This window comes from Leuciscus leuciscus, assembly GCF_965113295.1.
Source record: "Leuciscus leuciscus genome assembly, chromosome: 5".
Lineage (NCBI taxonomy): Eukaryota > Metazoa > Chordata > Actinopteri > Cypriniformes > Leuciscidae > Leuciscus > Leuciscus leuciscus.
The window spans coordinates 48,703,014-48,775,102 of record NC_138729.1 but is presented as its reverse complement, the minus strand read 5'-3'; the positions used below and the strand labels follow the sequence as shown (position 1 = coordinate 48,775,102).

The following is a 72,089-nucleotide window of genomic DNA, read 5'->3' as shown; positions in this document are numbered from 1 at the left end:
TTTTTTTTTTAATCTTCACATCATGACCTTTGAAATGAATCAAAGGTGACTAAATATTGTGAAAAAAATTACTAAAATGTTGACCACATGAAATAGGCAAATTATACAACTCCCCTTTGATTAGAAGCAAGTCCATGTACATATTAGAGTTATGCACATATTAGAGTTATTCATTTACCATTACATTTACATTGTATTCCAATAGAGTACAAGCTCAATAAAACAAGGTACTTTTCTATAATTTTAAAAGGTGAAAGCCTCAAATCTATTTTGAAGTAAAATACCATACCAAGGAGAAGGTGGTAAGAGTGACATTTATTGAGGTTGAGTCGTTACAAATGAGATTATTCTGACCACAAAACCGAATGAGCTCCAGTTGCCTTCACTTTTCAACACGAAACGGGTCTATATCGCAAACACAATAGTGCAACACAAGATTTATCATATTATTCTGGTCTGGAATTCGATGTAAAATAACTGTTGGTTTTCTCTTCATTCGCACTGTTTCAGCTAAATGTCTTTATCTGTATTACACCTGACACACACTTATGAACAATAACAGAGAAACAACTAAATAAAGATTTAGAGGGACAGTTTAGCACAGGGAGTCATATCATACATAATTTATGATAATATCATATCATACAAATAATTTTTCACTTAGGTCCACATATATAATGCTAAAGTTTATTGGTTTCATTGTTTTGCAACAAAAACAAAGTTCTTTGCCTGAAAATTGTCAACCTGTTCTGAGCAAACACAAAATTAATATCTAAATTTGGTTAGTCATGTGATAACGTATTAATCAGTTTGACATCAGAAATATTTAGGCACAAATTTAAAACATATTTGAATTGCATATAAAATGTTCATCCATTTGGAGTTTTAACAGATTGTTATCTAAATCTCTTTTTTAGCGAGTAGTTCAGAACAAGTTGTTTTTGTAGCTTTGTTTCAATAAATGCTCTTCTCGGGAAGAAAACTTTGAGTTGTGAAATGTATATCATTCTGAAACAGTATATTATCATAATACAACAGGCTCTTTAATCTGAAAATGGATTCGTCACGATATGACCCCTTTGGAGACAGACAGACAGACTCGTTTTGTGGTGGGACAGAGAGACAGAAGAGGCAGTTGCCCATCACAAGAGGAGAAGAGAGGCGTGATTGGGCTACAGTGCTAGCGGCAGCAGTCTAAGCCAATCGGTGAGCTGCCAAATGTCACATGTCACAGCGTGCTGGTGGAGGAGGATGCCAGCCGTTTCCCTATGTATATTCTGAGAAAGATAGAAAACAGAAAGAAAGACAGAAAGAGATAATCTGTCATCGTTTCTCATCTCTCAGATGGTCATCTGAGTTCTTATTTGAGTTCTTTCTTATGCAACATCAATGCCTGTAATGAAAATGGAAGTCAGAAATTCAATTTGTTCAGCTCAATACATTTTAGAGAGTCTGAGCACAATTTTTTTTTTTTGGCTTCTGATTTATTGCAAACACAGACATATGGGACTCGGGGGCTTATGCAGGGAAACACTCACACTCACAGCGTCATGAGCCAAAGATAACATTTGATCTACAGTCATTTTTACAAAGCCAAGATTGGCAGAGAAGCCTCATATAAGCACTAATGGTCAAAAGTTTGGGATCAGTATGATAAAAGTAATCCAGACTTTTATTCAGCGAGGACACATTAAAATCATCAAAAGTGAAGAGGAAAGAAGAGAAAAAAAGAGGAACAAAAAGAGAGAAGTGTCTCCATTAGCAATACTATTTAAGATACGATAATTTTGCGGATTCACTCATGCATTTATATGCATAAACACTCCTAATCAGAAACAAATAAAAACAGATTGCCAGCACTAATGGATGGCAAAATGCACACTCTGACATTTGAGCACTATGTGTACAATGGTGTATTTAAATTCCAAGTGCTGACTCGTGACTTTCAATGCAAATAAGGCTTATGATGGGATCAAAAATGGCATGTTTAAAGGCTCTTTCACAATCAACATCAATCATCTTTTGCATTAAAATCAGCCACAGACTCGCAAGAAAACAATGAGCTCAATGGGGTTATATGGGGATGGGATGAACGTCTACAGAATCCTACACTTTTTTTAACGCAGATAAACAGTGCTTTAGTTCTGTAAAATATGAAAATGCACAAAGGGAAATATATATGGACTGTTTGAACATAGATGAATCTCAGTTTTTATGAAAAAACTGTTGCTGATTTGCACTGATATTTAAATGAAAATATTTGAAGTTAGGATATGATATTATATAGAAACTGCCTCACCCCAGACCCAGCGTCAGAGCGTGTGAGGCGAGCAGAGAGGGCAGGAGGATGAGGAGCACGTCTGAGGAAAACAAACCCCTCTTCATCACCTCAGTCTTCCTCACGCTCAGAGAGCCGGACTGCTTTGGGTGATGAAACACAAACTCCCTAAAGAGAGAGAGAGAGAGAGAGATCAGGGTCATTCAGCAATATAATCTAGATATGTATACATGGATCTAGGACACTGAAGATGTGAGAATATAAATATATTCAATAAGGGGCCCTATTAGCGCATGGTCTAAAGTACACTCAGGGTGTGTCCGAAAACACTTTTGCTAGTTTAACGACGGGAAAAATGGTCGGCGCTCCCGGTGCATGGTCTAAAAGGGTTGTCTCTATTCTCATAATGAGTAATGGGTGTGTTTCCTCTAGAGAGGAAACGGATCTCCTTGTGCGCTTATGTTTTATTCTCATTATAAATGACAGTTTTATCAGCATAATTTCAGTGAGAAGCTGTTTTGAAAAATGCACATGAATCTGCGAATGTCTCATGTTGGTGCATCTCTCTTTTGCTTTAATGACAGCAGCACTGGAGCAACACGAACAGAACCTTGATTGAATGGCCGAGAAAAACATCAACTGGAGTGACAAGACTAGATCGTTTCTTACCTTTATATTCCAAAAAGTGCATTCAGGAAAAACTTGGCAGTAAAGTCGGCAATATATAATATGAGTAGACGCAATGCTAGAGCTTTAGTATAAACAGGTCGCGCGCTGCGCTCGTCCAATTAATGACACTGACTGACACCGCAAAATATGCAAATATGAACGATAACCCAGGGTTTAGGGATGTACAAAGTGAAACGTTAGTTTATTAATACCCAGGATTAAGGTGTGAAAAACCATTATATGTATTAGATCAGGGGTGTCCAATCCTGCTCCTGGAGGACACTGTCCTGCAAAGTTTAGCGCCAACCCCAATTAAACACGCCTGAACCAGCTAATCAAAGTCTTACCAGGCCAAAGCTGCTTGAATGTCAATGGAGGAGAAGCCGACTGGACCAAAAGCAGTTTTACAAGAGAAGTCACGGACAATTTCGCCACAGGTATGATTCAGTTTAAGGCACTTTTCATTCATTTCTATGGTATCCGCAAACAGTGATTGACTGTCAAAATTCAATGATGTCAAGGCTGTAATGTGATTGGTTATCAAGGCACACGTGATTCGTCTCCAATGGTAGAGCCACAGGCCCTCATTTCTCCCAATAATAAGACCATCTCTGACTAGGCATACTAGAAACTTGAGGCAAGTTGGAGCTAAACCCTGCAGGACTCTCCTGGACCGAGTTTGGACACCCCTGTATTAGATGCTTTTGACACAAATGTCACGTCAGGCTGGAGAATTTAACAAGCGTGCACCATGTGACCCTGAAGGTGTTTTAAGCTTAATTTCTCTGAAACAGATTAAGCCAAATTCAGCATTGTAATCCCAGTTTAAATCTTGTCTATCCTATCATATAAAGCTTGTTGCTATAATGAAGTCAGACTGGACCTGATACACATGCAGATGTTGGGAGAGCAGGAATATGCAAAGAAGTTTCGTCTTTTAATGAAAAGACATTTGACATTTAAACATCACAGCTCAATGCAACCAAGATAAAACTCAAAGCCGCATTGGTTGCAGGAAAATGGAGTAGATAGTGTATGTTAACATTTTTGCATTTTTTTTTAGAAGGGCTGCAATGACTAATCGATAAAACGATCAAATTTAATGTGAGCGTTTTAATTAAATGACTCTACATCAGCTCTATTTCTAAAGAGTGATTTCAAATAACCTTTGAAACATTTGTGCAGCAAGATTTATTTTTGCACAGTGCGTATACGCACCGCCATGAAAATTGACAATGACAAAGTAAAGCTTTTTGTGCTTTCTCAAAGGTTTTTGCTTTTAATAGCATCATGATATCGGAGCAGTCTCTTGCTCAAATCTGCAATCCTAACATCATTAAACGTTGCAATCCCAAAAGTTTTTGTTGCAAAGTTTTTTTATCTGTATAATGATATGTGCATTACAAACTTTCTCCTCTAGAGAGCCAACTCAGATTCGCTGACTCATGGTGTGGCGCACAAGCTATTTTTGTGTGGCGACTAAATGATCCTCTCTGAGATTTAAGCAGAGGTATGCAGGGCTAACGGAGGTCAAACGCTCCACTGCAAGAACTGGCAATCTGTGAAGCGCTCCGTTAATCTGAAAGGACACATCAGCACACAAGAACACCTCATTTATTTTCTTACAAAATGACGTTTTTATGTCCTTAATAAGCATCATTTTATCTAGGACTGTAAACTGGCATCATGTGCAAAAAAAAAAAAAATGTTTAACTTTATTATTCTATCTATTCCAAGGCTTTCTGGCAGTTTTTTGGTCAGATGAACTTGTAGAACTCAAATTAATTACATGAACTATCCTGTGAAATAGCCTATTGTTCTTATCTTTCTACCATTCAAAAATTTGGGGTCGGCAAAGATTTTTACAAATGTTTTTGAAAGAAGTCTCTTACAAGGCTGCAATTATTTGATCAAAAATACAGTAAAACCAGTAATATTGTGAAATATTTATTCCTGTGATCAAAGCTGAATTTCCAGCATCATTACTCCAGTCTTCAGTGTCACATGATCCTTCAGAAATCATTCTAATATGATGATTTGCCGCTCAAGAATAATTTCTGATTATCATCAATGTTGAAAACGGTTGTGCTGCTTCATATTTTGGTGGAAACTGTGATACGTTTCTGAGGATTCCTTGACTGATTGATATAGATTTCAAAAGAACAACATAGTAATATTTTGTAAGATTATAAATGTCTTAACTGGCACTTTTGATCAATTTAATGAATCCTTAGTGAATAAATTATTCTTGGTAAATTCTTGTTTTGTTTTTTACATAATATTATAATAGTAATGTGATTTTTTTTTAATGCAGATTTTAATTAATGGAAAGTAATGCAAACAACTCATAAATGCAACAAAAAAAATAATTAATGGTCTCAGAAATAGTTTTTTTATGCAAAAATATTTTTGGGGTAAAGTATGAATTTCAATACATATTTGTATTTACAGTAATACTCACTTGTGTATATAAGACCAGAGTAAAGGGTTTGGATTAAAAAACAATTTCCAACAGTCTAACAAACAAACCCCCTGCAGTTCCATCATATACCACAAACTGCTTACAAAACTCAGGAATACATTTATTAATTACTAACCATCAACCGCCTATATGACTTTAGAAGATGAACTGAAGAGACGGACATGATTTAAGAACGTAGGCTACAACTGAATCAAAGTATGAATTAAAGGTAAATCTTACTTGGGCGGGAGGTTTTCTGGCCGACTGGACCAATCCCACACCCATTCAGCACTCACTCGCCTGTCATTCTCATCCGACTGAAAGAGAGCAGACAGAGACAGTGTGAGCATATCAAACACATGCATTAAATCAGAGCTTCTCAACCGGCTTTGCTTCAGGAACCAGTCCATGGTACAGTGGACATCAAGTGGTGACCTGATACAACCATGTTTGTCCTTATTGCAAGTGAACCTGTATTTAATGTGGGTCGTATTTCTTTTTATTAGGAACTCATTCAAGTTCATTAGCCTATTTGTTTTTCTGCCCTATCATGCATGATTATACAGTTGCGTTTGCATTCATCAGCATTACCGCAAAAAAAAATGAAATGCAACACATTTGTGGGTCACCAGCAGTCTCTGCCTTTGCTATGTTTCACTTGAAATGGACCTCACAACAGAAGAAGCCTCCGCTTGCACTCGAAAAAGAGGGCCGGCCCGCCATCAAGCAGCGCACAAACACCAGTGTTAGGAATTAACGAGGGCTCGGGGCAAAAATGCCATCAAAATTAATAAAAATGCTTCCAAAAACCAAGATATGGTGCAAAAAAAGTCCCCGTATAAGTTCTTGTTTTTAATATTTATAAGCAATTTCACATGAGCAAAAGTGCTGTTTTCCTGAATATCAGCACATTTGCAAATGTGATATTGATTTTATACAATAATTCTCCGGGGGGATCCGGGGGGAGGGGGGTCTCCGACTATATAAAAGCCATATAAATGAGACACATAAAGGGAGGGTTTTTTCAGCTTGATGATTGAGTGACTAATCAAAAACTTATGAGCATACATAAAAACCATGAAACCAATTACCATTGCAAAGTCTGTCTCAATCAGTCATTATAAAAGTACTGATATGATTGTAACCCGCATAACTATTCAGGTTGTGATTGGATCGGGTAACTGGTTGTAACTATAAAAAAAACGAAATTTTCTGCTGATGTTGTTGGAGCAAACATGCTGTAGACTGAACGGTGCTGTTACCTGTATAGTGACACAGTCTGTGCTGCTGCTGCTGCCCTCACTGGCTGGTTTAGGAGATCCAGATGTTCTCGGGGTCACGACCTGCGGAGGACTGAAATCAGAGACGAAACCTGTGTTATAAAAACAGCACGTTTTGTCCACTTCTGTCCTGATTTCTTCGAGGGGAGGGTCTATTGGTGGGTAAATGTATGGGTTTTTTTTCCAGATCTTTCAATCTAATGGAGAAAATAAGCTCATGCAATTTACATATGAACGCGGAAAAACACACAGAGAACATCAGCTTTAGTTTCTGCTCTGACAGACACAAGACCAGCCGAACACTGTGTGTTAGACATCAGGAATGGTGAGAGAACATTGAGCTTGGTATGTTTTTCCTCTTCAAACCAAACTTGGGTCTTCAGCCGACAAAGTTTAAATCCCGTCCGGCTAGCGCTCTTCCCATAATGTTACTCATTAGGCCAGTAGGTGGTACCTCTGCGAGTGGTCGAAAGTGGACAAGCTCAACACGTCATAGACCCCGTTTACACCTGTGTTTAACGTCGTCCACTTGTGATCCGATCGACCAAAACGCATCTTAATACCAGATGTAAACAGGGTCTTGGATCAGGTTTGGAGCTGAACTTTGCAGGAAAGTAGATCTCCAGGAACCGGACTGGGCACCACTGGTGTAAATAATACTGAAAAAAGTCAACCACTAAAGCCCAATGTTCCATGCATACAACACAGAAACTTACTTTTTCAGTATTTAATCACTCATCAATCACTAAACATGTTGGAAACTGATTGAAATTAGTGATGAGTCGTTCATTGCGTCTGTCACGTGACAAATGAACGAAAGACTCGGAAGGTAAAGTAATTATTTATGTTCCCTGTAAATTATTTTTGACTGCATTATAATGATTTCTTAATTCAGAATATGATCAAGATTGCATAGGTGGATGTGTTCGGGGAATCTGCCTGTTAAAAGTATAACATTTAAAGCCCCTTAAATGAACGAAATGACTCGAAAAAAGATTTGTTCATTTTGATGAACGAGATCGAACAAGAGAGTCAGTAAAATGATCCGAACTTCCCATCACTAATTGGAATAAAACACTGCAAGTCCAAACATGTTTGCAATAATGTCTTTAGCAAGCTGTGATATTCAATATGTGCATGTACAAGACAGGTATGATTTGAGTGCCCTGTATATAAAAAACACATTGCTTGATGTCTTGGAGAAACAAAGAAAATAAAGAGATCTAAAGGCAATCTAATGATCTAATGGCTCAATATTCATAATTCATAAGCTTAAATAGGCCTTCAGACACACACCTCTCTGTTTGACTGCTCCTCTCACACTCCAGCTGAGCTTCCAGCAGAATCCTCTCCAGCTCCCCCTGCAGGAAGGAGGCTGTGGTGTCCTGTGCTCCTAATTCTCCTTCTGTTTGACCTGCAGATCCCACCAGACCCTCCAGCTCCACCCAAGAACCTGACGGACATATGAACCGCGTGGACTTCTGGTTACTTTTGGATTCATAAAATGGATTCAGTTTATTGCTGTGCTGTAAGACAGTGGAATCTGTTTGCAACGTCAACATGAATAAATCATGAATACATCCGTATTGTGACATATTTCCAGGCATGGACGTACACAGGGGGGTCTGTCTGTCTGTCTGTCTGTCTGTCTGTCTGTCTGTCTATCTGTCTATATGTCTAGATATCCATCGTTCTATGTGTCTGTCTGTCTGTGCATGGCCCTGTTTCCAAGTAAAACTGGATTTTGTCTATCTATCTATCTATCTATCTATCTATCTATCTATCTATCTATCTATCTATCTATCTATCTATCTATCTATCTTTCTTTCTATCTGTCTATCATTCTATTGATGTATCTCTCTGATTGTTGACATGAACACAAAAGCTTGCTTACATAAGCATTTTATTTCTGTCAGAGATTAGCCAGTCACCTCTCTCTCTCTCTCTATCTCTCTCTCTCTCTTCTAATCCTGACCTTCATCATCTTTCCTCATGTGTCAAGCATCTTCTCTTTCCGCCTTCCTGGTCATTTTGTGGTTATATTTCAGAGACAGGGGTTTTGCAGTGGAGAGAGGAGGGATTGTGCCATTGCTCCAGATTCTCCAGCATGTGGGATTGTGACATAACCAGGGACGAGGGCCGTGTGTATAACAAGCATAATATCAAGCTGTGAGTGTGTGCATGTCTATATTTGTGCATGAATGAGAGAATGTATTTGTGTGTTTTATGAATGATAACGTATTCCCTGAGAGGGATTCGGTTTTATGAAGAACTTGTGTTCTGCAAACACTATTGTTCTCACGTTTCCCCCTGCGGACAGTTTAAGCCACTGATCAAATTATGAGTTGTTAACCCTCTTCACAGTAATTGGCTTAGAACAGGCGAGTCATGGAATCTATTTACATAACAATACAGACAAAACAATGGCACTGCAAAATAAAAACACACAGATATTAGGCTACAAGGTTATATATGTGCACTGTAACACACTTTGAACAAAAGTGATTGTGTTATTTTAAAATAGAATTCATAAGAAGTTAAATATATTTTAAATTAATTGTAATTATATTTTTATAGAACTGAGTCTAAAATGTCTTTTAAATCGTATTTATATGCATTCATGTTATTTTTTTTCTATTAAAATTATAATAATTGTATAACTTATTTGAAAATAATTTATGTACAACATACTATTGGTATTAAAATAAAATTATAACTTTGCAATTTAAATAATAATAATAATATACATAAATATCAATATCACATATAGCCTATGTCACAGGTTATAAATAGGCCTTTGTATATAGGCTGCACATCACAGGTTATAACAATGAAGCAGTGTTATGTAAACATGCAGTCTTACCGTGCAGAGCATCGTCCGGTGTTTGAGATCCTGACAGAGACATGATGGGACAGAAGAGTTCAGGAGATGATGCACTGACTTCAGCTCCTATCGGCTTTCTTTGCCCGTGTTTAACCGTCCTCTGCGTTTGTTGACAACACTTTTGTGGGTGTGTTTGAGTGGCTAATGCTCGCTGATCGCCGTTTCTTAGAGGACGTTTACTCTCTTTCCTCCAGGGGGCGCTCGATGGCTCATAGAACCGAAACCTCCATTGAATCACATTCAAAACACACGTTTTTAATTTATTTATTAATTAATTTCTTTATTTTTATTTAAAAGTATTAGTTTTACATAAAATTGGGATAATGCTAAATAATGGAGAAACAAATCAGATAGTAAATTAGATAACAAATGACCATGGCACCTGAATAGTGACACTAAAAATAATAAATAGACATTGTATTTAAAATAACTGGTCGATATATAAAATAGCATAATAATTGTTTACAACTTGTCGTTTCTGACCAATCAGAGACAACTTGCGGGACTCCACGCCCCGCCCTCTGTTTCAGTGTTTTGCCATTCTCTGCACTTGTTCTATTTTTATGACGTAAATGCGGTAATCTCTATTTCTCCCCACGTGTTTCAGCAGGAGGTAAATATTGGCATCTTTCCCTTCTTTTCCATAAATAGACCTAAACAGGTGCCTATCTTTGGTATAAACTGGAAAACAACAAAAACTCAGCAAATTAAAGATTTGTTTATTTTATATTTCAAATCACCCAAGTCCAGATATGACACGTAGGCTAAATGATGTATACAATTATTTTAAAGGGTCAGTGTTAGATGGGTTGTCTTTGATAACGACAAGTGAGAACAACACTGAGTGTCTCAAAATAACTTACATGACCAAACAAAACATCCAGCATGTGTTGTTACCATTTAGAATCACATGACCTCAAATAAACTTTTAATAACATGATAATCTCTTCTGATCACCACACACACACCATCTAATCCGTCTTTCACTGACAAAAAAGTACCATGGTACTACTGTATTTTCGCAGTTTTAAGTGTTGCATTTCAACTGTGATCATTTAAATGCAGTCACAATACTGTTATGAACACTGATAAACAACATCTTCACACCCGACTGCTACTTTCTGCCCTGACAAGAAGACATTCCACCTCAAAAATGTTGTAGTGAATAGTGTTTATGTTAGTTCCCCTGATTCCTCATTATCGCTCTGGTTTGTGGTCATAATCACGGATAATTAGATTCTGTTCACGTGTTCATCTGGTTCCCTTTGTTTGTTTGTTCCTTGTATTTAAGCCCTGAGTTTCTTTCTGTTCCTTTGTCCAATAACGTCAATGTTTATCGATCTCCTGAGTTTAGTTTTGTGAGAATAAAGATTATTCTGTATTCGTCGTGCGTGTCTCTACAGCACCCACACGTGACAGGAATACAGTAAGGAAATACACAATTAGGCTACTGATCATCTTTCTATGTTAGTATAGTAGATGCTACCATAATAATTGTACTTTTTAAAACTGAATATTAGCATTTTAGAACACATCTGTACAGAGATCAAACTTAAAAATAATTGACTAATTAATAATTTCCTGCTCATTGTCATTATTAACTATAAAGCCTACTGTATCATATTTTGGTAACTCTTTACAATAAGGTTTATTAGTTAACATTAGTATTAATTAACATTAACCATGAGCAATACATTTGTTACTTTATTTATTCATCTTTGGTAATGATAGTTAATAAAAATACAGCTGTTCATTGTTTGTTCATGTGCATTAACTAATGTTAACTAATACAACTTTTGATTTTAATAATGTATTAGTAAATTATGAAATTAACATTAACGAGTGTTAAAAAATGCTGTAGAAGTGCAGGTGAACCTTATTGTAAAGTGTTACCCATATTTTATATGCAGATTTCTAAGGATTCTAAATGATCAACTTGATCAACCTGTTGCAGACAATCTACTTCATGCCTTCTGTGGTCTGATTGATAGTTTATACTTTTTTAGCAAGTAAAAGGACTTTTAGGTTAATCATCGTAGTTAGTGTTAAAGGGTTAGTTCACCCAAAGATCGTTTTGATGAAATCTGAGAGATTTCTGACCCTCCATTGACAGCTACACGACTACCCACTTTGACGCTTCAAAAAGTTCATAAAGAGATCGTAAAACTAATCCATATGAATCTGTTTGAGCTTCAGAAACAACCAATGAGGTTCATTCTCGTGTTGCGCAGCACATTTGAGCTTCAGAACCAATGAGGTTCATTCTCGTGTTACGCAGCACGTTTGAGCTTCAGAACCAATGAGGTTCATTCTCGTGTTACGCAGCACGTTTGAGCTTCAGCAAGAACCAATGAGGTTCATTCTCGTGTTACGCAGCACGTTTGAGCTTCAGCAAGAACCAATGAGGTTCATTCTCGTGTTACGCAGCACGTTTGAGCTTCAGCAAGAACCAATGAGGTTCATTCTCGTGTTACGCTGCACGTTTGAGCTTCAGCAAGAACCAATGAGGTTCATTCTCGCACGTTTGAGCTTCAGCAAGAACCAATGAGGTTCATTCTCGTGTTACGCAGCACATTTGAGCTTCAGAACCAATGAGGTTCATTCTCGTGTTACGCAGCACGTTTGAGCTTCTGTAAGAACCAATGAGGTTCATTCTCGTGTTACGCAGCACGTTTGAGCTTCTGCAAGAACCAATGAGGTTCATTCTCGTGTTACGCAGCACGTTTGAGCTTCTGCAAGAACCAATGAGGTTTATTCTCGTGTTACGCTGCACGTTTGAGCTTCAGCAAGAACCAATGAGGTTCATTCTCGCACGTTTGAGCTTCAGCAAGAACCAATGAGGTTCATTCTCGTGTTGCGCAGCACATTTGAGCTTCAGAACCAATGAGGTTCATTCTCGTGTTACGCAGCACGTTTGAGCTTCAGCAAGAACCAATGAGGTTCATTCTCTTGTTACGCAGCACGTTTGAGCTTCAGCAAGAACCAATGAGGTTCATTCTCGTGTTACGCAGCACGTTTGAGCTTCAGCAAGAACCAATGAGGTTCATTCTCGTGTTACGCTGCACGTTTGAGCTTCAGCAAGAACCAATGAGGTTCATTCTCGCACGTTTGAGCTTCAGCAAGAACCAATGAGGTTCATTCTCGTGTTGCACGGCACATTTGAGCTTCAGAACCAATGAGGTTCATTCTCGTGTTACGCAGCACGTTTGAGCTTCTGTAAGAACCAATGAGGTTCATTCTCGTGTTACGCAGCACGTTTGAGCTTCTGCAAGAACCAATGAGGTTCATTCTCGTGTTACGCAGCACGTTTGAGCTTCTGTAAGAACCAATGAGGTTCATTCTCTTGTTACGCAGCACGTTTGAGCTTCAGCAAGAACCAATGAGGTTCATTCTCGTGTTACGCAGCACGTTTGAGCTTCAGCAAGAACCAATGAGGTTCATTCTCGTGTTACGCTGCACGTTTGAGCTTCAGCAAGAACCAATGAGGTTCATTCTCGCACGTTTGAGCTTCAGCAAGAACCAATGAGGTTCATTCTCGTGTTACGCTGCACGTTTGAGCTTCAGCAAGAACCAATGAGGTTCATTCTCGCACGTTTGAGCTTCAGCAAGAACCAATGAGGTTCATTCTCGCACGTTTGAGCTTCAGCAAGAACCAATGAGGTTCATTCTCGTGTTGCACGGCACATTTGAGCTTCAGAACCAATGAGGTTCATTCTCGTGTTACGCAGCACGTTTGAGCTTCTGTAAGAACCAATGAGGTTCATTCTCGTGTTACGCAGCACGTTTGAGCTTCTGCAAGAACCAATGAGGTTCATTCTCGTGTTACGCAGCACGTTTGAGCTTCAGTAAGAACCAATGAGGTTCATTCTCGTGTTACGCAGCACGTTTGAGCTTCTGCAAGAACCAATGAGGTTTGTTCTCGAGAGTCAAGCAGGTTCGGTTGAGCTTCTCTTTATGTTTACTGATAAATGTTTAAATGTGAATAAAAGTCTGAATTAAATCTGTTCATCATATAAAGCGATTGGACTAAAGCGCTCAATTCATATTGATTATATTCATAACATAACTTTTTGAAGCGTCAAAGAAGTAGTTGCGTAGCTGTCAATGGAGGGACAGAATTCTCTCAGATTTCATCAAAAAGATCTTCATTTGTATTCTGAAAATGAACAAAAGTCTTACGGGTTTGGAACGACAGTAATTAATGACAGAATTTTCATTTTTGGGTGAACTATCCCTTTAAGGCCACAATAACACCTTGACTATAAGTTAATGTATACATGCTTCAAAATATTTAAAGTCAATGACATATGTATTTTGTTTGACTTTATAGCTCATTTTTGTGAATGACCCCGAGGGCCGAGGCTAACAGATTTTGGAAATGATCTTCATCACACTCCGGAGAACATCAGGATATCATATACAGTGACAACCAGAAAAACAATATTGCGATCTAATATTTATAAAATGAAGATCAAGAGTCTTATTATTATTGTTCATTTTACAAAAATCAGCAATAAAAACTTAAACTGATGTATTGATTGCTTCTGTTTTATGAGTGATATCATGCAATTCTGACATTATTGGATGGTTGTTTAATATGTCATCACCAGAGGGAGACATCCAAAAGCATTGGAAAACTTCAGGATGGACCCTGCAACACACAATATAACAATATAATGTATTTATTTATTTTAGTTTGATTAACGTTTGGCAAGGTCATGCGTTTGATTCCTCAAGAATGCATTAATGTATACCTTGAATGCAGTGTATGCAATGCAATGTTTTAGATAAAAACATTTGCCAGATGCATAAATGTAAATCATTTGAAACACTTTGCTGGTCAGGAAGAGGTCTGGCAGTTGTAAAGATATCAGGTCTCTTTCTGTGTGTTTACTGAAGGATGAAAAGGAAACATCCATCTGTCCATCTAAAGAACACCTGCATCATCAGGCGGCCAGCTCACAACGTGCCATTTGACCCCAGGGTTGTTCAACTGGATCATGTTGCTCTGCCCTCAAGGCAAATGTGCATGAGAAGCTGAGATGATTATTAGTTGTTTGCTGACAGCAGCTGGTAAAAGCTGACCTTTCTTCTGCTCCGGCTTTTTGACTTCCAAACACGCTAATTCTACACAAAAGGTTCTATTTAGAATCTTAAAGGGTTTTTAAAGGCGCTTCATATAGAACATTTTAGGGGTTTCTAATGGAATCAATAAAATGTTATGTTATGAATTAAGCATGCAGCTCTTAAACAACTTTATCACCTGATAACCTGTTAAACATGAGAGTATCATTAAGACATTTCTCCTTATATAGAACCTTTTTGGCATCTTTGAAATTGAGTCAAGACCCAGAGGGTTCTAGAACATCATTGAACCTTTTTAGGGCTTTCTAATGGGATCTATTACATTTTATGAATTAAGCAGCTCGTAAACAACTTTATCACTAGAAAAAACGTAGTAATAACCTGTTAAACATGAAAGTATTATTCAACAATTTAAGACATTTCTCCTTATATAGAACCTTTTTGGCATCTTTGAAATTGAGTCAAGACCCAGAGGGTTCTAAACATCATTGAACCTTTATTTTTTTAATTTTTTTTTACATTTTACATGTGTTACATGAAATAAAAAAGCAACCAGACCAAATGTAGTGGACTGTGTCAAGCACACTGGAAACAAAAAAAGTAGGATTTACTTAAAAACAACTTTCCTCCCCAAAATTGCAAGCAAATTCCACAAATAATTACAAAGAAACGGCAAGCAACACTTGAAATTTTGAAGTAGAAAGACTGAAATAGAATTGTCTTGCAAAATGTACTCCAATAATCTGTTTTATTTACAAATTTTAAAAATCATAATGTACAGTCAGAAATCATAATGATAGTTTTTATTGTACTCAATTTATTTTATTTAAGAGTTAATTGTCATGAAAATAGTGTCACGTTTATTTGCTGTTAATTATTAATCCTGATATTAAGAATAAAAACATATAATCTGATGAGTGTTCGACTCCTGTAAGCGTGTTTACTGGGCTGAGGTGTTTCCGTGTGAGCGTGATGGTCGTGTGGAGCGTCGGGACCAGCTCGTGTTTTTCAGCACAGTGCTGATCCAGCTATCCCGTGTCATGTGACCCCCCGCTGGCCAGGACACACTGGATAACAAGAGGCCCCTGACACCGCCGTGGGATTGAGACCCAACACTATATATAGCACGAATGAGTGCTGAAGGGACATATCCAAATACATCATCTCTCTGGCCTGAAGATTAAGGGGGTCGGGGAGGGAGAAAAATTAATGAGCTTTAATCTCAATATCCTGTTGCTCAATATCCTGTCATTTCCAGTTAACCTATGTCTTATTTGGTCTATAAAGTATAACTTTAAAAGTCAATGTGAAACCTCATTTTACTTCCATAATCTTATGTGTTTCTGAGTAAAATTAAGTAAAAAAAAATATATATGGTTGGATTTTTGAAAAGTGATGAATGGATTGGCTAATAGAAGAGCAAGTTAAATTACATAAATGTGGTTTTATTATAATTGTGACTTTAAATTTCTTGTTCAATTGTATTTACACATTCATACTATATGGAACATACTTTTTTAGCTTTCACAAAGAAAGTACTACTTTATTATTAATATTTTTATTATGATTACTCAATGTTGGGGCGTGAAAATATTAGTTCGTTTTTCAGTTCCATTCGTTGACGCTATTTCAACTTTAAAGCCTTTAAAAACACATTGAGCTACTTGTATGAATGGTGCTTTATAGATGCAGTTTATTATTTAATTAGCACAAGTTCATCAAAACATTTCATTCCAAATTAGTGTCCTTTGAATTTGTAAAGCATTTGACAACACATAAATACATAATCACTATTTAAAAAAAGAAAAGAAAACTCCAAAAGTTGTTATAAAAATTAAGACCTTTATCATTGTTTTCATGATCTACTTGCAGAGGAAAACACTAAGCACCAAAAATGATTAATATTTACATATTCAGTATGTCCATGTCCAGTGATTAGTTTTATAGGACCTATTAAGACTGTAATCTGTGTGATGTGTTCTAATGATATTTACTGGTTAGTGTCATTATTAACCATTATTAAGACATTCAGCCCTGAAATCTTTAGTTATATATTTCAACAGCACAAAAATTATTTTGAAAAAGAATAGACATGCATAGGTTACAAAATTATGTACATATTCAGCATGTGCGTGGATGCATTGTATTAAGTGATTTAAAGGTGCATACATTGAAGGTGATTGTCTGTAAAACATTGCTTTTTAAACTTTTTTTCAAGCCCTGCCATCTACCTCTCTCTTTGATATTGTATATGTATAATGTCCATGAATGTCCATGCATGTTCATGCAGACGGAGGAGAACTGATGTGAGTCTGAATCTGTCCTGGTCTTGTGTTCAGTTCACCGAACACACTGACCCAGTGGACGTCCTTCCTCCAGAGGACAGCAGGACAGAAAAAACGTTGTCTTAAACATTTTTCTAAAGAGTAAAAAAATATTGATTTTTAAAATCCGTTACTATAGCATGCAGGCTCATTCTTTTACATTTCATCAATTTGGCTGTCAAGCGATTACAATTTTTAATTACATGAATTAATTGCACATCAAACTTGGATGAGAAATTACCCTCCAAAAAATTATTTAAAGTCATCATTGTGTTAAATGAGAAAATCATCAAAGAGACATTACAAAAAGTAGCTTTAGAAGAAAAAAAAAAATATATTTTTTTAAATAATATATATACACTCACCTAAAGGATTATTAGGAACACCTGTTCAATTTCTCATTAATGCAATTATCTAATCAACCAATCACATGGCAGTTGCATCAATGCATTTAGGGGTGTGGTCCTGGTCAAGACAATCTCCTGAACTCCAAACTGAATGTCAGAATGGGAAAGAAAGGTGATTTAAAGGTCCCATGACATGCTACTTTTTGCAGGCTTTAATATAGTCCTTAGTGGTCCTTAGTACTGTATCTGAAATCTCTTTCCAAAAATTCAGCCTCGGTGCAGAATTATAGCCACTACAAGCCAGTCCCAGAATGAGCTTCCTTCAGACGGGCCGTTTCGGTGTCTGTAGCTTTAAATACTAATGAGGAGTAGAAAGGTGGCGCAAGGTGGAGGGTGGGTGTGGCCTTGACCATCTTGCGCAACAGTTACGGTACCATGCATGTTTGTTTACGTTGGATATATTGCAATGGCACGAAGACACGCAGTCGTTCAAGCATTTCAGTTTGACCCAGAATCTGATCCAGATGGAGAAGCAACGGATGAAGAAGTTGCAACTCAGCGGCTCCAGCAGGACGTTTCCGAATGGTTAGTTTAAAATATTATGTCTGGATACGGTACTTTATTCGGATGGTTTACAGTTATCATCATGTAGCTAACGCCAACCTACTGTTGCCTTTTCATGAGAGATATGTAACGTCTGTAATGTATCTTATTACAATTACATCAAGCTCTGCGATCTTGAAATGCGGATATCGCGCGCGCCATATAACCAACAGGAAAACGGTTGTCCAAATAACAAAGAAATGTACAACACTCGCGTTACAGTGATGCTGTCTACCTTTACATTAGCGCAAGTAACTGCATAGCTAATGTGACAGCCACATTCTACGTGTAAGAAGCTAGGTAACCATAAACAGTAAAGCAACACACTATATATAATTTGTTGACTTACTTATCCGACGTTCAGCAAGCCCAGCTCTGTATTGACCATTCGATGTTCATTTGTACATCCAATTATAGAGCAATTATTATGCTTCGCTCGCTCAAAAACCATGATATTTCTCGTGGACAAACTAAAATCGCGCGCGCGTTCTACTTACTAGCTCATTTTCTCATGGGCGAGAAATATTCTCTGGGCGGGCAAAGCAGAGAAAGGGGAGGTAACATTTCTCCTTATGACGTCATAAGGAGGAGATTCAAGATCAGCCCGGTTGAGCTTCCATTTTCTCAAAGGCAGAGAAAAATAGCAAAAGCTCGATTTACACCGATTAAAATTTTTAGAAACTTGGGGACCATATACAGGCTAGGGGAACTCATATTAATGTTAAAAAACCTCAGAAAGTGGAAATTTCATGTCATGGGACCGTTAAGAAATATTGAGCGTGGCATGGTTGTTGGTGCCAGACGGGCCGGTCTGAGTATTTCACAATCTGCTCAGTTACTGGGATTTTCACGCACAACCATTTCTAGGGTTTACAAAGAATGGTGTGAAAAGGGAAAAACATCCAGTATGCGGCAGTCCTGTGGGCGAAAATGCCTTGTTGATGCTAGAGGTCAGAGGAGAATGGGCCGACTGATTCAAGCTGATAGAAGAGCAACTTTGACTGAAATAACCACTCGTTACAACCGAGGTATGCAGCAAAGCATTTGTGAAGCCACAACACGCACAACCTTGAGGCGGATGGGCTACAACAGCAGAAGACCCCACCGGGTACCACTCATCTCCACTACAAATAGGAAAAAGATATACTCGATTGCAACCTGTCTTTTGAAAATCATATTTCATATGTTACAAAAACAGCCTTTTTCCACCTTAGAAACATTGCTAAGCTACGTAATATGCTATCAATTTCTGATGCAGAAAAGTTAGTTCATGCATTCATGACCTCGAGACTGGATTTCTGTAATGCCTTATTAGCTGGTTGTCCTGCATCCTCAATAAACAAGCTACAGTTAGTCCAAAATGCCGCCGCTAGAGTTCTTACGAGATCAAGAAAATATGATCATATAACACCGATTTTATCATCACTGCATTGGTTACCTATAAAGTTCCGTATTAATTACAAGGTATTGCTACTGACTTATAAAGCCCTAAACGGCTTAGCTCCAGTCTATTTAACGGATCTTCTATCGCCCTATAATCCATCGCGCTCTTTAAGATCACTAAATTCAAGGCTTTTGGTCATACCTAGGATATTCAGAACCACCAAAGGAGGGAGAGCATTTTCACATTTGGCTCCAAAACTCTGGAATAGTCTTCCTGATACTGTTCGTTGCTCAGACTCGCTCTCCCAGTTTAAAACTAGATTAAAGTCGCATCTCTTCAGCCAGGCATTCATATAATCCCACAGTTCAAACTACAATCCGGCCTCTAGCTCATAAATGCCAGAGGAGAACTGGCCCCCGACTGAGCCTGGGTTCTCCCAAGGTTTTTTTTTCTCCATTAGGTCACCTGATGGAGTTTTAGGACACCATTAGGTCACTTGATGGAGTTTTTCGGTTCCTTGCCACTGTTGCCTTTGGCTTGCTCAGTTGGGGATATTTTGGGGATATTTAATTTAATTTTATCAATCAATAAATTCCTCTTGAAACAAACTTTGTTGTATTATTTAAATTTAATACTGTGAAGCTGCTTTGATACAATCTGTATTGTGAAAAGCGCTATACAAATAAACTTGACTTGACTTGACTTGATAAAAAGAGGCTACAATTTGCACGAGCTCACCAAAATTGGACAGTTGAAGACTGGAAAAATGTTGCCTGGTCTGATGAGTCTCGATTTCTGTTGAGACATTCAGATGGTAGAGTCAGAATTTGGCGTAAACAGAATGAGAACATGGATCCATCATGCCTTGTTACCACTGTGCAGGCTGGTGGTGGTGGTGTAATGGTGTGGGGGATGTTTTCTTGGCACACTTTAGGCCCCTTAGTGCCAATTGGGCATCGTTTAAATGCCACGGCCTACCTGAGCATTGTTTCTGACCATGTCCATCCCGTTATGACCACCATGTACCCATCCTCTGATGGCTACTTCCAGCAGGATAATGCACCATGTCACAAAGCTCGAATCATTTCAAATTGGTTTCTTGAACATGACAATGAGTTCACTGTACTAAAATGGCCCCCACAGTCACCAGATCTCAACCCAATAGAGCATCTTTGGGATGTGGTGGAACGGGAGCTTCGTGCCCTGGATGTGCATCCCACAAATCTCCATCAACTGCAAGATGCTATCCTATCAATATGGGCCAACATTTCTAAAGAATGCTTTCAGCACCTTGTTCAATCAATGCCACGTAGAATTAAGGCAGTTCTGAAGGCGAAAGGGGTTACTAAACAGTATTAGTATGGTGTTCCTAATAATCCTTTAGGTGAGTGTATATATATATATATATATATAAATATATATATATATATATATATATTTTTGTTTTTTTTTGTTTTTTTTATTACACAAACTTTTAGGCTTCAACGGCTATGAGGGTGAGTTAATAATTATATCATTTTTGGGTGAACTATACTTTTAATGTTTTTTTATAAATAAGGAAATATGAAGAAAAAAAGTATACTATAATTTTTAATGAAATATAACTATGGAATATATGGAATATAACTAATATATATATTAGTATAAATATAAATACAAAGTTTTATATGAGATGCGATTAATGGATTTGACAGCACTACAGTATATGTTACAGTATGTATAGTATTAACAGTATGTTACCGTGCTGAAATGCACAGCGCAGAAGATGGTGATGATGATGATGCCGATGATGATGGAGGCGATCGACACGTAGAGCGCCATCTTCCCTAAATGCCTGGAACCATCATAATCTCCCTGATCATAACTGTTTCTGGACTATAAAAGAGAGAAGATACATTATAGTTTTTCCCTCTGTGATTTGTATGTTTTTAAATTTGCCAACTCTGAAAAAACCCAAATGATCCTAATTCAAGGTTTCATGTACACAGTTTACTACATATTACTTGATAATATGCGAATATTAATATTATTGATAATAAACATTCAAACTGGAAGAACAAAACTACAGCCTCTTCTTTAGAAAACCTGGCCTAAGATAATGAGTTAAGCATACAAGTTTAATATTTAGTTTCATATTTAGAGTCAAAACCAAAATATTTAGTCCAATAATCTGTTTTATTTACAAATTTGAAAAAATCATTATGTACAGTCAGAAATCATAATGATAGTTTTTATCGTACTCAATCTTAATTGTCATGAAAATAGTGTCACGTTTACTTGCTGTTAATTATTAATCCTAATATTAAGAATAAAAACATATAATCTAATTCATATTTAGAATATATTTAGAGTCATTACTGATCAAGTATGATCAATAATGATAGTAATGACTTGACACTAACTGAACGATCAATATAAAAAAGTTGCTGCAATACATTTTTAAGTACAATCAACTTGGATGATTGAGTCATTTCAACTTAAATTACATTAAACTGGCTTATAAAATGAGTTGAGTCTTGTATAACTTATTTTGATGAGTTGAAGCAATGTAAAAACATGTGTTGTCGTAACTTATCGATTGTGCAATATGAGTCGGGCGGGATCTGATGGGGAACTCACCATGACGGAGAACACCAGGGCTAAGATGTTGATGGGGTAAGCGGGACAGAAGCAGGTGAGGATGGTCAGGACCAGGTAATTTCGTAGAGGAGGTCGTGGGGTCGTAGGACCGAACCAGTGGTGATACAAATCCATACTCCCGTTCAGAGAGCCTTTCACATCCGTCTGTGAGCCGGCCGGAGCCATGACGGCAGGCCAACACTCCTGATAATGGGAAAAGGTCCACCTAAAAAACGACTTTTACAGAGAAAGCCGTTAAAACCAGAGTTAACTGAGAGGAATAAATCCAGCAGAGCTGTGTGGGCTGGCAGGAATCAAGATGAAATGAGGAGTGTTTTCGGTGGGAGGGTGTTTGGGCAAGAAGAACCTGTGAGTAATGGGATCGCAGGGGGAGATGAGACAAAAATATGGACGACACTTTCCCATGGACTGATTCCAAGTCGGCAAAATTTGTGTGTATGTTATTCTCTGATTTTCCGCGGTTGTACCAGGACCAACATCTACGAGGACTAGGTCTCGTCAAACTGAACTAATAATAGGGTAAAATGCAGAAATGGTGATGAAACTGGTGTGTGTGTGTGCATTTCCACATGGGTGGGCGTGCGGTATTGGGGTCACAGGGTATCAGGTGTGTGTTGTGGGACAGAGATGAACATATCAGAGCAGGAGGGGGCAGGTCAAACACGTCTGTTCCCATGCCTCGAAATTTTGGATGGCGTCTCACTTGTTTGCTTATGACGAACTGGAATGCGGCGAGCTTGAGCTGAGACTGACAACGCTGAGTGTTTAGATCTGATAGTTATGAAATGGTTGATTACTGTGAATGTTAAATGTTGCAAACCGGCTGAGAAACCACACACACATTTTTGGCAATGTGAAATATCTACATTTCTATTTTTCATTTAAAATGAGTATACACCACAAACACCATAAAAATGTGGTATGGAACATATTCAGAATTTTAGTGCTTTATTGTATAAAGCAATATGCATTTCAAAAGCTATACAGAAGTTGAATATTCACAACAAATGTTAAAGACGTTTGTAATTTATAGACTAGAACTCAAAGGTTTGGACAAGATATACAAGATTCAACTCATTTTATAAGCCAGTTTAAGTTGAAATGACTTAATCATCCAAGTTGATTGTACTTAAAAATGTATTGCAGCAACTTTTTTATATTGATCGTTCAGTTAGTGTCAAGTCAAGTATTACTATCATTATTGATCAAACTTGATCAGTAATGAATTTAAATATATTCTAAATATGAATTAGATTATATGTTTTTATTCTTAATATTAGGATTAATAATTAACAGCAAATATACGTGACATTCATGACAATTAAGTCTGTTTTTTAGCATTACAATAATGAAATTTTTTAATTTAATAAAATAAATTGAGTACGATAAAAACTATCATTATGATTTCTGACTGTACATAATGATTTTTCAAATTTGTAAATAAAACAGATTATTGGACTAAATATTCTGTTTTTGACTCTATATATGAAACTAAATATTAAACTTGTACGCTTAACTCATTTATTTATTTATTTATTTATGAAATGGAATTGAACTAGTAGTTTGGGAAAAGCAGCCAACATTTTATTCATAATTCCTTAATTATGATGACTTTACTAATATATTAAAATAGTTATAATATATATATATATATATATATATATATATATACACACACACACACACACACACACACACACATTTATTTTGGATTTCTGAAATTGAATTGGACTGAATAGTTAGGTAAAAGCAGTCAACATTTTAGTAATAATTCCTTAATTATGATGACTTTACTAATATTTTAAAATAGTTATAATATATATATATACACACACCCACACATTTATTTTGGATTTCTGAAATTGAATTGGACTGAATAGTTAGGTAAAAGCAGTCAACATTTTATTAATAATTCTTTAATTTTGATGACTGTACTAATATTCTAAAATTATATATATATATATAATTTTGGCTGTGAACACATTTTTGTTCATGTTCTGTTAATATTACAATCTAAATGTATTTTAAATTTTTTTTGCTGTATAATATTTAAAAAGATCCTCAGATATTAGAGATATACTCAACACTATTTATTTTACTTTATTTTTACTTCTGGATTGGACTGGATAGTTAAGGAAAAGCATGTTTATTAAGTTTATTTTCTCCATAATTCCAAAATTTTGTTGACTAATATATTTTTCTAAAATAATAATATTGTTAGTATTATTTCAACAATTTTATATTCCATTTTTATTTATTTATGAAATATTTCAATGTTCACGGTGTACAATACTGTAGAATAAAGGGAACATTATATGAGTGTTGTGAAAACTCAATACACTATTTAACTGTAAACATGATCTTTTAGATTTAGATTACAATTAGATTACAAATGAATAGAGATTTCATAAAAAATGAATTAATGCATTCGACCAAACCATGAGAATCTCAGCTAAAACTCTCTGCAAATCCACAAAGAAAAACATGAATACAGATGCCATCAAATGGAATGTTTTAAAATAATTTATTAGGATCTTTTTATTTGAAAATTTCCAGAGGTGAAAAAAAAAAAAAAAAAAAATACAGTAAAGGGACAGCGGAGCAGCGTAATCGAGCATCAGGTCACAGTGTTGCTTTCCAGTTCTGCTGCTGATCCCCAAGCCCCGCCCCTTTTACAAATCATCCAAACAAAACATGTACTGTAAAAATCTCAGAAACTTTCAAAGGGGTTAAAACGGATCTTGAAAAATATAGCTTTTTTTTTCTTTTTTTCTGAAAAATAATTCTTAATGCCACATAATCGCCGCCGTATTCGTACCACCGCTAACGGCGTTCGTTATTACTTGAGTTTAAAAATAACTTATTGCTTTTCGTTGGTTAAATAGTTACAGTGTGTGCCGTGCAGTAGTTTATGTGAGGCGTCCCCGTCAGCTGGAGTTTTCGGATCGTCACAGTGACCACTGCTCCAAAGAGAGGCTACACATGTCAAACGGAAGACTCAATGTTATTGCGAATAGGTGGAAATCAATGATCAAATCCAATGTTGCCAACTTAAATCACTCTGGATGAGTATTATTAATGTATTTTTCCCAGAAGGCCTCCGTTAGAGCCGTGATGTCACAGACGTCCTCCTCCATTACCGGCAGAGACGAGACAGTTTCAAAGGTGGCAGTTGAATGCATGTAAACTAGCTACGTGTACATCCATACTTCAGTCTACGCTGTGCACACACACACACTCTCTCCGTCACACACACACACACACACACAACAGGATAGAAACGGAGATGTAACAGCGCTCAGACTCCTTTGCTTTGTAAATGTGTCCTTCATTTCTTTAAAAACAGCAGTGTACCGTCAAAAAAACTAAGAGAAAGGAGAGGGAAAGTACACTGAAAGAAGTACACCGCGCGACAAAATTATATATATAATATATATTTCCAAAAACAGCATGAAGAAGCCTAGCAGCCGTGCCCTTCCGAATGAGGCTACTAAACTGGTTGCGACCTTCCTCTTCCCTAAAATGGGACCGAATCAGTTGCTCTTTTTGGAAAACCAAACGTGACGGCAAACATTAGAAACGTGGCTTCCGAATTCATGCAAAAAACCTCGAAAACTGAAGCACTTTGTGCAACCGAAAGAGCCCGAGGGGAAAATGTTGTTTCCCGAAAGAGCATCAAAACATTTATCTTAGAGAAACTGTCAGTATAAATGGAGTCGAAAGTGAGAGAAGCACAACCAGAGACCCACATCAGTCCAACTCGGTCATGATGCTAATCTCAGAAATACAAGATTCAATGTGAAGAAAGACGTTTGCATGTTAAAAACCCATAAAGGACCCGTTCCCTCCCGCATCCCCCCCATCTGAACCCTCCCAAAATACATGCAATATATACAGTATCTACAAAAAGAAGCTGAACAATGAGCCTCGGCAAGAGCAGAACAAACTCCTGTGTAAATCTGAACATGTAGAATGGTTTGACCAACGATTCACGCAGGAAATTCGTAAACGAGGCCCATTGCTTCTCATATAAAAACCAATTTTACGGAAAAAATATCAAACCGATTCAGCTTACAACATTACAAATGCTGTGTAAAAACTACCAAAATATACATTTTTGTCCTGTCGTTTCGTTTTTGTAAATTTGATTCATTCTCACGTCTTTGTTCGGTGTTGTTTGGATTTGTAATGCTTAATAAACATCAAGGAAGACAAATCCTGAACTTTTTTTTTCCCAGTTTCGTTGCTCCTTCTCTCTCTCTCTCTCTCTCTCTCTCTCTCTCTCTCTCTCTCTCTCTCTCTCGACATCATCCGTTACAGCATGAGTACAGTAAAAACATCAAAACACAGTCAGCAAAGACATCGTAACAAATGCAGAAAAACTTGTCAAATAAAAATCCGGAGAAACGGAATCCCTCGCGTGTTTCCCGCACGTACAATCAAACAATATGTTTTTTTTTTTTTTCTTCATTTTTTTTTTTCTTTCAAAAGACAGACGGCAGCATATCATACACGAGTCGCTGATAAACAGGATACGTCAGGAAGAAAATACGGGATGAGGAAAAAAGAAAAGTGATGTTAGTAGAGAATGGAGGAAAAAAAAAAAGAAAAGATGGGAACTCCAGAGTGGAGTCAGGAGGGAGCGTCCCCGTAAGCACGTCACGTGGTCAGCGGCGCTCGTGCTTCACAAGCTCGTGAGTTTCTTCATCCCGTGCCGGATGCTGATAGGACACCTCAGTGGTAGCCATTGGTAAAGGCAGTTGCAATCAAAGGGCCCTTGGAGGAGAGAGAGAGAGGGATTTTAAAGGAATGATCCGGTACAATACAAGACTCCTGAGGCCCTGTTCACACCTGGTATTAAGATGCGTTTTGGTTGATCGAATCATAAGTGGACGACGCTAAATACAGGAGTAAACGGGGTCTAAAGCACTTTGAGCTTGTCCACTTTTGTCCAGAGGTAGTCGAAAACCCATTCGACCGGATATAACGGTCGATTACGTGTTTCTTACTTCTAAAAGTTTCATTTTTACTTCTGTTCCAAATATTTGTTCTTCTTCTAATATTTGTTTTTAACCCAGAGTGTAATGCACTTGGAAGTCTTTGTGGCAAGACATTCCCCATCACATATTGTAATGTGAACAAATGTTAGAAGTAAAAATGAAAAACTTTTATCTAAAGTCATTCTATGTTTGTATTAATAAGCTTTGATTATGCTTGTTGGAATGTGTTTTTATATGTTTTATGGACTTTGCCATCAACCTGCCAGGGACTACAGATGAAAATAGCCTATATGGCTAAATCTGGCACATTTACATGATGGACTTGAGTGCTCATGTTGATTAATGTGCATTGTTCCTTTTAAAATAAATAAATTATAATTCTTCTGTACAGAATGTGTTATTTGAGATGTAAAGTTGTTTCTCAACTAGTGCGACGTGACCCAGATTTGGATGACAGGTCTGTTCTTAGCAGGGGGGTTCAGTTTAGTATCATTAAGATTATAGTTTGTATTGATAGTTTGAATGAGTTTTTATTTTTACAAAAAATAATTTTTACAATTTTTCCTTTTCATTTTGATTTTATTTAAAGTTTTAGTAATTTTGTTTTTGTCATTTTCATCAATTTTTTATATTTTTTATATGTGCATATACTTTTATACATTTTTATTTCATTTTATTTTAGTACATCAAGTTAAACTAAATGAAAATGAGAAATGTTTCCTTACAACTAACTAAAATAAAAAAGTAAGTTTTTATTTAAAAATATTTTATTTTAGCTGATAAGTTTAATTAAAAAAAATAATAATAATAATGCTAAATAGAAAGAAAAAAAAGACAAAAGCACATGTACAACGACTACAACTAAAATGTAAATATTAATTGAAAAATTAATTTTTTTAAATACTACAATAGTATATAAATAAACTAAAATAATAGCAGGGCAAAAACAATGATAAATGCAAATAATAAAATGCAACAACAATATAATAGTTGCCAAAATAAATAATAATGCACTTTTAACGGGGCACAAAAATAAAACTTCAGAAGTCTTAGAATTTACAGCTCAAGTCACATTACCTACTTTGTATGATGCTTGTGTCCTTTTTGACCGTAAAGTTATATTTATAAATGTATGTGTATGTGCCTGTATGTCTGACTGTCCCTACCCCAAGTCCATGTCCGAACCCCGTGCTGGGGGCGGGGCTTGCCGCACTGATGTAGCTGCTGACTGAATCCTGATTGGCTGCTGCATAAAGGTCTGCCATTGGCCCAGGGCTGCTGGTGCCCAGGAACCCGGCGCGTGACGGGGTGGAACCTACGGGTAACAGTCGACAGACAGATGTCTCAAACGCTCAGAGGGCACTTTACAAGTGGAAAGAATTTAACAAATCTCAAAATCTGAAAGTAAAAAAGCATACAACAACCATAATAGAGCTGATTTTGCGCACCTCTGACCACCGCTGCAGCTGCGGCCGCTGCCATTGGTCCATAGGCAGTGAGTGGAATGGCTGAAGGACAGAGAGAGACACTTCATTCAGGTGACAAGAAGCCACAGGTGTCAGTCACACCCTACTACAATATCCTGTTTTACTCAGAAATACATCAAAATGTAATAAACAAATTATATAACGTAATAAATAACTTTCTCCATTTCCGACTATTCTGCTGATGTAACCATTGTCACGTGGACAGGAACTAATAATATAATTTTTCATGATCTAATCAAATCCCAATGGCTAAAATCAAGTCCTGCCTAACATTGTGTGTTAAGAAACACTGAATATTCAGTTTCACTCAGAAGTGTTACATTACAGACGTTATATATAATATTTGATCAAAAGTACAGTAAAAACAGTAATATTGTGAAGTATTATTGCCTTTTAAAAGAACTGTTTTCTATGTGAATATATTTTAAACTGTAATTTATTCCTGTGATCAAAGCTGTATTTTCAGCTTCATTACTCCAGTCTTCAGTGTCACATGATCACATTCTAATGATTTTCTGCTCAAGAAACATTTATGATTATTATCGATGTTGAAAACAGCTGTGGAAAGCGTGATACATCTTTTTTTCAGGATTCTTTGATGATTAGAAAGTTCAAAAGAAATGCATTTATTTGAAACAGAAATCTTTTATGACATTATAAATGTCTTAACTGTCAGTTTTTATCAATTTAATGCATCCTTGCTAAAAAATTAAAAAAGGTATTAAGTTGCCCATGTTTTGAACGGTACTGTATATAAGCACTATATGTACACTGACTGTAACACTTTCAAATATTGCTCTGTTTAGGCATTACGGCATGTTATCCTCTGGCTCAACCAATGGCGTTAGTTTGAGGAAACTTGTTTGAAAACACACATTATTTTTGCCTTATTTGGTGGCAGTGCAGAAATGAAACCCAGCAGTGTGTGTGTGTGTGTGTGTGTGTACACGTGTGTGTGTGTAAAGCCAGATGAGAACTAACCTGTGATCTCTTGGGGGTGAGAGGAAGTCAGAAGGGGTGTCCGTTCTAAATGGAATTCTAGAACACAAACGGCAAAAGAGTGGTTTGTGAATAAACTCAGCGTGAACAAGCTCAGAGCTAAAACACCAACACACACACGCACACACACTGCAAAAAAAAAGATTTTCTTACTTAGCATTTTGTCCAGTATATATATATATTTGTTTTCCAGCAGAAATATAAAAAATTCTTAAATCAAGATACAGTTACTTGTGATGCACAATGACATAAGATATTAAGAATTATTTTCTGAAAACATTTTTAAAACTAAAGGGGTCCTTCACTGCTGGCAAAATGGCTTTTCAAATAGGCAAACTTGGTTGCCTATGCAGCAGAAATTCAAAATATATTTTTTAAATCAGTGCTACCTGACTAGAGAAAACACTGTTGTCTTTAAATAGGAAAACTTCAACACCCATAATGCACTGGGCATGTTGCCATCCAAGGCCACTCCCACCAGTCTGCCATAGATAGGGTGAATTCAGGTTGATTGAGAAACTTTTTCCAAGTCATCTTAATGGCAATCACCCTGAACTGAATATTCACCCTACGCTTAAAGGGTAATTTCACCCCAAAATGAAAATTCTGTAATTAATTAATCACGTGACTCCAGTGGTTTAACTTGAGTGCTTTGTTTGTGCAAAAAAACATAATTTACCACTTATCTGACGCACGTTCACACAACAACGTCTGCTCTCGCGTCAACAAAACACGCATGTGTCGCGATGGTCTTGTGCACGCTGGAGACTAATATTTTGTAAATAAATTTTTTTTTTTTTTTTTATTGTGTCGCTTTATAAAACTAAGGTTAAACCACTGGAGTCACATGGAGTCCTGTTAATAACCCTCTGATGATCCGACCGTCCGTGAGCGGGGGTACAGAAATGTAGAAGTATAATCTGTAGTTTTGACGAAAGACCCGGAGCCGTCAAAACACTTTTGCTGACAAATAAACATGAATTTCTCGGTCCAGGTGACACAGAGAACGAGTGAATATTGCTCATTTACATAGACTACCGACACTGCAACAATACAAAGCGGGTTTAAGTCTCACTTTAAGTTATCTGGCAGTGCGGTAAGAAATAAAAACTTTAAGCAAAAACTCACTTCATTTTGATTACTTGATAACTTATTTGATCTTGCTTCTCCAGTAAATGTATCCTGATTTAAGAACGTTTAGATATTTGCACTGGAAAACGAGATAAAAATCCAGAGGAAGAGCATTTTTTGCAGTGCACACGTAGTCCTATCTACACAAACACACTGACGTTCACCATGAAAGGAGGTTTTCAGAGGAGAGACAGTCTATGCACACAGAAACACACGCAGGGAAGAGACTTACAGCCAGCTGTAGCTGATACACAGGAGGAAAGGAAGGGGACAGATTGAGGTGCAGAAGGACACGAGGGATAAAAAAAAGCACAAGGAAGAGAGAGAAACGGGAGGATGTCGTTAGATCGCTGATCTGAAGTTATGGAGTGTTAGACATGGAGCGAAACACTTGAAGGTTAGTATTGGTGCTAGGCAGTGTGACGGTATCATGCAACGACACAGAGTTTGCGATGCCAAGGTTAGAAACAATTGCACGGATATTTACATGTGAGAGTGACTAAGAATATAAAATAACACAGAGAGGGACACATCCCACACAAGTCGATGAGTATTTAAAGGATAAGTGTAGTTGTTTACAGGTGTGATGTCACATGGTTTAGATTCTGTATCAGTGGTTTTATGATGTTAATTTGACTTTTTTGAGACTTTTGATTCATAATTTGAAGCTGTTTTTGCGCTGATCATTAATTTATGAATAATTTTTTGGTTTGCATGCATCAAGATAACAAGAAAATAATCAAATGAGAAGTTCCTTTCATTTGTAATGGATTTAATTCAATGGATTATAGATATATAGTAGTGGCCAAAAATGATGTCCGGATATTTATTATTAATTAATTTATTATTTTTTGTTATATTTATATATTATATATAAATTATTTGACAAAAAAACAAACATTCACAAGTTTTATTTTATACAAAAAAAAGGATTGAAAAACAAACCAGGAAAAATAATACATTGACTACAACATAATCAGTTATTAATATTTTGTTATATGTGACCCTGGATCACAAAACCAGTCACATGTCGCACGGGTGTATTTGTGGCAATAGCCAACAATACATTGTATGGGTCAAAATTATAGATTTTTCTTTTATGCCAAAAATCATTAGGATTTTAAGTAAAGATCATGTTCCATGAAGATATTTTGTCAATTTCCTACCGTCAATATATAAAACATTTATTTTTGTGAGTGAATGCAGGACAATCGTGAACATTAATGGACAACTTTAAAGGAGATTTTCTCAATGTTTCGATTTTTTTGCACCCTCAGATTCCAGATATTCATATAGTTGTATCTCGGCCAAATATTGTCATATCCTAACAAACCATACAGCAATGGAAAGCGTATTTATTCAGCTTCCAGATGATGTATACATCTCAATTTCATAAAATTGACCCATGTGACTGGTTTTGTGGTCCAGGGTCACACATATATATATATATATATATATATAATATTATCTATTACAGGTTACTGCTGAAATCGCGATCAAATTAGTTTAATAGTCAATCAAATTGTTTAATAAATGAACCCACGAGAGGCAAAGGATCATTTTATTGGTTAAAATGACAGGTAGTCGACAAATTGTAAATTATTGTCAATGCCATTTGGGAAAAAGGTCATGTTACTGATCAAGTGTGATTTCTGCTGTTCATGTTTAATCAGAGGAAACATGCAGAACTTCTTTTACTGAGAAACAGTTATAGTCCGAATGGAGGACAGATGGCAATATTTCTTTCTCTTTGAAATGTCTTGTGGGATAGCATGGCAAAAAAAGCATAATCTCCTGCTGAAATCTACAAGCAGCTTTAAAAACTACTGTGTTTGTGAGTGTGTTTTGATCAAATCCCTTAAATTTTTTTTTGCAATTGTCAGATAAGAGGGAAAAATAGTTAATTTCTTGGGGTTTGTAATGTATTAAATGATGCATTTTGACATTGCAGTGGATGACTGGCGCTATGAAAGCTCTGCACAGATAGACACGAGGGAAGGTGGACGTACCTGGGAACTGGTATGTGTATCCCGGTGTGATTCCTGTGTAGCCACGACTGGCGTAGGTGGCCGCCTGGAACCCTGGGTAACCTGAAAATAAACCACGTTTACTTATATAGCACATTTACAATTGTTAACATTAGTTAACTAAATGATCTAACAATAAAAAATACTTTTATTAATCTTTGTTAATGTTAGTTTCGACATTTACTAATACAATATTAAAGTCAAAAGTTAAGTATCTGTTAATGTTATTTAATGGACCTGGGATAACATGATCTAAAAAATGAACGGTTGTTTTATTAACTGATGTTAACAAAGATTAATAAAAAACTGCAACAAATGTATTTCTCTTTCATATTTAATGGGACGTCATTGTAAAGTGTTACTAGCATATTTCATACACTGTTGTAAAGTGCTTTCCAGTAAAAGGATTTAAAAACAATCACGAAATAATCATAACAGGTGTAAGAAATAAAAAATAATAAAAAGTAAGAATAAGAATAAAATGTATTACAAACAATGAAGAAGAGGTTATCTTTTCTTCCACAGTAAAAAAGTAATTTTTGCTCAATGTCTTTTAATCAAGAAGTGTTTTTAGTGGATGTGTTAAATTAGTTTCATATTTTACTACAATATTTGTTACGAAATCAGAATTTAATTCTCTATTTATTCACTTTCACTAATTTTTCCAGTTTTTTCCAGCAGTAAGAAATATGCAATGTTATGCATTTGTTTTATAGTCTGCTAAATTATTAACTGTGCGATGAATTTTCTGAATAAACTCCTCGTTTTAACTGTTGTAAAATAACATTTGATGTAATTTGCAATGTTTATTTTGTAAAATAACCCAGCCCACACACAGCCAAAACTGCAGCTTAATATTTATGATAAAGCTTAAAAAAATATATCTAAAATCTTGCATAATGTGAGATTTGTTGCTCTGATTTGTGATCACACAGTGCAGTTCCCTGTTGTAAACAGCAGGTGGCGCCAAACGCTCATCAGACAGGACTGAACGCTTGATTTACTCATGTGTGCGCGCGAGTTCACTGAAATGATTTGCGTTTTCCATCTTTCGACTCACCCAGCATGCCGATCCCCAGCATGAAGGCGTCCATGCCGTAGGGCATCACCCTGGAGCGGCCTCGCGCCGTACCTGTCGGTGACATCACTTCCTTCGGCTGCGCCTTCTTGCACTCCACCTTCAAACAGAGCCGAAGACACAGAAATAAGTCAAGCCTCCTTTATTTCTATAGCGCTTTATACAATACAGATTGTTTCAAGGCAGCTTCACGAGTAAATGACAGAATCGATGATGCCAACTTGAACAAATATGAGAATAATGAATAGCGTCATTATTCAGCGATGTTGGTTTAGGTTCAGTTATGAAATGTGCTCAATTTCAGCTATAAGCAGCTCTACAGAAGACAATAGTGTCATTATTCAGCGTAACTCAGATCAAGTTTTGGTCTAATCGGACGGATAGAGTCAGTGTAGTCAAATCGACATTATTACTGAATATGAAGTGTCTTTTAAACCTTTATAAAAAGGTGTTTTCACACACTCTTTCATAGCAGGACACACTCACCATCTTGTTGTTGATCTCATGAAAGTGGATCTCGCAGACCTTTTCCACCACGTCTTCATTCTCAAAGGTCACAAAGCCAAAACCTGCAGAGCAAGTACACACGAATCACAAACATGACGCTGCTTTCACAGAATCTAAACATAGAGCATGTTTATTTTGCCCAGTCCACTCCTGGCATCAATTTTCCCCTTTACTTTCTCATTAGCTGTTCTCTCTTTTGTTCTGTTTACATCTGTTCATATATTCAGGCCATTCTCTCCAGAGATTTCCTCTTCACCTGCTGCACTTACCTGTCCTACTCGATCCCGCCCACTCATCTGTCACTCACACTCACACACAACCACAGGCTCCGCCCACCTTTCCTTTCGCAGGTGCTTGACGGTTTAACCTCTGAACTACTAACCAGATTACATGAACTTTAGTAATGCCTCTGAGCCAACAGACATGAGACAATGATGAGAAGAGACGAGATGAGAAGAGACGAGATCTCAAATATCACATCAAGGTATGAAAGACCAACCTTTGACCTTTTTTTTTTTTCAAGAGAACCTGTTTGATCTGACTTTCTTTTTATTTCTCCAAAAGAAAGCTTAAATGACGCATAACTTTGGCAAGTTCAGCAACTTTTGATCACAACATGATCACATATAAGTTTTTCTAGTTATTTAAGCATCTGAGACATAAATGAAATATAAGTCCATTAAGTCTACTGAACTGTGAGCTATGAAAGAGCAACTATTGATCAGTTAAATGAGAATTTATTCCATCTTTTATTTTTAAGTCTTGAGTATTAATTCTCCTAAAATAAAGAGTTGTAAGAGAAACGTCTGAGACAACTCCAGACGAATAGAGAGGAGAAGAGACGAGAAGAGTGAAGAAGAGAAGAGAGGAGAGGAGACATGACGAAAAGAGACGAGACGAGAAGAGTAGAGACGAGAAGAGAAGAGTAGAGACGAGACGAGAAGAGTAGAGAAGAGAAGAGAAGAGAAGAGAAGAGAAGAGAAGAGAAGAGAAGAGAAGAGGAGAAGAGAAGAGAAGAGAAGAGGAGAAGAGAAGAGAAGAGAAGAGAGGAGACATGACGAAAAGAGATGAGAAGAGTGGAGACGAGAAGAATAGAGACGAGAAGAGAAGAGACCAGTCCAGACGAAAAGAGAAGAGACTAGAAGAGACAACACCAGACGAATAGAGAGGAGAAGAGATAAGAAGAGTGGAGAAGAGAAGAGACGATACAAGAAGAGACGAGACGAGAAGAGAAGAGAAGAGAAGAGAAGAGAAGAGAAGAGAAGAGAAGAGAAGAGAAGAGAAGAGAAGAGACATGACGAAAAGAGATGAGAAGAGTGGAGACGAGAAGAGACAACTCCAGACGAATAGAGAGGAGAAGAGAAGAGAGGAGAGGAGAGGAGACATGACGAAAAGAGACGAGAAGAGTAGAGACGAGAAGAGAAGAGAAGAGAAGAGAAGAGAAGAGAAGAGAAGAGAAGAGAAGAGAAGAGAAGAGAAGAGAAGAGAAGAGAAGAGACATGACGAAAAGAGACGAGACGAGAAGAGTAGAGACGAGAAGAGAAGAGTAGAGACGAGAAGAGTAGAGACGAGAAGAGAAGAGAAGAGAAGAGAAGAGAAGAGAAGAGAAGAGAAGAGAAGAGAAGAGACATGACGAAAAGAGACGAGACGAGAAGAGTAGAGACGAGAAGAGAAGAGTAGAGACGAGAAGAGTAGAGACGAGAAGAGAAGAGAAGAGAAGAGAAGAGAAGAGAAGAGAAGAGAAGAGAAGAGAAGAGAAGAGAAGAGAAGAGAAGAGACATGACGAAAAGAGACGAGAAGAGAAGAGAGGAGAGGAGACAGGACGAAAAGAGACGAGACGAGAAGAGTAGAGACGAGACGAGACGAGAAGAGAAGAGAAGAGACATGACGAAAAGAGACGAGACGAGAAGAGTAGAGACGAGAAGAGACCAGACCAGACGAAAAGAGAAGAGACTAGAAGAGACATGACGAAAAGAGACGAGACGAGAAGAGAAGAGACATGACGAAAAGAGACGAGACGAGAAGAGTGGAGACGAGAAGAGACCAGACCAGACGAAAAGAGAAAGAGACAACACCAGACGAATAGAGAGGAGAAGAGACGAGAAGAGTGGAGAAGAGAAGATACAAGAAGAGACAAGACTAGACGAAAAGAGATGAGAAGAGAAGAGACTAGACGAGAAGAGACCAGACCAGACGAATAGAGACTAGACTAGACTAGACGAATAGAGACTAGACTAGACTAGACTAGACGAATAGAGACTAGACTAGACTAGACTAGACTAGACGAGAAGAGAGGAAAAGAGGAGGAAACATCAGCTCCTGAATGACTGCAGAAGCATGTACACACTTGACTGTTGTTGTATAATTATATGACTCAGCGAGGCTTTGAACGCGAGCTTGTGCATTTGCGTGTGTGCGTGCCTGAATGCCGCCTTACCTCTGTGCCTGTTGGTGGTTTTGTCAAACATTAGCATCGCGTCATCAACCTGCAGACAAAAACACACACACACACACACACACACACAAAAGAGAGGGATGAGACACTCTAAGCCATTACCCAGCATGAGGCTCTATTGTGAAGCTCTGAAGAAACAGAGAGGGGCAGCAGATGGAGGGGTCGAGAGGGAGGAGGGAACAGAGAGAGAGAGAGAGAAAGAGATGGACAGAGAGAAAGAGAAGAAAGACAATATGGATGGAAGAAAAAGAGAGGGGGGGAAATAAAAGGGGGGACTTTGAATACTTTGAAGCACCTTAGGTTAAGCAAACAACACTGTTTGTATCCAGAGCAGTTTTTCAGTGTATACGGTTCTATAAGATCAGCGGTTCACAACCCAGATGTTACACTGGACATCAAATAACTAACTAAAACAGTGCCAACAACTGTCTGTGATACAAAATAAAAGCTCTTTGTGGAACTTCAAAGCTTCTATGATACTTAATTTTAATGCTTGATTTAATTTGCATCTTCATTCTTAATGGTGAAGGAACCTAGTGCTGAAGTAGAAATTCAGGGTCATGAATGTGCTTTTTTTATTTTTAATTTTTTATAATTTTGCATACACAAGAAGCTAATATTACAGAATGAAATATAACTAGACAAATATATATTGATAAGATTATATAAATTTCCACGACTTTTCAAGGTTTTAAAAAGTTTCCCAAAATCCTGTTTTATGTGATTATTATACAAGGATAAAAAAAATAAAAAAAAATAAAAAAATATTAATTCATTTTACAGATTGCACACACAAGAGGCAATTCAGGCTGATAAGATATTTTAGAGTGAAACACAACTAGAGAAATTTGTTTCCATTATATTAATTCCCTAAAATTCTCTTGTGTGGGATTACATGAGGAGGATTTTATTTTATTTTATAATTTTCCCCAAGAAGCAAATCAAGCTGTTAAAATATTTTAGAGCAAAGTATAACTTGACACATTTATATTCACAATATGATTTTTCCAGGTCTAAAAATCCCCTGACATTTCTAGGTTTTAATGACTGTAGTAACCCCTAGAAACTGTTCATGGAGAATAAACAGTGAAACCGGTGCAGACACAAAACGAAGGTGCAAACACACATCTCTCTCTCTCTCTCTCTCTCTCTCTCTCATTAAACAGACATGGGTGTCCACCGGCCGTAGTTTACACGAACAGCCTGATTCCCTGAATCTCTCGGTCCTCTCCCTCCCGACTTCACAGTTCGTGGGGGTAAATCTTTTCAATAACTCTCTCTGTCCTGTTCCCCCCTTTCTCTTCAAACCCTCTCCAAAGTTTACTATTCCCATGGAGACTCTGCAAAGAATTTCAATTAGAAGAATTGACCCCCTCCCTCGCTTCTCCTTTCATGAATAGAACAGAGAGAGAGAGAGAGAGAGAGACGAGGAGCTGGATAATGGCTGTTATGAATAGTGCTGGAAGAATAAACTTTGACAAGAGAGAGGAATATGTTTTCAGTGATGAAGCAACGGTCAGGCTAACAAATGAAAAGAGAACTTTAAATTCAAATTGCCGTATAAAAAGCTATAAGTCTCCTACCCATCAACAGGCACAATATCATCTAACATAAGACTACACATTTGCCGTAGATATAACTGATTAGACGTTGTACAATCAACCGCCACAATAAAAAACAGTAATGAATAGATTTAAAATCTGTTTGGATGGGCTGTATTTAAAGCCATTATAAAATGGTTCACCTGTGACTTCTACATCAGTTAAATTATATATTACTGCATCAGTCATTCATTTACAGAATAATCTTTGATCATAATGTTGCAACCATAAAGAGCCAACAGTTAGGCTAATAAACAATATTATTACTTTGTCAAAGATTTGCTTCTTAGCATCAAGCATCGCTATTACTAAACTGAAGCTTTAGGTTAGATCATGTGGATATGTTTATTATTTAAATTAAATTAAATTAAATTATATTACATATTGATCTTTCATAAAAAAAATTTCACAAAATTCTAGCCTTTGACTGAAGTATAACTGAAGTAAAACAATTGAAAGTGGGGGGAATTATGAATCACATTATGAAATATATGTTTTTCTTCAATGCATGTTGGCCACAATTATTGGAATTCTTATGAGTAAAATATCTGTGAAGTATATTCACATTCATATTTAGTTTTTTTTTAGTTTTTTTGTTTTTTTTAGCAATCGAGAGTGACTAGGAGCATGAAATTATCCAGCCATGAATATGAGGAAACACAAAGGCCAAATTCTCTTAATCATCCATGACAATGAGTAAAAACCAAAGAATATAGTTCTGAGGTGCAGTAAAAGATTGTTGAGCAAATGAACGGCGAGGAGAAGAGTCTCCAAGGATCACAGCTGGAGAATTGCAGAAAATAGTTGAGTCTTTTGGCAGCAAACACTCGAGATGTGTTTGGTGCACACTGGGATCAAAGGTACCCCATGCCCACGGTTAAAGATTCTGTTGGAACTTTAATGTTGTGGGCCTATTTTTTTCAGGTCCTGGTTCAGATACAAGGCATTATGGATTGTAACAAATACCAACAGATAAACGAATCAAAACCTGACCGCCTATGCTAGAAATCTTATAATGGGTCGTGGTTGGATCTTCCATCAGGACAATGTTCCAAAACAAACATCAAAATACAATGTCAATGAGCACAAAATGAAGCTTCTACCCTGACCGTCCCTGACCTGAACCCTGTAGAAAACTGAAGAGGAGAAGCACAAACATGGAGCTGGGAATCTAGAGGATCTGGAGAGAATCTGTATCTGATCTCTTGTCCAGGTGTTCTCCAAACTCATCAGGCATTATAGGAGAAGACTCTTCTCTCGCTGTTATCTTGGGAAAAGGATATTGCAATAATTGAGTGCCAATAATTGTGGCAAACGTGACCTAGATAAAAAAAATATTTATTTCATAATGAGATTTGATATATATATATATATATATATATCCCAAACATTACAACATTCATTTTGATTATAGTAATATTAATATGATTTGTAACTCGAGATTGCTGTTATTGCATCTAGCGTAACACCACACCTTAACGTTGATAATGTTGATAATGACTGTGTGAATTTGTTCACAGTTATATCCGTTTGATGAAACTCAACACAACCTGTAACACGAGCATCGTGAAGCAACTGTTAACTGTCTCCTGTCCAGATCCGAGGCCTAATTATTTACTAACTGATGGCTTCTTCTTCAGGATTATACGTCACTTCGGTCTGTGTGAGCCGAAGCGCTCGAGAGTCACATGACACGCCAACATTTATGTGACCGAGTAGCTCTTTTCAGTGCCACCTGGTTAAATGACCATGGGAAAGGTCAAACACTCTTAGCCCAGATAGGCCGCTGTCAAACACACACTCTTAGACTTGACATTTAACTATAACCCTCTCCTAACCCCTCCTATTGAAACCTGGTCGTACCCTTCCCTTCATTGAGTCAATCCCACAAACACCCCCTCCCCATCCTCCAAATCCAATGACACTGCAAAGTCAGGAGAAGACCGCGGACCGACAGCTGCTGTGAGCATTAGCATTGAAGTGTCTGATGTGAAAAATGATCAATGTGATGTTTGTGTTTATGAGTTACTGATCAAGTATAAATAGGTGAAAGAGACGGAAAACTTGTTCTACTCCCCCATTAACCATTCCAATAACAGATAAACCGATACTCACAGTCGAATTTCTGGATGATTCAGATGTTTTTGTCCCTAAAAACATTCACACTAGAATCTGACATGAAACCAGGCATCAAAACTGTATATTTATAATTTATAAATATATGTACAGCCTAACTTTTTTAAACTGGGCATTACAATAACAACACGCACAAAAAAATCAACTTTTTGCAGATATGCCAAATTACAAATGATAAAAAAAATATTCTTTATGAATATTTATGGAGATGCTTTCTTCATTTTCCAGCAGGATTTGCACCTGCCAACACTGCCAAAATAACCAAAACCTGGTTCAATGACCATGGTATCACTGTGTAATTACTGTGTGATTTCATGTAATATTCAAATTTTTTTGAAATCCTGTTTTCGTGGGTTTTATGAGCTGGAAGCCCAAATGATGTACAAATAAACAACTAAATACTTGAAATCGTTTAAGTTGTGGGCCCTGAATCTATAATCTATGGAAGTTTAACGTTTTGAATGGAATTATGGAAATAAATAAACTTTTCCATGATATTCTCATTTTTTGGAAAGGGTCTGTATGTACAGCCTAACTTTTTTAAACTGGGCATTAAAAAACAACTTTTTCCAGATATGCCAAATTACAAATGATTAAAAATAATGCTGCTGATAGTGTCACCGATATATTGAGTATCCCTAAAAGATCTGCATATCAAAATTAAAAGTTTGAGAACTGAATGTGGTGTGGTGTTTGCATTACTATTATTATTGATCAGACGTGAGGTTAGTGATTTCAACAAACCACTAACCATGAGTATTAAACTTTGGCGTACAAACAATCCTGCACCGTTTGTTCTATGAACATGAATCATACCTCAAATTGTGAGGCTTGTTGAGTAGAGGTGTGTTGTTACTTTACTAAGCCATGAGATTTACCTGGCAGACGATAAAACAACTGAAAAATCCCATGGATTTAGACGGAAGGGTGACCCGAGCCACACATAGGCCATGTTTACACCTGGTATTAAGATGCGTTTTGGTCGATCGGATCACAAGTGGGCGATGCTAAACACAGGTGTAAACTGAGTCTAAAGCGCTTTGAGCTTGTCCACTTTCAACCACTTCCAGAGGTAGATGAAAACACATTCGACAGGATTGATTTAGTAGTGTAAACGCTCATGTGGTCGAGTGTGTTCAAACAGACACAAAAGACTCTCCGTCTACTGAAATAATGAGGAACATTATGGGAAGAGCTCTAGCCAGACGGGAAGACCCAAGTTTGGTTTGAAGAGGAAAAACATACCAAGCTCAATGTTCTCTCAGCATTCCTGATGTCTAACACACACTCACAGTGTTCGGCTGGTCTTGTGTCTGTCAGAGCAGAAACTAAACCTGATGTTCTCCGTGTGTTTTTCCGTCATCTCCGGTCGCGTTCATATGTAAATTCAGCTTATTTTGTCCAATCGAAGATTATTTCGAAGAAATCAGGACAGAAGTGTTTGAAAGTGGACAAAAGAGACGGATTAAAACACCAGGCGAAAACGGGAATGTGTCTCCCTCCTCTACTTCTGATCCGATCGACCAAAACGCATCTTAATACCAGGTGTAAACAGGGCCCTAGAGACAAGAATATCTTCATTGAGTTTCTTTAGATTTGGTCCAGTAAGAAAGAACCCAAAACACCCTAGCAACTTATGTATGTTATGATTAAAGTTTAACGTTATCTTGCGCCAGTTCGCTCCCAAACTTCGTTACAGTGAGTTTTACACAGACACTCATGTTTGCTTTCTGAAAAAGTAAATATTTAGTTGTTTTGTACTTTTGTAAACTGGCATGTAAAAAAGTTAACTTAATTATAATTAGTAAGTTTATCTTAATCGTAACAAAAAATAAACCCTGACATTATATGATTGCAAAATCAGTCTAATCAGACTGAAGCCAAAAATTTTTAAAACAAAGAAAATTGCTAATATAAGATTAATCGCATCTAACATAAAAGTTTGGGCTTATATAATATATGTATTGTATATGTTACACACACACACACACACATTTATATACAGTGTGTGCGTGTGTGTGTATAATATATAATACATATATTACATAAACACAAACTTTTAAGATGCGATTAATTGCGATTAATCGATATGAGTTAGGGTTAGGGTTAGGACTAAGGGTTAGGACTAAAATACATGGCAAAAAAAAAGGTTTAGGAACTGTCAGAATATAAATAAATTTGAATAAAAAAATAAAGTTCAAAAGTTTAAGAAGGCAGTCCTTCAAAGATGACAGCTAATAATGCTCCCACATGTCAAATCGAGAAACAGCTTTGAGACAAATGACATTACAAAAGAAATGTTGGGGATTTCTGGAGACATGTTTGTTTACACCGCCATGGATGAGCACGTTATTTAGTCTATATAGTCATCTCACAAACAAAACACACACTCTCTGTCCTCTCCAAAACCCACCAAGTGTCACGTTTCTGTTTTATTAAACAAGCAGAAGGTATAAGATCTCCAGATAAAACTTGATTTTTATGCCTTCCTCATCACTCGTTTTCCCTTTAAACAGGCCAGCGGACAAAAGGTCCAGTGAAGCTCTCTAATCGACACCTCTCATGGCTGACTGGAGACTAACTTTTCCAGTCTGTCCGTTCCACTGGTCCTCTCCCTCTCAATGTTTCATTATATCCATTGTTGTGGGTCGGAGCGCTTGGACTCTGACTGTACTTCGCTTTTGTGAGGCTGATCATATTCCAACCATTTTGGATTGTGCCTAACAGATCGGGACAATGGAGGGCAGTGAGTTTTCCCGGACGGGCTCGGCCGGCCAGATTGTGTTCACGGCAACAAGGGCTTCTCCCACCAAATACTGTGAACAGATACATACGCTAGTGCATGTGCACCGTGTTTTCTGATACCGATCCAACCGCTGAGTGAGAGGAGTGTGGAGAAGAAGCACAATATTTGCACAGATTAAATGGAGAAAAATCCCTTCTTTGTAAACTTTAACCTTGCCTAAGATGAATCAAGATTGCTTTCACATACTTTCCCCCCGTGCTTGAATGCCCAAAATGGAATTCGAAACACGTTTGACTTCTGTATATTGATGTATTTATGAGAGAAACAAAACATTCAGTGGGACATTATGTAAGGCTGGATTTTACTCCACCAGTCAAAAGTTTGAAATTATTATGATTTTGTTATGTTTCTGAAAGGAAAGTTATCCGGTCTTTAATAATGTTAACATAAAAACATTATTTATACATTGTTCATGGAAATTTTTTCTGAAATGTTTTTTTCTGAAATGTTACTTCTTGTTTCGGAATGTTTCAAAAGTAATGTTCCAATAATGTTTGTGGAATGATAAAATGGAATGTTTCCTTGACGTTCGCAAAACCAAGAACATTTTAAAAAAATCATTCAGAGAACATTCATAAATAAGGTTAATATTTTTGTTAGCTTGGATTCTGGTAGTATCATTCAGTTTTGGTTGTTTTGGTTGCAAATCAGCATATTAGAATGATTTCTGAAGGATCATGTGATCATGCAGCCTTGATGAGCATAAGAGACTACTTTCAAAAACAGTAAAACATGGTAATTATTCCAAACCTTTGAATGGTAATAATACTGATTTTATGTTGTCTTGAAACTCCCAGCAGCCCAACAGGTGCACGAGGTGCTGACACCCACTAATACGCATTTGTGAGAGTGTACACCACTGAATCCACACGTGCATTTACATATTTAAAAAAAAAAAGAGCCCAATGCACCCGGTGTCACAGTGAGATGTGTGCGGAGACAATAGGCCCAGCAGGTCACCGTGGAAACAAGCTTGAGAGGGTGGAGGGGGGGCAGCAGCTGTTGCATCAGTTAAGATTCGGAGACCCTCCCCCTTTACCAACAGCACCCTCACACCCTCGCCCCATTCTCCCGTTCCTACCTTCACACCATTTACTACAGTAAGTGTCACTTTATATAAGTGTGATTCTGTAGTGAGGGACTACTTCAAATGTTTTCAGAGTATGTTTCATATAAACATTACCACACGTCATGATTGAATTATGGTCTTGGTAAACACGAGTGGATTTTGGCATTTTAAAAGTCAAAATGATCATTACAACATGAAGAAAAAAATTTTTCTTAAAGGTGAAATCATAAAATTGACCCTATTTATATAAACACAACACATAAAAGTTATTGGCCTTCCCTTCCAATCACATGACACCTGGTGAGTTTCACAAACCAATCAGTTCTTAAAGCATACAATTAAGTCCTTCCTCACCGAAAATCCTGTTTTACTCATAAATACACTCTTGAGCATCAAATCAGCATATAATTAGAGTTGCACGTTAAAGTCCCCCTGTAGTCGATAGTTTTATCCCTTAAAACTCATCTTTGATCACCAAAATGACATATTTCAAAGTTTTTTCCTTGAAAAAAAATCTCTTCATGCCTTAAAATAGCTTGAATGTAACTCGACACCCTTGCCTCATTTAGTATACGTGGTTCTATGAATATGCAAATGAGCCCCGCCTTCACTCACTCACACCAGCTCAGAGATCCACTCGTTGACGATCACACGATGACCTGATTGGTTACAGGGTAGTTTGTGACGTCAGAAACACCAGCGTTTTTTGAGACTTTGGTTCACTGCAGTTTTAAGGAGAAAATACTCAGCAATGGTGTTGACTTATGAATTTGTGGTTTGTCTTAAAGCATATTACAAACACCACAGGGATATAAACAACATTAAAAGCTTGATTTTCACCACAGATGGACTTTAAATCATTGAAAAATTCTGATTTGATTCAAAAACGTTTGTTTCACCTCTATCTGTTAAAGGGAGTTCACCAAAATGATGTCATCATTTACTCGTTTCCGATTGTATCAGTTACATCGTTACACCAGTAGGTGGCGACAAGTGACTGTTAAAAAATTTTTTTGTCATTGAATCATTCATTCGAGAGATTCGTTCAAACACGCTGATTCATCCAATAATGAAACAAGTCTTTAAGAGCGAGTCATTGAATCATTCATTAAAACTGATTTTTAGTTTCCAATAATTCATTCAAATAAAAAAAAATGTAATAGACGGAAGCATTAACATTTTGTGATTCTCAATTTATCCAGAATCGTGCTAGCATGACTACGTCGGACTTCGTACTTCCGCTCAATTTCAGTTAGCTTCTGTACTCAGTCTGAGATAGCGACCTATCTCCCAGTTTTCCTCCGGCCTCAAAACAGCCGGCCAATCAACGAACAGAGGGCGGGCTGAGAGCCGTGACGTAGACGCTGATTGTACCGTGGATGCGTAAATTTACTTCACATAATTTGCAAAAGTCATTCACAGCCATGTTCACTCCGGTATTTCGCTCGATGGTTTTGTTTTCGCATCATACATGTGTTTACAGTGGAAGTTCGATGCGACTGAGCCGGCGCATAACACACGTCATAACCAAACGTTATGTGATTGGCTTATGGGTAACCAATGATTTTAAACTTCAGACAAGCGCCCCAGTTGTTCTGTGTCCCTTTTAATCTAATAGTTCTGGCTAGTTTAGGACAATTTTATAGGACACCCACTTTTAAAGCTTCCCTTTGTAGTGCGTGTCTTACTCTCTCTCCTCCTCCTCTCGCTCTCTTCTCTTGCCCTCGACCCACAGGAGGCGACGCCGCCTCCCTCACTCGTCTCCTGCCTCTACTCATATGCTTTTCTCTTTCTTTAGACCCTGTTGTCCACTATTCAACTCAGCGGGCCGCTCTCGCACGAAAGAAAAAGCAGCAACACAAGGACTCCAACTGGGACACCAATTCTTTACCACTGACATCGAATATGACAGTAACAAATGGAACAAGTGGAGACAGATGGAGTATAAAAGAGATATCATGTGTTCTGTGTGCATCAGAACAGAGACAGATATACGGGATCCTTTTTGTTCTTGGAAATGTCAAAGAAAGCACCAATATCAAGAACACATTATTGGGTGATATTACAGGCATATCACAGAAAACTGTTTTTCTGGTTCTTTTAAAACTGGTTTTGGTTTGTGTGTGTGTGTGTGTGTGTATCTACTATATTTTGGGGACAAATTTGTACTCAGAAGTGACCAAAACCTGACAAAATCTCCAAAAACCTCCATAAACCTCCATTTAGGGACCTCCTCATTTCTAAATCTGTTATAAAAAATAAAGTAATTCAAGTTTTTTTTTAAATGTAAAAATCCAGAAAGTTTTGTATGATGGGTAGGTTTAGTGTAAGGGGAGAGAATATACAGTTTGTACAGTATAAAAACCATTACATCTATGAAATGTCCCCATTTAGTAAACACGCGTGTGCGTGCGTGTGCCTATATACATTTATAAAGTTGAACTATGTAGACATACTATAATATATTTACAACCATTTATAGAAACTAAGATGCAAATCATCACGTGACATCATGACATCTATGACATCACAACCACAAGCTCATTAACATATAACCGCCTACATTTACTTGAATGGTATTAAGCAACTTGACCAGCCCTGATGAACAAAAGTATGACTGTCATACAGAAGTCTTAAATTACAGTACTAAATACAGCCGGTTTATTAATGATCAGAGAGGGGGGGGGGGGGGGGGGGGGGGGAAAATGCATGAGAAACTAAACTAAATGACAGAAATAAGAAAAGTAGAAAAGAGCCCTTGAACTCACCTTTCCGAACTGATCGAAATACTGTTTCACATCTTCGATGGTGGTGTTGACAGACAGCCCTCCAACAAAGATCTTCTTTGTTCTTGTTACCAGCTGAAAACACCAGAGAAAAGACAAATAATGAGACTAAAGGACTTTCTACAAGAAAACTAGGGTGCCATTTTAATAAGTATTTAAAACTTTACAATAAGCTTTAATTTGTTGACATTAGTTAATAACTACATGAACTTACAATGAACAGCATTCTACAGCATTGACATGCTAATTTTAACATTTACTAATATTTTTTGTTAAAAAAAAAGAATGTGTGTGTCTATTACACAAGTTAATGTACGACTGTTCCAAAACCTAGTGAGCTACTTTAGTGTATGCGCAGCTGCCTTCTAAGGGAACATCCTAACTAAAAATGGAACCTCCGAAATGGAATTTAATGAACTCGGATTTGGAACGTTTCACATCGGGAGAAACTCTGTCTGACAGATCCACAAGTAACACTTTTCATGACACGCACGGGAGACTTGATTTCAAGCTAACAACGCAATGCACTAACAAGCATAAAAATACATCGCACCAATATCTATTTTATTCTTGGAGGTTTAAAAAATTTTTTTTTTTACATTATTTTTATAGGACAGTCCAGTGTAGACAGGAATTTTATTTAATTTTTAAGTTAAATTTGACTTTTTATTTTTATTTTACGCCATCTTGGAAGAAATTTCACTGACCCCATCACAATGCATTCTGGGCTTACCTTCTCTTTGAAGGATATATAGCTACTACAATTCAAAAGTTTGGATTTTATTCAGCAGTTCAGCTAAGGATGCATTAAATTGATCAAAAGTGACATGTATAATGTTATAAAAGTTATATAAAAGACTGCAGTAATGATGCTGAAAATTCAGCTTTGATCGCAAGAATAAATTACATTTTACAGTATATCAAAATAGAAAACAGTTCTTTGATATTTTAATAATATTTCAAAATATTAAAGTTTTTACTGTATTTTTTTATCAAATAAATCCAGCCTTGGTGAGCAGAAGAGACTTCTTTTTAAAAACATTAAAAAAAATTTATCGACATCGAACATTTGAACAGTAAAATATGTGCGATACGGTCAAAAAATTAAGTATCTAAAGAATTTTTATTAACATTTTAGAGGAAACCATTGTTTAGTCTCTATTTACGGTCCTTTTACTTGTCGTTCTAAAGGTTTTGTTTGCTTATTGCCAATGCTTCAAGCCACTTCTATTCAATATGGTCAAAAAGAAGAGCTGTCACATGGAGAAAACACCTATGACGCTTTGAAACACTCATAGGTTTTAGAACAGAGCGTACATGTCCTTAATGAGAAGTGACGTGTGACATCACAACACCTGTGATGTTAACCTGAACTGAGACTTCGCACTCACCTTCGGCTGAGCTCTACGTGGGAAGGCCACCTTAGGGTCAATCTGAGACAGAACGAGAGAGAGAGAGAGAGAGAGAGATTTGTTTAGCATGTGAATTAAGCTTCTTTGAATCTTGAGAGGGAATAAGAGGCATTAATGATAAGAAACGTCATGTATGGTCCGTTTGAAAGACAAAGATAGTAGTTCATTAATATTCTCAAAGTCCAATCACAGCTGTTCAACAAACAGACCAGTCAGTGTTTCCCAAAGATTTACTGATGTTAACATAATGTAATCATTATATGAAAAATAAACATTAAACAAATCAAACTGAACTGTGCATGTGAAGTCAACTAGATCACCAAATCTTACATCTCAGTCAGTGTTTTCTTTAAGCAATCTAACACCAGGTAAATGTAAGTTACTATATTTATTGTATTTTATTTATTGATGAAAGGTTCAACACATACTTCAACACAATGTTTTACTTGAACAATATTCACAGTCTTGCAAGCAGAACCTGGCAGGAAATGAAAGCTTTCGTAACAGACAAATCCTCTGAAATATTTCAAAAGGAATTACATTAAATTCCCACCATGTTTCAGGGCCAGTGTGGAATCATCTGACCACTGCAAGTCATGTGAGAAACACAAGAAAACTTCTGCTTAAAGCTTTTCATCTGCCCATGTTTTAAAATATCTATTGTGGCAAATAAATGTGTTTAAAAACTTGTTTAAAAAAAAAAGTTAATTATACCAAAAATGATATAATCTTTTGCAAATATCCTGCAAAATTAAAGAAAAAAAGAAAGAAGTCTGAGGTCACCTCTTTTTTTCTTCAAGTTTCAAGGTCAAGTTTTTCACCAAGGCTGCATTTATTTGAAAAATATAAAACTATAAAATTAATAATTATATTAATAAAATAAAATAATGCATTAAAAAAAAATCTGTACAATTCGAAAGTTTGGGGTCAGTCTTTTTTTTTTTTGAAAGATTTTAATATTTATTTAAATTTACATATCCTTTTTGTTATTGAAAATGTCAATATCAAGAGCACATTATTTGGTGATATTACAGACATATCACACTTTTTTTTTTTCTGGTTCCTTTAAAAATTTTACTCTGTAGATATTTACCACCATTTATAGAAACTAAGATGCAAATCATCATGCGATGACATCACAACAACCTTGTGGCTCATTAACATATGATCACCTATATTTACATAACTATTTACTTATACCAAAAATTCACTCTTTTGTAAACATCCTGCAAAATAAAAAAGCATTCAATACATTTTGATATTCTAATTGTTTGTGAGCACTGATGCTTTCCTATTTATTGGGATATATTGGGATACAATAGTAATATGAAATAGTTGGATAAATATCTGTATAATATCTATATCAATAAGCAACCCTGACAGCGGGACAAAAGGAAGCTCACAAAAAAAAAAAAAAGATCTATTTGCAAAAAATTGCAGACTGGAACAAGTTAAACTAAAGTTACTAATAATTTTAGGATCATAATATATTCCGAAAGATACAACTTAAAATAAATATTTGATAAGTAAACCATACTTGACCAGATGCCTACAGCAGACTGTATGAGAATAGAGCCTGTAAAGTAAAATGTAGATCAGTATCCTGGCAATCTAGAAGGTATAGATTGGTTAATCAACAAAAATCAGCACTAATCCCACTAGACAAGGCTATCTCCATCCTAATTCTAGAAACCATCTCTAGCCACCCCATGCCATGCACTGCCATTGATCTAAGTGACCTTCTACACCAACTAGATTCATATAGGTGTAGCACACAGCAGCGATCTATTGGTGCGCTCCAGCAAGACTCTACCATGTTGATCTTACTAGTGCCTACAGTTTTAGCACTATGATTTCAGCTCAGAATCTCTACACTCATAGTCACCTTTTGATCCCAAACCTCGTCCCAACCTGTGCACGAGAAATACAAAACATCATGTGAAGTCATGTTGGATATATGAGTGTGAATCAGTTCAACCGGATAAAAACCTCACTCATAGATCACCATCATTTTAAACTAATTTCACAGGGTTCTGTAAAGCATTGATTATCCTTAAGTGATTTTTGATGTGCGCATCTACTAGTCAATTTAGTTTCTAATAGTTATACATTATACAAATTATACAAACATTATACAAATATCTTTGCAAGCACTTTTGATCAGTTCTGAGCTTATTTTTGAGTCACACTTGGTAAACCTTCACGGTGAAATATTTTTTTTTTTTAGGAAAATCAATTGAATATATTTTTGTTCAATATTATTGTATGATTGTTACTTACAAATTTTAGGGGATTTTATGATACTATGCGATGTAAAATTTTTAAGAGCTATTTTTTCCTTTAAAATTTTTATAATTTTTTTTCCAAATAATAATTAATTTCAATAAATGCAATATTTCAGATTAAAACAGAGTGAAGGCCTTTAAAATCAATTTTTTTAATTGAGAATAGTGCCATCTGGAGACATTAAAAATAAAAACCTGTGCAATGTCATGGTGACCTTTTGAGCTGTATAGCTCGCTATATAAATATATATACTTTCGGATTCCCTAGTTGTTTTTTTAGACATAATTTCTTACTTTTATTAGGTTTTGCATTTAGATATATATTTAGACATTCTAAAAGACTACTTTTTTGTCAAGGTTTAGATATTTTTGGTTAGATAAATATCAGGTTTTGCATTATGATTACAATCAAACATTAAAATTTAGTTAGAAAGGGAGCACATGGATAGCATTTTTGTTACTCAGTATTTGATTGGTAATTAAAAATTCTAGCAAAATAAGGAATGGATAGTGATCATTTAAAACACTTAATACAAACATTTTGCAATTAAAATGTCATTTTTGTCTGTGCATTCTGCATTGTTGATTTATGTCACACATTTGCAATATCTTGCTCTGTTACAATTATACTAGTTCAAATGTGTGTTTTGAAAAATAACCCCTTCATTGCTGTGTTTTGTTTTTGTTTTTGTTTTTTTGCATCATGGGTGATTTGTACTTTGTACCACCAAAAGATTCTCGGAGTTTTCGTATTTTATCGTATTTCCCATTAATTTCCTATATCGGTCATTATTGACCGTGACGGTACCAAGTGTTACTTTTTATTTATTTACACCATCCATCAATTTTTATGTGTGTGTTCAGATAGCTAATGCGACAAAGTCTCACCCCATTCCGATGAAGATAAAAATGAAAAACATAAAATATATATATATATATTTTTTTTTTTTTTTTTTTTTTTTTTTTTTAAATGCGGGTTGCGTAACCCAGAGGGTTAAAGTATTAATTTCTTCTTTTTTTATATATTTTTTTACTAATCTTACCCCAAACATTTCAACAGTATAGTGTATGTTAGCACATTATATTTGAGCGTGCCAGATTACAATACAAATTTTTTTTTTTTTTATATTTTAACATTTTCTGAAGAAACAAGTGACGTTTGGCCCTGGGAAAATCCACTGTGATGTTGTGGATGCTTATGTGGTGTTTTTAGTGCAATGTCTGATAATAAAAGTGTGTTTCCAAAAGTGTGCCTTCGCAGCGAAGCAATGGAAGAACCATTATTGGTTCCCCCAAAGAACCAGTCAATAACGGCTCTTAAAATAACTCTTAAAGCGTGAAGAATCTTTTTCCACTATAAAGAATCTGTAGTGCACTGGAAAGGTTCCGTGGATGTTAAAGTTTCTTCATGGAACCATAAATGCCAATAAAGAAGCTTTATTTTTAAGAGTGTAGGGTTAGGGGTTTGTAAAAATGTGTAGCCCTATAACTCATGAAAATCATATAGTTCCGTCTTCAAAAACATCTGAACACACTGTTGTTGTTTTAGCCATCTGAGCATATTCCTTCAAATATGTTGTAACATCTATGGATAACCAAAGCTTTACGGAATCCAAAATGAGGTCAGAAATGACACTGCTACAGTTTTAAGTATCAGACAGAAAGAACAAACTGATAGAAACACAAGTGTGTGTGTGTGTGTGTGTGTGTGTGTGTGTGTGTGTGTGTGTGTGTGTGTGTGTGTGTGTGTGTGTGTGTGTGTGTGTGTGTGTGTGTGTGTGTGTGTGTGTGTGTGTGTGTGTGTGTGTGTGTGTGTGTGTGTGTTGACGAAGGCTACTCCTTTTACAGGTTACTGGAACAGATCTGTTTCCAAACAATCCTCTTTTGAGGCCTGAGGGCAGGCAAAGCCTATCCCACCATCCAATCTCTGCTCGGAGCTGAGAGGGAGGAGATACGGAGAAAACAGAGAGAGAGAGAGAGAGAGAGAGAGAGAGAGGCAGGAAGGGGGTGAGGGCAAATTAATCAGCACGAAACAGCAAAAACAAAAAAAAGTAAATGAAAACAACAAAAGAGAAGGAAGAGAGAGAAGGCGCAATTCAGCTAAAACAAAACCTGCTAGTGAAAAGCTCAGGGTGTTGATTGTGTGTGTGTGTGTGTGTGTGTGTGTGTGTGTGTGTGTGTGTGTGTGTGTGTGTGTGTGTGTGTGTGTGTGTGTGTGTGTGTGTGTGTGTGTGTGTGTGTGTGTGTGTGTGTGTGTGTGTGTGTGTGATGAAGCCCCCTCTGCTTTCATTAATTATAAGGACAAAGATGAACCCCAAACAGATGGGACGGACAGAGGTCCACCCCCTCATGAGTGAGCACACACACGCACACACACACACACACAGCTTGCTTTTCACTCCACACAACCATCAACAAATCAAACCAAACTACACAAGTATATTTCCTATTCACTCTTTTATCAGCTTCTACCTCACTTTACACACAGGAGCTCATATACACTCTTTAAAGTTCCTTCATGCCAAGTTAAGCATCACTATTACCACTCATATAGTTAGTGTCAGTAAACTGATTTTGAACAAACGTATAACAAGTAGTAAAGTTCAGTGCGTATACCTCATCCACCAGCATGTGTGCTACAGACATGAATGATTTCCCAAGGTGTTCTGTTACTTTGCTAAACCCTTTATTGGACTTAAAAAAATTACACAAAAAAAAATAACAAATTCTTAATAATTATAAGGGAAATGGTTAGATTTCTAATGTTACACTCTTAGAAAAAAAGGTTCTATATAGAATCTTAAAGGGTTCTGTCAGTCGTTTCATATGCAGAACCTTTTAAGGGTTCCCCATCATGGGATCAGTTTTAATTAATTTTTCTTTCATTAATTTTTAATTTTCATTAAATTTGTATGAATTAAACAGCTTGTAAATATACTTTATCAGTAGGGGGAAAAAATGATTTAATGAACACATTAAACATGACAGTATTAATATGCAATCATTTAAGACATTTCTCTTTAGACATATGAATATTTTTGGCATAAAGGATCTTTAAAACGGAGTCAAGAACCCTAGATTTCTATATTGAAGCCCACTAAACTAAACTGAACTTTATTTGCAAAGAGTGTATACCATATAGGGATGCTATATGTGAAATATAAAAATTATATTTATATATAGTGCTGGGCAATGATTAATCGCATCCAAAATAAAAGTTTGTGTTTCTAATATAAATTATGTATAAATATATACAGGCAATTATTTCTTAAATATATACAAGCAGATGTGTGTATTTATATATACAAAATAATTATACACACATATATTATGTAAACACAAACTTTTATTTTGGATGCGATTAATCGTTGCCCAGCACTAATATAAATAAATATATATACCGTATATATATATATATATATATATATATATATATATATATATATATAAAATAAATTTTTAATAATTTTATATAATTTTTATATTTCACATATAGCATCCATATATGGTATACACTCTTTGCAAATTAAGTTCATTATATATATATATATATATATATCCACAGCCAATATATATTTATATTATAATATATTACATAAATGACAGACAGATAGTTGTATAGTTGTATTTTCCTAAGTTGCTTTACAAAGAATATTGGTAGTGATTGAACACTATAAATGTGAATTGTGAAAGAAAGCTAAATCAAGACTCAACTGGGGAAGTCCTCGTGCTCAAGTTCACGCATATTTAAAACCATTTTATACAAACCTTACATAAATACGGTCATTATCAGTTTAGGCCAATATTTCTACAGACTGCATTAAAACTGTCGGTGTTTGAAAGTGTGTTGCTGGAGGAGGAAGATCTGCTGTAGTATATGGGACTGGGCCATCAAGGTCACTGTGCATGAGTGAACAATGGCAAAGCAATTAGCTAACGATGCTCGTTAATGAGGCTCAACAACCCCACACCGTGACCAAGACGGAACAAAGGTGAGAGTGTGTGTGCTGACACAATGCAAAATCTCAGGAGAGGCTTTGGCTTCAGCCACGTAGCTACCTCGGAAATGCAATCCAGTTTGTTTCCCTCAATCCGATTACTTGCTTTTGCGATCCATACTAATTACGGACAGGGAATTCTCTCTCTCTCTCTCTCTCTCTCTCTCTCTCTCTCTCTCTCTCTCTCTCCTCTCTCCCGCGGCCTGAACCACCTCATGCCGTCAGCATTTCAGATCTAATCTTCAGAATCTACCGCTAAACCATCACACACACTCTTGCACGTCAATGACACACTCAAGGCCTCCAACGGGACTCTCATCCAAATCATTTCAAGTGTCCTTGTACCAGTTCTGCGCAACACACACAACACAGGAATGTCTCTGGTCTTGAAATCCGAACTTAAATGTGTGGGTTTTTTTAAAGCTGAAATTTTCCAGACAAAAAAAAAGGGTTTAGATATAAGGCCGTATTAAGCACAAACATTGCATGATAAAGTAAAAGCATAAACGCATTAAGCCACATTTTTTCATGTGTGTTTCAGCTGCTAGAATAATAGCAGTTCATTTCCACCAAACGCCACTGAGTCTAGAAGATTTGATCACTGTATTATCGATACAACTTGTAGTACATGGCTAAACAAGCATGTCTGCGCTGAATGTGCAATAAAATTGAAAAAGCAATTTCAGGAATGAATGAACAGACAAATTTCTTATGTGTTTATTGCAAAACTGGATGTTTATTATTCAGCAGGATTTTTAACTCTTTCCTCGCCAGTTTTTTTTTTTTTTTTTTTTTGCAAGGCAGCGCCCGCATTTTGGATTATTTTCGCAAAGCATTCATTGGCCCCAGAATATTTAGCTGTATGAATATCTGAACAATCAATATGTATATATAAATAAAATAACAGAGACTGCCTTTAAACTAACTTGAAAGTGGGTGTTTCATTAAAAAAGCAAAATTTTTGAACAAATAGCTGAGAAAATCAAAAGTTTTGTCAAAGACTTTGTCCAGATCAGATTCAGAACGATGTTCAAAACATAGATCAACATCCCCCAAAACTTCACAGTCCTCGTCCTGGGTCGACATCTTTCTCGGTAAAACATTAGGCAGTTTTGATTGATATGCTGTACGCAGATCTTCATTGTATTGTTTTGGGATCTGCCGATCCTGTGCTAGTTCAGAAGATGCGTAATAGCGCCGCCTACCTTATAAAAATGATTGCCGGGAAAACTTGTCAATGGCGGGGGAGGCGTTGTGTCATAAACGACGGAAAATCACGTCAATGGCAGGGAAAGAGTTAATCTCGTTTGCTACACGAATACGTTTAATTGAAGTTCGTATTCAAATATTGAGCCTAACTAACCTCATTTGCCAAATGCAGATCCACATTGTTCCCATTTGCACTTGTTCAAGTTTAATATTTGCAGTTTGTCTTGTTATACAGCATTGATACGATCTTGTTTAATCATTTAAATTTGAACAAACTCCTAACACTAAATATTCAAATGAGCTGTGTAACTCATTCTGCAGCGTTTGTGCTTGTGATTGTGCAGACCATTGAGAAGTGTAGAACAGGAGACAAAACAGCTGGAATCTTCTGACTTCGGCTGGTAAGCAACCAACTAATAACTAGGGATGCATGATTCGGGGGAAAGCCGAAATGTACGTTTTCTGATAAAAATTGCGACTTTTATTTCAAATGTTATTTTTAAATCCAGGTTTTCTGTGCTTATTTGGCCAAAATATAGTGATCATATATCAATATGACATAATATATAATAAAATAATAATATTTTTTTATATAAGGTGCGTCCCAATTCGCATACTAATGCACTATTCTATGCTGTTTTAGTGTTCACACAGAAAAGGTGTACTTTAAATATCTGGATAATGCTTAATAAATATGTAATGTTGTACACTGTCGCAGCTTTAATTACATAACATTTGGGATGGGGCTGTCAGGCTCTGAGGCTGAATGACAAAAATAACCTTATTACATTTATACATTAAACGGTTGAGTACATTGAGCACAAGTATAGTGTGTCATTAGGAACACAGCTTTAGAAAGCCTTAGCATACCGTGTAACAACACTTTGACAACCACCAATAACACCTTAGCATAATGGTGGTAAGAAATGAAAAAAAATATATAAATATTATAAATATCAAGACAATGACGTCCAATCGTTTTTTAAGATACGGCCGTGATTATTTTTTTTTTGGACTAAGTACACAAACACACACCTACATATTTTTCACATGGTTGTTGTCTCTTGACTAACTCGGGAGAAGTGCACATTCTGTCATGTCTGTTTTAATTCAGCCTTTATTTTTACGAGATTTGACCACATGACCTCTCGTTTCCAGAACTCAACCAACCTATCCTCTTTCATTCTTTCTTCTGAGGGCCGACAGCACGCAAAAACACTCTCAGCATGGCACATTCTTTCTGTTTTCAACACAGACTCTCACAATATCTTCTTTTCATTTCCTCGCGTGGACGGCAAAAGCAAGAAACAGGAAAACGCTCAACAGAAGGATGGAAAATGTTGAATAATGAAGGACAGCATGGAAACGCTTTACTGTTACATGCACAACTTTACAGTTCTCTACAACAAGCACCACATCAAATATAAAAAAATAAAAAAAGCACATACTGCCATCTGTGTTACAGACTGTTGCCGATTCTTCGGCAGTTCCTCTGGAATCTCAAAACACAGCTGAAAGTGGACGAGGAGCTGTTTTCACAATAGTCTTATCTATCAAAATTGCTTCCTGTTATTGTGGATCCCTCCCCACGCAGCCTTTCAGACCCCACTGGAGTGACCTAATAACCCCCACCACAACATTACCACAACAGAGGCTCAAATACCACGCCAAAGGCTCATTCAAACCCGTCAATACACAATCAACACACTGATTAGCCTTTGCATCACAGCACACAGAAATCATGCTTCACTTCATAGGCTATACCTGGAATGGAGATTTACATCACAGCTATCAGAATCACATCAGAAGTCGTCTCTTATGCTCATCACCAAAGCCTGCATTTATTTTGATCGAAAATACCGTAAAAGCATATGAATTATTATTATGATTTAAAATAACTCATTTAATTTTTTGCAAAGCTGAATTTCCAGCATCGTTACTCCAGTCTTCAGTGTCACATGATCCTTCAGAAATCATTCTTATTGATTTGCTGCTTGATATTTTTGTAAAAATCTGTAATACTGTTTATTTTTCAGGATTCTTTGATTAATAAAGTTCAAAAGAACTGCATTTATTTGAAATAGAAATCATCTGTAATGCTATTTTACTGTCACTTTTGATCAGTTGAATTCATCATTGCTAAATAAAAGCAATAATTTCTTTAAAAAAAGAAAGAAAAAAAGATAGACTTTCACATATATAAATGATATGTGATTAGCATTAATGTTATACCACAGAAAAAAAAAATTTCTTCATAAAAATTTATCACCCTAAAATTATTTTGAATCACTCTCTTTTAGATACTTTTTTTTTCTAGTTGTAAGTTCTCTCAATTTCCTGAAGGATAAGTCCTAGCCAACATTTTCTCCCACTGAATATTCTGTTTCACTTATCAGTTCATCACATTCCGAAAAGAAAATAGATTGTGAACGTCACTTCATGTCCACTTTAAGAAGCCACAAAGTATTATATTCTAGAACAGAATTGCTCTCGAGCATTAAAAATAAAACAGTGTATCTATGTGTGTCAATCTGTCCTAATTCCTTACTGAATAAATGCAAAAATGTACTTGACCTCACAACATATATGTGCTTGATATGATGCAACCAGAGCGTGACATGAACTTTTTTGCTCAAGTCAGTCACTGTGGCTAGTGATTTTCCAAAGTTAGTCTCAGCATTTTCACTGGCCACAATTTTGACATCAATACTGGGGAAATATCGATTTGACACCATGGGGAAAATAGCCATATAGATATTTTTTATATTATCTCGTAATTTGGCAGCAGGTATATTAGGCTGCTGTCCCTTTAAGACCTGATGCACAGATCTATTATACTGTTACACATGCGTTTTCTTTCTCAACTGTTTACGTTCACTTAAAACATAACTATTTACATGAATACTCACCAAAACTGGCATTTTGACATTATTTTGTGTGTATTTGACTGTTTAAGCGCAATAAGCAGAGAAAAAGAACTTAATTTAGTACTGAGATGCGGCTTTATGTTTATTCCCTGCACAAAATCTGCGGGAATAAGTAAAATTATGCACAATACGCACAATCCCACGCCGAAATTCAAGCCCTGTAACAGCAACAATATTCATCCGGAGCAAATTAAACGAGCGAGTGAGTGGAGGCGGGTTTGTGTGCCAAGCCCTGGATGCAACTATGATCCCTTCCATTTTTCAAAACAGAAAATAACTGATTTATATACATAATTCTACACCATCAAGTGTTACTCGAACTACCATTGGTCCGTGGCGATTATGTAATAGGTGGGTGTGGCTCAGAGGCTCCGCCTTCTTTGGCGTGGAAATTGATTCATTTCTTCAGTTCAGTCCGTCAAGGTCAGATGTGAAACATGACCACTGGAGAGCTGATTTATAGTGGACACTAAATTGTAATTCCAATTGAAAGTGACACTGGCACGTCAATGGCGTGTTTTTTCATGTTTAATACTGTACAATCTATTGTAGAAAGCGCTATATAAATAAACGCGACGAGATTTGACTGGAGTGCTGAATTGCAGAACTCGTGCAAACATCCACATCGCTGTGATCAGATGCTTTTTATGAACTGCTGTTTTCTTACCACTGTCATTTTAGTGGTGTGTTTATTTTGTTATCGAGAGGAACGAGAGCAACGCATATTTACATATTCATTAAACGACGGCAGTATTTCAACCTGTTTACCCCTAAGCAAAGAACGAAAAGAACTTCTCTGTGAGTATACAGGGCCTTTATGCAGGGGCACAGTGGTTAATAGCCGTGGTTAAGTGTGTGACACTCTCGGAAATAACCAACAAAGTTGTTATGGTGATGATAGTCCCACATGGCGACCAAACCCAAGAGACTGAAGTGTTGCCAGGCTGAGTCTCTCTGCGCAGTGGTGTTTAAGTCACCATTAATAGTTGTAAATACTCTTGCTGCAAATAAATGCGTCGAAACATGATTCGGCTAGCCTCGTTCTTTAATGTGAAGAGACTAGGAACAGGCCACAACACAGCCCAAATTTTACAACAAACAAATACAACCCCATTTACACATGGTCTGTGCCATCTCTGTTGTAAAGCTCTGGCTGGTTTTGTCTGCTGACACACCCACACAGTTCTGACAAAGGACCATCAATGACGTCCCAGGACTCACATATTCAAACACGACCTGGGAGCTTATGCAAATAGAGCTACTAGCTAGAACCATAATGTGGTCAAAAGTGGACAAAAAGTTCTGGAGCGAATTCAAAATGGATTAGGTTTCATAGTATCATAGGCCACTTTCATGTCATTTAAAACCATCACGGTACATATCAAACATCACCAAATACATATTATGACAACTGTAAAGGCCTTCAAAGAATACTATGACATTACCATAGTAGTCATGGATCTCAACAACCCTGGTGGGTTGCATCCCAAAAACTGTTCTGATCGGGTCACAGACATCAGGGATAAAACAATAAATGAATATAATAAAATGCAAACATGCATATTCATCATAATTGTGAAATGTACAAGCTAAACTGTTCAAATGGAGGAGAAAATGCTCTACATTTGACATCAAAGGCTGTTCGACTAATCAAACTTTACTTTACAGTACTAAAAATCCACCTGTCACTATGGCTAATACTAATATATAGCTTTTAGCAATATGGGTGGCTGGCAAATCACTTCTGTTGTTTATGCATTTGCAAAATTGTCAGTTTTCCTATTCAGCCCATGTCATGTTAATCATTTTTGCATATTGTTTAACCTATCCAGTTCATTTCATATATTTCAACACTGTAAAAAATCTCCACCAATTTCAACTTAAAAGTGTCAGTTGATGTCTTCAATTTTTAAGTATAATCAAATTAGCTGTACCACCAGTCTTAGTGAAAGTGGATGGTTTATTTTAATAAAACTTTTTAAACAATTTGGGTACAGTGATGTCTGATGTAAAGTCTGGGCCCTAACGCAAAAACCAGCTGAGAAACACTGATGCAAATTAAATTCACAATTTTTCTAGATTGTGGCTAGTATCTAAACCTTCTTAATGTATAATGAGAACATTAATGATTAAAAAAAAATACACTTATGAACAATACAGCTGTCCAATGTGACTATACATCACAAGTACAAACGGACAAAAAAAATTCTAATTCTGTGCCAGTGCCATGGTTTAACGATGGTAATAGAGTTTTATTTTGATAGATACCATAATGAAATGGTATAACACCTTATTACCATAGGCATGGCATAGTTTTAGTAATAATACAACTAAGTCCTCGACGATTTACAGTGGTTCTTAAAGTATATGCATGCACCTACACAACACTCTTGGAATGTTGATCAAATCCTAGAAGTTTTGAAAAGTTTGATTCTGCCCCGTTTCGCTCCCCTGGTTGCCATGGCGATGAAAAGCGAGAAAGAACGCTTTCATGTGGCGCGCTCTGCGTCAGTCAGACCTGCTGGAACGGACCTCGTGCATGTGGACTTAAAGTGATCAAAAGCGAAAACCACCGCAAAGCATTCAAACCATTGAAGTGCTTAAGCCTTGCAAGGGAATGAACGAAAGAAATAAGGCGAACTGCTTCAAAAACAAACGAATAAGCCAGTAAAACCACAGGTTACACTGCTGGATTATTATTTCCATGCAATGTGCACGCATTTAGGATATATTAAGTAAGCAAATGACTGATATACAGCATAATAAGAATGATATAAAAAAAAACTCACTGTTTTTGAATCCAACTCGTGTCTGTTTTGGGCCAAAACTTTATCCACACCGGTCTGGTCTACATAGGTGACAAATCCAAAGCCCCTGCGCAAAAGCAGTGCATGCACACACATTACGCATAAGAGTTAAGTTACAAACACACAAACAACAAGTCAGCAGTGGATGTGCGCGCGCCTCCCCCTCACCTCGACCGCTTCGTAACCGGATCCCGCATCACCATACACTCCTTCACCTCGCCGAATTTACTAAAGTATTCCTTCAGTCCCTCTGGAGAAAGAAAAAATACAATGCGTTTTATTTCACAGCACCAGTTTAGTGACACAAATCGTGTTTGATGTACCTTAAACAAAAAGCTCGCTGCTAGTTCAGCATTGGGACTGCTCATCTGTGACCACTTTGCATCTCAACAATAGCGCTCATTATAAAGCTCTGGAAAGCATTCTTATTATAATGTTCTAAGTTAAGCTGTGTATTTGAATAACAACGCAGGTATACATAGTGCGCTTGCTCTCAGAGAGATTTTCCACTCTGCATGTATTCAAGCACATCAGTGCTTCCTCGCTAGCGCCCTTGCTTTCACCTCAAATCTCCACGAGCTCATTATATAGATCATCTGTAGCTTTCGAGGAAGTTTTCGGACAAAACATGTCACGTATTGATCTATAAATCATCTTCTTCGTAAAGGATATATAGGCTCGTGCGTTGAACGCATGCTTTGATTTTACGGTGTATGAACTACTCGCTTTCTGTTTCTAGACAAACAAACATTATGAAAGAAAACATGCTCCTGTAAGCTCGTATGAGCTCACAGCAACCCGTGCACGAGTTTTCAGTGGAAGTCTCAGGCAGGACAGAAGATCACGCGTGTCTCACCTTGTGTCGTCTGCCAGCTCAGCCCGCCGATGAACATTTTGCTGAAAGGTGAAAAAGAGAGCCAGATCAGACATCTGCAAGTCTTCTGAAACGCGATTGATTGCTGATGCATGTGCACATACAGTAATCAACCCGCCAGAATAACAATCAAGTGGAAAAGTGAAATTCGGCCATGATGGATGTGTGCCGTTATTTCCAATGAAAACGCAGAATTAATTATTTCCTCTCCTCTAAAAAGTAACAAGTTCGATCATCCAATTTTGAACGGGCGAAATGGAATGTAAAAATATAACAGGCTGGAAACAATGTAACAGTTCCAAATGTAACAGATGGAAACAATGTAACAGCGCGCGTCCTGGAAAGAGGGAACATGGGAACAATGTAACAGAGAGGCTCCTGGCTGTTACATTGTTTCCATTTTCGCTCTTTCGTAAAGGGACCCGCGCTTCTGTCTTTTGTCTCCGGTGGTCTCTTCCCTCCTGGTCCCAGAACTCTCAGCTTTATATATAGTATATAGATCTCCCGTTCGCAAGGAAAAGTCAAACGGAGCGCGCGGAAAGGAGCTTTACCAGGGGTCGTGCGGGGAGTCCTGCGTGGAGGACGACAGGCTGCTCTGACTCCCTTCTGTGTCCATTCCCGTGTCCCTCTGTTGCCCGGACTGAGCCGAACGGGAGCCAGGAGTCTCCAACTCAAGAGCGGGTGGCCCGAGGGGGTGGGGGAGGGAGGGGCCCGTCTGGAGGAGGACGGGCCAAGCGGGGGTTGCGCAGACGCTGAGGCCCCGCCTCCCGTTTGACTTTTCCCGGACTCTAGTTGTCGGCTCCGCCCTCTCGCTCTCCCTGGCCCCGCCCCCTCCTGCTTTCATGTGCTGTACAGTAGCAGAAGCAGAGTCGAAACGTGGTCAGTCTGAAGAAAGAGACAGAAAGACAGACAGATAGATGGATGGATGAATAGTGTTGATTACATACAGGGATATAAAGAAAAGCGGTCAAACAGAATGAATAAAAATAAAAAGTATACATTTATAAACAGACAGATAGATATAGACAGATAAAGATGTAGACAGACAGACAGATAGATTAATAAACACAGACAGACAGAAAGACAGACAGATAGATTAATAAACACAGACAGACAGACAGACAGACAGATAGATGGATAGCATTGATTATAGACAGGAAGAAAAGCAGTCAAACAGACTGAATAAAAATAAAAAGTATAGATTTATAAACAGACAGATAGATATAGACAGATATAGATGTAGACAGACAGACAGACAGATAGATAGATAGATAGATAGATAGATAGATAGATAGATAGATAGATAGATAGATAGATAGCACTGATTATAGACAGGGATAGAAAGAAAATCAGTCAAACAGACTGAATAAAATGAAAAAGTATACATTTATAAACACAGACCGATAGAAAGATAGATAGAACGACAGAACGATAGATTGATAGATGTGTCTGTCTAGCATATTCATGACTTCTAAGTGACTGGACTTGATCTATTGTGTGTACCATCAACCAAACCAAGCCAGCGCATTAGCCAGTATCATTCAGCATCAGGGTGAGTTCGGTGATTGGTAGTCTGGATTCCAGTCGGCCTGAACTGGCAGAAGTCAAGAGCAGGTGATTGGTGGTTTGCATGAGTGGGTGGGACTGACAGACTGACCACAACCATCCGTGGTCCTCAGAGGGGTGTGCATTGTTCCTTGTAAACAACAGCATCTCACGTGGTATTGTTGTCGTTTTTAGGTTTTGTTATTTGTTGAATGAGTTTAAACTGACATTCAGAGGCTCGGCTTGACAAGGAGTCTCTGTTTCAAAAGATGAGCATCTTCCTCTGGACTTGAAATTGAATTTAAAAGATGATCCCATTAACAACTATTTGTTTTACAAAGCATCTAAAATGTGGAAAATAAAATGTTGATTTTATGTTTCCCAGTTTGTTTATTTGAGTGACGCACAAGACAACCGTATGCAAAAAAAACATGCATCTGTACTAGATTTATATTAAATTATAGAAAAACGCAAACTTTTATCCAAAGAAACTTGGAAGCAACGTTTCATACAGAAGCCAACAATATTAGCAGTTATTTTAAGAAAATAAAAAAAGAGCAGAAGTGCACCTCCTAAAGGAAACTAAAGGGAACAACGAAGATATATAAAGGGTAAACATTTTAGGGAAAAAAAATGTAATAATGCAAAGTGAAGCGGAAAAAAACTGAATGATCAGATCCAAAATAAAACTTTTGCACCAAAAGTTTTGAGAGCAGTTCATAGGCCGATCTGGTAGGAATACATGCCACAATTTGTAAAAAATTTGCGTGCTTATGTATCACGGCTCCAGGGTTTGTCAGCGTGGTTGCCCTGTGTGTGTGTGTGTGTATTTGATTGTGGTCTCAGGATGAGTGTGTGTAGAAAGCAGTATGTAGGACAGCGCCCCAGCGCTCCCGACTGGAGCTATGGGCGTGCTAAATTTCTGCATGCATGATCAATGGCTTTGAATAAAGAGAACGAGAGAGAGGGGGAGGGGAAGGAATTAGTTTGAAAAGGGGGTTGAGAAGAGGTTGAAAGCAGAATGAGAAAAAAGATGAGACAAGATGCATTTATGACGAATCTGGACTAGCCTCGCACAGGCCTCATTATGTACCTGAATGGCAGAACAGACTGATGTGCATTTGTTCTCATAATATGCAACTTTTATTCTGTTGCACTTGGCTGGCGTCTCACACACTGAAGTTGGTTAATGAAGCAGGCACTGGAACGGTACAAAAGAGATGAAAAAGCAAAATAAGAAGTTATGCACAGAAAAGATAAACAGAGCCATTTTTAATAGGGGGAATGTGGCTTGTTGTCAGAGGGACAGAAACTATACGATTTTGAGTCAGAAGTTTAAACACACAAATGCTTGTTTTCTCTAGCGGTGCTTTTGTGTGTCGGTTTCAAACATCGACTTCAAAACTGTCAGAAGGACAGGATTGGATTTTGTGAATTTTATATTGCTGTAGCTTTTGTTTAACAACAAGTAAACATTATAAAGCCACACTGACATTCACACCAGAGTCAACTATATAATGAAGCCTGAAATGTGTTTCACAAATGTTGTCATTTTATCCAATTTATTAATAATATTGTCTGTTACCTTTTATATTAGTAGGTATTTGCCAACCCAATGTGACAACATGCAATGCGTGTTAAATGAAAAGAAACTTTCAGAGCCACAACTAGCCTATGCTTTTTTCCACAGTAAATGTTGATTGATTTAGCTTTGCATTATAAAAGTTTACTATATCAATAAAAAAGTCCTATGAAACATGATGACGAAATGTTTTGCTCTATTTCTTCCCCTAGTGTGATTTTCTTGGTCATTCATCACTCCTGTGGCTCTTTTGACTGAGGTTCTCACATGCTATTGTTGCTCTGTAACCTCGCTCAACCCTGAGATCTCCTCCCTCATTTTGTTAAGTGGGAAAGGAGGCCTAACTTTTGACCTCTGTGTCTTTTCCTCCCTTGTATACTTTGACAAACTGCAAAACCAAAAGAGAGTAAAGTCACTATTATGGCTATAGATGTGCTACTTTTCATAAGTTTGCAATAAGTATGATTTTTTTAAAAATGTTTTTTTTTAAAGAAGTCTCTTATGCTCACCGAGGCTGCATACATTTTTTTTTTTTAAACGTAAACTTGTGAAATATTAGAATTTACCATAACCATTTTTTTTGTAATATATTTTAAAACGTAATATATTCCTGTGATCAAAGCGGAATTGTCAGTATAATTACTCCAGTCTTCAGTGTCACATGATCAGAAATCATTATAATATGCTGATTTTCTTATCAAACCTTTGAACACATATATATATATATATATATATATATATGTTATCAAAGAAAGTAAACAGTCAGTAATAAAATATGAACAAATAATCAAATTACAAGCAACAGCACAATTAAATATAATAGAGCAAAGACACAAATTAAATTAACAGTGCTTTTCAGGTTTTTCAGGTAGGTCTAACAGTAGTTTCCAAGGTACAGAAATTTAATAAAGTAGCCTAAGTAAATGTAAAATAACACTGCATAGTCATCTATAAATTAAACATCCTTATTAATTAATCCATATTAAAGTTGCAAAAGTTGTGTGAGTGATGTTTTCTTTGTCGTTTGTTGTTTGATTAACATTAAAAACACAGCAGGAATATTAGGCTGCTGTCACTTTAAGAGTGAATGCACAGATCCAATATACTGATACTGTACACATGCGTTTACTGTCTCAAATGTTTAAGTACACTTAAGACATAACCGACTATGTTTTCTATAGGATACTCTGTATTTTTGACATCATTTTATGTGAATTTGTCCGCTCAAGTGCAAGAAGACGTGAAAGAAAACTTAGTTTAGTATTCGCGCACTGTCTGAGAAGCGGCTTTCTGACTTTCTTCACAAAACTTTCCACAAAGTGTGCGAGTAACAGAATAAGCTCCCTTTCGCGTCTTCTTGCACTTGAATAAATTGTCAAGCAAGGTTTCAAATTTTCGTGATGATGCAGCGCTGACCCGTTGTCAACTGTCCCGAGCGTCGTTCACGTTTGTTCACATTCATACATTGTTAGAATTCAGAAAAATATTACTGGCCAACTGGCGAGTGACACCGTTTTTTTTTACTCGCATTTATTATTTTTTTTACTCGCATTTGGAGCTTGGCGATAAGGCCCTTAATGTAAATGTTTACAGTTATGCCAGTAAACCTTAGCTGACTCAGACAGTTGAATATGTATCTGTTTGTTTGAGTGATTGCAGTAGTGATAGTTAGATAGCTCAAAAGGTTCAATTTAGATCTAGGCTACCTGTAAATTTGGATGTCAAAATCAATTATGTTGCCTAGGAGTGAACTTCAACAAAATTCTGATTGGATAAGAGCATCCAATGAGCCAATCAGAAAGTAAGGGTCCTTCCAAATCAGCTCATAGATCACCTGAACACGATGCTCAGTCTCTCCTCCGTCATCACACCTTTACCTCCCAATAATGAAAACACTTCCCATCCTCAGGGGAAGGCGCAGCAACCACTGTCAAAAGGAAGAGAGGTAAACAGAAGGAGAGAACGAGTGCATCAACGCCCATTTCACTGTCATCAAGATCGCACGAAACTCCCATGTGATATCTCTCCTATCCGGATTACCTGAGTCAGAGATCCGCGGGCTGCAAGAACAGCCCGACCACCAGCCGAATATCTCTCTTAATCCTTTTTCCATGCCCCCCTCCTTCCTTCAACATATCACCACCATTCCTCTTCTCTATTTATAGGGTCACAGCGTTCCCTCTCTCTGTGGGATGAAGGGGGGGTTTCATTTGGAGCGTCACCCTGCCTGGTTAGTGAATGGGTTAGTGATGGGGGTCAGGACGGAGGACATGGGAACCCCCTACTGACCAGGGCACATCTATTTTTGCTTTTTTATTTGTTTAACATCCGTCCGATCAGGTGGATCAGTTTGGTGTGCTCTTAAAGGGATACTTCACCCAGAAATGAAAATTCTGGCATTGCTTGCTGACTTGTTGCAAACTCGTATCACTTTCTTTCATCTGTGGAACATAAAAAGAGATGTTAGGCAGAATTTACAAGCAGCAAAACGAAAGCTTAAGAGCTATCAAATTACAAAAAGACTGAAAAAGAAGCATAAATGCATTTATTATTAAAAGTCATTATTCACTGAAAGTCTTGCTATAATGACTACGGTAATTTAATGATGTATAAGACTGTTCCTTACATGGCTTCAGAACCCTAATAATACCAACAAATACATGGCTATTGCTCTATACTGCAGATATTGAAATATTTCAATGATACAAAAAATATATCTTCCAGAACTTTAAGAAATGATTGACGCAGACAGGTTATAATAGGGCCCCTTTCTTCCATCTTTAGTACAATAAAAACTATTGAGATTTCCCTTTTTCAGCCCAGATAATGTTTGAAAACAACTATTGCTCATTCCAAGGCCCAATATGTATTTAAGTATGTGAACACAAATGCTTCTAGATACACAGAAAACCCTACAGACTTACCGTGAAGGAGGGAACTAGAGTCATATCTAGACCAAAATAGCATATATCATATCAAAATATCAGACTTCTTTTGACTTTGGCCAGAAAGCAACATCCACAAAGTATGGCTTGGCAACCATTTCCCCTATTGTGAGGTTTGCATTGGGACGCACTCATCTCTCCATCTCCTCCAGGAGATGCAAAAACTTGATAATTATTTGAATCTGAATATGCATTCTTCTTACCCAGTTTCTTCAATTTGTTTTAAACTTTATAAGGAGTTTGTGCCCTTCATCTAGAGAGAGACTGCTTTAACAGACTTTTTATTTTTGCCATTTTGGCTGATGAAAAAGCCCAGACTTATTCAACCAAAACTAAACTTTTCATTTTTGAAAAGCCACTACTTCAACACAGCCTCTAAATACACTTTTACATCAACCACAACTCAAACTCTAAATAGATCACTCAAAAAATGATTTCAGCAATTACTCACCGTCATGTTCTTTCTTCCATTGAACACAAAATGACACAGGCAGAATGCTGAGCTGTTCTTTTACCTCCATACAGTGAAGGAACGAGGGGCCTGTAAAACACATTAAAAGCACTAAAGTAGTAACATCTTAAAAAAAGATCAACTGTTAAAAAGTTTAGTTGTTTTTTTTGTTTTGTTTTATCTTATGCTCTCCAAGGCCGCATTTATTTGATCAAGAATACAGTACAAATATTATTACTATATTTATGTGAATATATGTTAAAAAAGTTATTTATTCCTGTGATCAAAGCTGCATTTTCGGCATCATTACTCCAGTGTTCAGTGTCACATGATCCTTCAGAAATCATTATAATATGATGATTTGATGCTCAAGAAACATTTCTGATTATTATCAATGTTAAAAATAGCTTCATATTTTTTTTATATACCATACTATATTTTTTCAGGATTCTAAAAATATAAAAATAAAAAAATATATAAAAAAATGTTTTGTCACTTGATCTTGTTTAAAGGGTACTAAAATACTATTTTACAGTAAAAATATTTAAACATCCTTTAAACAACTTAAAATATAGGATCAAATGCTGTTTTAGCAGTACACTCATTATCCAAGTCTTTTTAAGCCTCTGGTACTGTTCGCGTGTCGGTCAAAACATTTATTTAATTTTATGGTACTAAATTATATTTATGCAGTAGTTATAATTCATTTATTCACTTTTTGAGCATGAAAATGAAATTTCGAACTTAAACGGTCATACATTTTGAATGCTTTGGAGCACAGACTTCAGTCTTGCCTCTTTCTATAGAAGATACTTGGCAGATTATTGACAAGTGAAAAAAGGTTTTAAAAAGTGCACTTGAAATAAGTTATACAATTTTACATTTATTGTTATGAATTGAAAGATGCACAAAAATGCAATTTAACATTTTTATATATGAAATATGTTTTCCAAAACAAGTTTTAATCTATAACTGAGAGAAAATCAAAACCATTAATCTAAACAAGTTGTGCTCCAAATTTGAGGTCGAGGTCTGAAAAAATGAGCTTTCAGTAAGATTTAGTTTGAGCGCAGTACCAAACGTTTCCACTCAACCAATCAGCATGTTCAGCACCCAAGTTCCTAAACTTTGAAAAGGTACTACCTCACGAGCAGAGACTTTCTGATGGGGACATTTTTACTCAGAACTTCATTTAGACCCTGGAAACACACCGAGTACCACCCTAGTTCCCTATTTCCTGAATCCAAGATTGGTTGACTCCACACAGCATTTTATTTTAACCACCATTTTTAAACGTCTGTTGCGGTGCGTGCAGTAAAAGTTGTTTGCTATTCGAATCAAAAATGGAGTTTAAAAAATACGAAAGATGGACCGAAGAAGAGGTTCAGGCTTTATCAAGCTTATATGCTAGGGTGACCATACGTCCTGTTTAACCAGGACATATCTGGCCAGGATTTCGAGATCGCCCAAAATGCCCGGGATTCGGCTTTTGCTTTCTACAGTCACCATTCATTATGTTTACATTATTACATTATTTGACACTGACACGTACGTGCCAGCTTTGCAGGTCATGCATTCTGCTTCACACGGATCCCGATCGAGACGAAAACACAGGAATTTTCTTAGCAATGCTAGAACGCACATCAACCGATCACTTGTTTAGCGTTCATGTAAACACTACATTTAGATTCACCAATCGGAATTAATTCAGTCCTACTGAATCAAAAGGTGTGCATGTAAACAAAAAGAATGGCGACGAGAAAGCAAAAGGCAAGCCGTATCCCGGATATTTTGGGCGATCTCGAAATCCCGGCCGGACATGTCCTGGAATATGGTCACCCTATTATATGCGGAATCCAGCGGGAACGGTAAAGTCATGCGCAGTCCTACGTCACCGGACTAATTTGCCTAATCTTCACTGTACTTTAGACCGCGGTGGAAACGCCGAAACCACAGGTCTGGGGGGAAAAAAGTTCCTGGGACAAATTGTTCCGGGTAATTTTGGTGGAAACGCGGCTCAAGTGTGAAAGTTTTTTCAGGAACATTTTAAAGGGTTAGTTCACCCAAAAATGAAAATGATGTCATTAATGACTCACCCTCATGTCGTTCCAAGCCCATAAGACCTCCGTTCATCTTCGGAACACAGTTTAAGATATTTTAGATTTAGTCCGAGAGCTTTCTGTCCCTCCGTTGAAAATGTATGTACAGTATACTGTCCAGAAAAGGTAATACAGACATCATCAAAGTAGTCCAAGTGACATCAGTGGCTCAATCTTAAGTTTATAAAGCGACGAGAATACTTTTTGTGCGCAAAAAACAAACAAAAATAACGACTTTATTCCACTATTCATTTCCTTCTCTCTGGGCCTCGAGTTTTTTCACGTAGTGTTTTAGCGTAGCGCTTCTGTGTTGTACGTCACACGTAGGCTCACTATTGGCCGACGCTGGTCATGTGTGTGATGCGTGTGTACAACACAGAAGTGCTATACGCAGTTACACTACGTGAACTCACTCGAGGCCCAGAGAGAAGGAAATGAATAGTGGAATAAAGTCGTTATTTTTGTTTGTTTTTTGCGCACAAAAAGTATTCTCGTCGCTTTATAAACTTAAGATTGAGCCACTGTAGTCACATGGACTACTTTGATGATGTCTTTATTAGCTTTCTGGACATGGACAGTATACCGTACATACATTTTCAACGGAGGGACAGAAAGCTCTCGGACTAAATCTAAAATATCTTAAACTGTGTTCCGAAGATGAACGGAGGTCTTACGGGCTTGGAACGACATGAGGGTGAGTCATTAATGACATCATTTTCATTTTTGGGTGAACTAACCCTTTAACCTCTTCAAATCATGTTCATGAATTTGTTTGTGTGTGTGTGTGTGTGTGTGTGTGTGTGTGTTCACAGAGAAAGTGCCAAAAACCATTACCAAGTTTTGTACCATGAAGTTAAAAATTAAAATAAAATAAAAAACTAAAATTTTCAGTCAAAAAATGACTGAACAGCACCAGGG

At 36.9% G+C, this 72,089-nt stretch overlaps 3 protein-coding genes across 4 annotated transcripts; all 3 read right to left on the bottom strand.

The window, feature by feature from the left end:
- Nucleotides 1-302: 302 nt before the first annotated feature.
- Nucleotides 303-9,721, bottom strand: LOC309499743 (BCL2/adenovirus E1B 19 kDa protein-interacting protein 3). Its single transcript, XM_082171188.1, has 6 exons — nt 9,552-9,721; nt 7,985-8,141; nt 6,671-6,761; nt 5,649-5,725; nt 2,300-2,446; nt 303-1,277 (listed from the first exon to the last, which is right to left on the bottom strand). Exons 1-6 carry the CDS (start codon nt 9,592-9,594, stop codon nt 1,229-1,231), a joined length of 564 nt encoding a protein of 187 aa, XP_082027314.1. The 5' UTR covers nt 9,595-9,721; the 3' UTR covers nt 303-1,228.
- A 6,374-nt stretch (nt 9,722-16,095) lies between these two features.
- Nucleotides 16,096-22,938, bottom strand: LOC309499748 (transmembrane protein 233). Its single transcript, XM_082171196.1, has 4 exons — nt 21,935-22,938; nt 21,056-21,190; nt 17,020-17,076; nt 16,096-16,987 (listed from the first exon to the last, which is right to left on the bottom strand). The coding sequence occupies exons 1-3, from the start codon at nt 22,118-22,120 to the stop codon at nt 17,065-17,067; spliced, it is 333 nt and encodes a 110-aa protein (XP_082027322.1). The 5' UTR covers nt 22,121-22,938; the 3' UTR covers nt 16,096-16,987; nt 17,020-17,064.
- A 1,522-nt stretch (nt 22,939-24,460) lies between these two features.
- Nucleotides 24,461-63,258, bottom strand: msi1a (musashi RNA binding protein 1a). Of its 2 annotated transcripts, none has more exons than XM_082171139.1 (14): nt 63,101-63,258; nt 62,532-62,572; nt 61,844-61,925; nt 61,658-61,742; nt 48,429-48,470; nt 47,020-47,112; nt 36,622-36,670; nt 34,164-34,246; nt 33,660-33,777; nt 32,582-32,662; nt 29,424-29,480; nt 28,380-28,463; nt 28,122-28,270; nt 24,461-26,731 (listed from the first exon to the last, which is right to left on the bottom strand). In XM_082171139.1, exons 1-14 carry the CDS (start codon nt 63,163-63,165, stop codon nt 26,690-26,692), a joined length of 1,071 nt encoding a protein of 356 aa, XP_082027265.1. In that variant the 5' UTR covers nt 63,166-63,258; the 3' UTR covers nt 24,461-26,689. The 2 variants fall into 2 exon arrangements, with proteins under 2 accessions (XP_082027265.1, XP_082027266.1); XM_082171140.1 differs by having other exon boundaries at nt 28,404-28,463.
- Nucleotides 63,259-72,089: the final 8,831 nt, after the last annotated feature.

Excerpts from the sequence above, each read along its gene's own strand:
- LOC309499748 (XM_082171196.1), bottom strand. The coding sequence starts at position 22,120 with ATGGCTCCGGCCGGCTCACAGACGGATGTGAAAGGCTCTCTGAACGGG. Across the intron at positions 21,191-21,934 it reads CCCTGGTGTTCTCCGTCATG|TCCAGAAACAGTTATGATCA; the intron begins GTGAGTTCCCCA and ends TCTCTTTTATAG.
- LOC309499743 (XM_082171188.1), bottom strand. The coding sequence starts at position 9,594 with ATGTCTCTGTCAGGATCTCAAACACCGGACGATGCTCTGCACG. Across the intron at positions 2,447-5,648 it reads CCAGAAAACCTCCCGCCCAA|GGAGTTTGTGTTTCATCACC; the intron begins GTAAGATTTACC and ends CTCTCTCTTTAG. Across the intron at positions 1,278-2,299 it reads GCTCTGACGCTGGGTCTGGG|AATATACATAGGGAAACGGC; the intron begins GTGAGGCAGTTT and ends TATCTTTCTCAG.
- msi1a (XM_082171139.1), bottom strand. The coding sequence starts at position 63,165 with ATGGACACAGAAGGGAGTCAGAGCAGCCTGTCGTCCTCCACGCAGGAC. Across the intron at positions 34,247-36,621 it reads AACCACCAACAGGCACAGAG|GTTTTGGCTTTGTGACCTTT; the intron begins GTAAGGCGGCAT and ends CTTGCTCTGCAG. Across the intron at positions 29,481-32,581 it reads ATACACATACCAGTTCCCAG|AATTCCATTTAGAACGGACA; the intron begins GTACGTCCACCT and ends TTTGTGTTCTAG.